At 43.6% G+C, this 72,089-nt stretch overlaps 1 protein-coding gene and 1 long non-coding RNA gene across 5 annotated transcripts; one reads left to right on the forward strand and one right to left on the reverse strand.

The window, feature by feature from the left end:
• Positions 1-21,531: 21,531 nt before the first annotated feature.
• LOC147121182 (uncharacterized) lies at positions 21,532-31,200 on the reverse strand. Its single transcript, XR_015075388.1, has 3 exons — positions 30,601-31,200; positions 28,447-28,564; positions 21,532-23,898 (listed from the first exon to the last, which is right to left on the reverse strand). It is a non-coding gene; the product is annotated as an uncharacterized LOC147121182 (long non-coding RNA).
• Positions 31,201-34,578: 3,378 nt separating this feature from the next.
• Positions 34,579-38,662, forward strand: hlx1 (H2.0-like homeo box 1 (Drosophila)). 4 transcript variants are annotated; one of them, XM_085981294.1, is made up of 4 exons: positions 34,579-35,792; positions 36,300-36,464; positions 37,099-37,283; positions 37,827-38,662. In XM_085981294.1, exons 1-4 carry the CDS (start codon positions 35,324-35,326, stop codon positions 38,148-38,150), a joined length of 1,143 nt encoding a protein of 380 aa, XP_085837420.1. In that variant the 5' UTR covers positions 34,579-35,323; the 3' UTR covers positions 38,151-38,662. The 4 variants fall into 4 exon arrangements, with proteins under 4 accessions (XP_085837420.1, XP_085837419.1, XP_085837421.1 ...); XM_085981293.1 differs by having other exon boundaries at positions 34,580-35,792; positions 37,096-37,283; XM_085981295.1 differs by having other exon boundaries at positions 34,587-35,792; positions 36,300-36,398; positions 37,096-37,283.
• Positions 38,663-72,089: the final 33,427 nt, after the last annotated feature.

A 72,089-nucleotide genomic window follows, 5' to 3' on the forward strand; every position in this document is an offset into this window, starting at 1 on the left:
ATGGGTATATCAGTGAGTGTTTTTATGGGTATATCACTGTTATTTTATGGGTATATCAATGTTAGTTTATGCGTATATCACTGTTATTTTATGTGTATATCAGTGAGTGTTATTTTATGCTGATATCAGTGTTATTTTATGGGTATATCAGTGTTATTTTAAGGGTATATCAGTGTTATTATATGGGTATATCAGTGAGTGTTATTTTATGGGCATATCAGTGTGTGTTATTTTATGGGTAAATCAATGAGTGTTATTTTATTGGTATATCAGTGAATGTTATTTTATGGAATAGCAGGAGTACTATTTTATGGGTATATCAGTGTGTTTCATTTTATGTTATATCAGTGAGTATTATTTTGAAGGTATATCAGTGAATATTATTTTATGGGTATATCAGTGTAATTTTATGGGTATATCAGTGAGTTTTATATTTCGTATATCAGTGAGTGTTATTTTAAGAGTATATCAGGGTTATTTTATGCGTATATCATTGGGTGTTATTTTATGGGTATAAAAGTGAGTGTTATTTCATGGGTATATCAATGTTAATTTACGGGTATATCAGTGAGTGTTATTTTATGGGGATATCAGTGAGTTTTATTTTATGGTATATCAGTGAGTGTTATTTTAAAGGTATCTCAGTGAATGTTCTTTTATGGATATACCAGTGTTATTTGAAGGGTATATCAGTGAGTGTTATTCTCTGGGTATGTCAGTGATATTTTAAGGGTATATCAGTGAATGTTATTTTATGGGTATATCAGAGAGATTCATTTTATGGGTATATCAGTGTGTTTTATTTTATATGGGTATATATGTGAGTGTTATTTTATGGGTATATCAGTGTTATTTTATGGGTATATCAGTCTTGTTTCATGGGTATATCAGTGAGTGTTATTTTATGGGTATATCAATGTTATTTTATTGGTATATCAGTGTTATTTTATCGGTATATCAGCGAGTTTTATTTTATGGGTATATCAATGTTATTTTATGGGTATATAAGTGAATGTTATTTTATGGGGATATCACTGTTATTTTATGGGTATACCAGTGAGTGTTATTTTATACTGATATCAGTGTTATTTTATGGGTATATCAGTGTTATGTTATGGGTTTACCATTTCGTGTTATTTCATGTGTATAACAGTGTTATTTTATGGGTATATCAGTGAGTGTTATTTTATGGGTATATCGGTGTTATTTTATGGGTATATCAGTGAGTGTTATTTTATGCTGATATATTGTTATTTTAAGGGGATATCAGTTTTATTTTATGGGTTTATCAGAGCTATTTTATGGATATGTCAGTGCCATTATATGGGTATATCAGTGAGTGTTTTTTATGGGTATATCACTTTTATTTTATGGGTATATCAATGTTAATTTATGCATATATCAGTGTTATTATATGGGTATATCAGTGTTATTTTTTGGGTATATCATTGAGTGTTATTTTATGCTGATATCAGTGTTATTTGATGGGTATATCAGTGAATGTTATTTTATGGGGATATCAGTGTTATTTTATGGGGATAGCAGTGTTATTTTATGGGTATCTCAGTGAGTGTTATTTTATGGGTATATCAGTGTTATTTTATGGGTATGTCACTGTTATTTTATGGATATATTGTGGCAGAGCCACTGAGGGACTTTAAGCAACTGTACATAATTCTCTTTAACAAGGTTTTACTCCAACCTAAGCCTGTACCAGTCTGTTAGTGATTTCTGTGTTTGTACATACTGTTTGCCTGCACGGGGCGCAGTCCCTTTAAGACTGCGGCAAAGCGCGGGTAAACATGATGATGTCATGCCGCTCATCACGTGACCACCCAAGCATGGGAGAAACGTGATGACGTCATGACGCCATCCACGGGACCGCCCTGGCAGTCCTCGTGGAGCCTCCGACCATCAAAGACCTGTTTTCGTGGTATACCTGTATCAATCTCGACAAACTGTTTAAACTCGTTAGTTCTGCATTAAAACTTGTTTGTTTGATCACCTGAGTCGACCTCAGTTCTTAGATAGGAATTTGGCAATTCCTACATTGGTGACCCCGTCTTTTGCAAACATTTTTCACGAAAAGAACATTACATGGAGGCCAATGCTGTTTTGTTGAAGCTACCGCAGTTCTGGGAACAGCAGGCGACCTCGTGGCTCATCCAGGTCAAAGCCCAGTTCGCTCTGAGAGGCATCATTGCAGATCAAACTAAATACCTCTACGTGGTCTCAGCACTCGAAAGCTCCACCACCTCGCGGCTCATCAGCCTCCTCGGGAACCCTCCAACGGAGGGCAAGTATGATACCATCAAGGCGGGGTTGCTGCAAGTATTCGGGCTCACTAAATCAGAGCGCGCACGTCGATTGCTCGCCATGCCTGGGCTGGGGCACTCCAAGCCTTCGGAATTGAGGAGCCAAATGCTCACACTCCTGGGCTCTGAACCGGAATGCTTCCTTTTCCGGGAACTCTTCCTCAGCCAGCTGCCTGAGCAGGTGCAAGCTGCCCTGGCCAGATCCGAGTTAGAAGACTTCGCGGCAGAGGCGGACAAAATATTCGCGGTCACGCAGCAGTACTGCACCGCCACGAGGCACCCATCCCCTGTGGAAGCCGCCACGAGGTGCCCCTCCCCCACAGACGTTGCCACAGCTCGTCAGTCAACAGGGCTGTGTTTCTACCACGCGCAGTTCGGCGCGAAGGCAAGACGGTGCCGTCCTCCCTGCAGCTTTCCCCCCAAAAGAACCAACTGCGAATAATGAGGAACGGGTCTAATGGGCGCCTCGCGACCGCCATGGCGATCGGCAATGCGGGCAAGCTGCTTTTCATTACCGACACGCTCTCCGGCCGTCGTTTTCTGTGCGACACCGGAGCGCAGTGCAGCATATTGCCGGCTTCCCCCCTCGATGTTCAGGCAGGGAAGCATGGCCTCGCCCTACAAGCGGCCAATGGTGGAGCGATTCGGATGTTCGGCAGACGGCGTGTGGAGGTTTGCTTCGGGGGGCAACGTTTTCACTGGGAGTTCGTTAAGGCCAAGGATTCTCAACTCATTCTCGGCGCAGATTTCCTGTGCGCCAACAGCCTCCTGGTTGACGTGAAAAACCGGCGGTTGATCAACGCGGCAACCTTCACTTCCATCCCCTGTTACCGCAGTAACAGTACGTCACGCACGGTTGCCTGTGCTTTCCCGACTCCCGGAGAGTTCGCCTGTCTGCTCGCAGAATTTCCCGACCTGACGAGACCCACTTTCTCCTCCACGGCCACGAAACATGGTGTGGGACACCACATCACCACCAACGGTCCCCTGGTCTACGCGCGAGCTCGGCGCCTGGATCCTGGCAAGCTGGTGGTTGCAAAGGCGGAGTTCGCCACCATGGAATGTTTAGGGATTATTCGCCGGTTGAATAGTCCCTGGTCTTCACCCTTTCATATCGTTCCAAAGCCTGGCGGCGGATGGCGACCTTGCAGCGACTATCGACGCCTGAACGACGCCACGTCTCCGGATCGGTACCCGATCCCCCACATCCAGGATTTCTCTGCCCATTTGGCAGGAAGCAACTTCTTCTCCAAAGTCGACCTCGTCCGGGGCTACCACCAGGTCCCAGTGCACCCACAGGATGTCCAGAAGACCGCGGTTGTAGTGTATGTGCTTTAAGTCAGAACTACTTTTTACAGCTCCTGTATACTGTAGTACCGGCAGTAACCACACCGGTATATAAGCTGTGCGCATGCCTCTGTACCCCAGTCTAGAAATTTCCCTCCTCCAGTAAAGACCTGTTATTTGTTTATGTACAGCATCCGTGTAACTATTTATCCACTGAACCATGGATCTAACAGCGGTCATCACCCCATTCGGCCTCTTCGAATTTCTGCACATGCCGTTTGGCTTAAAGAACGCCGCCCAGGCTTTCCAGCGCCTGATGGATTCTGTGCTGCGGGACCTCAACTTCACCTTCATCTATCTGGATGACATTCTGATCGCCAGCTCCACCAAAGAGGAACATCTCTGTCACCTACGCTCCCTGTTTTGACGCCTCAGCCAACACGGCCTGATTATCAACCCGGCTAAGTGCAAGTTTGGCCTGCTACAAATCGATTTCCTGGGGCATCGCATCACCGCAGAGGGGGCGGTTCCTTTGCAAGCGAAGGTAGAGGCGGTGACATCCTTTCCACGCCCGCAGAACATAAAGGCCCTGCAGGAATTCCTAGGCATGGTAAACTTTTATCACCATTTCGTGCCTAAGGCAGCACTGCTCATGCAGCCCCTGTACGAGGCCCTCAAGGGCAGGACTGGCAAGGACCCGGTAGACTGGTCGGTTGACATGGACCGAGTGTTCGCCGACACCAAAAGCGCCCTAGCCAGCGCGACCATGCTGGCACACCCATTACCAGGAGCCACCATCGCCCTCACCACCGACGCGTCAGACTACGCAATCGGCGCTGTACAGGAGCAATGGGTGAACGGGACGTGGCAGCCGTTGGCGTTCTTCAGCCGACAACTTAGACGGAACAAAAGATCCTATAGCACTTTCGACCCGGAGTTGCTAGCCCTTTTTCTGGCCATCCGCCATTTTCGGTTCTTGCTGGAAGGACGTCCTTTCACCGCTTTTGTGGACCACAAGCCACTCGCCTTTGCCATGGCCAAGACCACCGAACCGTGGTCTTCCCGACAGCAGCGTCAGCTGACTTACATATCCGAATTTACTACGGATATCCAGCACGTGGCCGGTAAGGACAACCTGGTGGCAGACTGCCTCTCCCGCGCGACTGTCAATGCAGTCCATCTGGGCATCGACTACGCCCTCATGGCGGCGGACCAAGTCTCGGACCCAGAAGTTCAGGCTTACCGAGCCAACATCACTAGTCTCCAGTTAGCTGACGTCGAGTTCCATTCGGCAGGTACCACGTTGCTGTGCGATGTCTCCATACGGGACCCTCGCTCTGTCGTGCCGGTCGCCTGGTGCCGCAAGGTTTTCGACGCCATACATGGGTTGTCGCACCCAGGGATGAAGGCCTCGCAGAAGCACATGTCGGCTAAATTCGTTTGGCACGGCATGCATAAGGATGTCCGTGACTGGGCCAACACCTGCGTCGTCTGCCAAAAGGCCAAGGTACAGCGCCACATCAAGGCTCCATTGGCCACCTTCACGGTTCCGGAGCGGCGTTTTGACCACGTCAATGTGGACCTGGTAGGACCACTTCCACCTTCCCATGGTTTTTCTCACATTCTGACCATGGTAGACCGCACCACCAGATGGCCAGAAGTGGTGCCTCTGTCATCCACTACTTCGGCGGACGTGGCCAGGGCGTTCATTTCTTCCTGGGTCGCCCGTTTTCCTCCGAACTCTAGAATGCAGTGGCTCAGGGACTCGGCGTCAAATTGCACCGCACTACAGCCTACCACCCTCAGGTGAATGGCCTCTGTGAACGTTTTCACAGATCGCTGAAAGCTGCACTGAGAGCCAGCCTCCAGGACGCTGGATGGGGGGGCAAGCTACCGTGGGTTCTGTTGGGCCTTCGCACGGCTCCCAAAGAAGACCTTCACTCTTCCTCTGCAGAGTTGGTTTATGGTCAGCCGCTGCGAGTCCCAGGGGATTTCCTGCCAACGCCGATGGAGCCATGGTCCGCGTCGGGCCAGCTTAACAGTCACCAGGAGGCAGCCAGATGTTTCGCGCCAGTCCCCACATTGCGCCACGGGCTTCAGCAATCTCACGTGCCCACAGAGCTTAAAAAGGCTGAATACGTTTTCATCCGCCACGATGCACATTGGGATCCGCTCAAGGCCCCGTATACTGGTCCTTTCTGGGTGTTAGAGGCAGGAGACAAAACCTTCAAGGTCGATGTCAGTGGTAAACCAGACCACATTTCAGTCGACCGTTTAAAGCCGGCACACTTGGACCTCGACCGCCCCGTCGAGACAGCACAGCCGCCAAGATGAGGTCGGCCACCCATCGTCGTCACACCGGATCAAGTGCAATCGCCCGCTCGACTGCCAGCCGTCCAGCAGCCTCCGCTTCAGGAGTACAGGAGTCGTTCTGACAGGCTTGTCAGACGCCCTCACCGTTTGACTTTTTCCGTTAAAGAGAATTCTGGGGGGGTGTGGTAAACCACTGTTATAGTTATCACTGTATATTGTTCTCAGTGTTCTCACTGTCACATCACTACACGAGGTCGCCTCTTGTCGCACTGTTATACCTGGGCTGACCACCTCCGACTCCGCCCATTACCTGCCCAGGTATAAAGGTAGCTGACTGGCTAGTATTCCTCCCTGTTGGATCGGATCACCCACGAGGGTGGGCTCTGTTATTTAGCCAATAAAAACCTTCAGTTACGTTCTTAACTCGTCGCCTTTTATTGGACTAATTGATAGGCATATCAATTTTATTGGCTAAATTTTAAAGATGTCTGATAATGAACAGCAACAGCAAGGAGCTCACCCAGCAGCACAGCAACAGCAGCCTCCAGACAACGGGCCACACCAGCCGGCTTGGCTGCAAGCCTTGAAACCACCATACCTGGATCTAAACCCACAGGCACCAAACTCAGCCAACGACTTCAAACACTGGCTGGACTGCTTCGAATCGTACCTGGAGGAAGCCGTCATCCCTCAGAGATCCAAACTAAGAGTCCTGAAAGCCCAAGTGAGCCCGAGAGTATATACACTCATCCAGGACATGACTACGTACGACGACGCCATCAACCTACTGAAACAGCAGTACCGGAGCCCGGTAAACTACATGTACACTAGGCATCTCTTAAGATCTCACCAGCAACAGCCAGGAGAATCGATAGCTGAATTTTCACGAGCGCTGAGACAACTCGGCAGGAACTGTGACTTTAAAGCGGTGACGGCTACTGCGAACATGGAAGACAATGTCCGCGACGCCTTGGTGAGAGGCCTACGTTCCGACTACACACGGCAAAGACTGCTTGAAGCTAAGGACATAGACCTGGACAAGGCCGAAGCCCTCGCCCTCACCCTAGAGGCCACCCAGCAAGACCAGGAAGCGTTTGCCAGGTACTATTCGCGACCCTGGGACTCGGGCCCGACCCCCACCCCACCACCCTTCACAGCGCTGCCCCCGGGACCTACCTCAGCGTCTGCATCACGGATCCGACCGGGCCCACTAGCCCCGGTACCGGCCCCGACATCAGGCAACCCCGATCGGGCCGCTGGCTGCTTCTTTTGCGGCCAGGAGAAGCATCCGAGGTCGCGCTGCCCAGCCAAAAACTCGACCTGCAAAACCTGCCTCAAGAAAGGCCACTTCTCCAAGGCCTGCAGAAGCAAATCCTCAGAAGCCAGCAGTGCCTCATGCGAACCCTGGGGGCGGCCATCTTTGTGCGGGGCAGCCGAAGCCTGCAGAGCCTCATGGGAAAACCAGGGGCGGCCATCTTTGTGCGGGGCAGCCGAAGCCTGCAGAGCCTCATGGGAAAACCAGGGGCGGCCATCTTTGTGCGGGGCAGCCGAAGCCTGCAGAGCCTCATGGGAACAGCAGGGGCGGCCATCTTTGTGCGGGGCAAACGATTTAAACAGAGCCTCATGTGAACTACGGGGGCCGCCATCTTCGCCGCCATCTTGTCATGACAACGACGCGCTCATCTACACCCTAGCTTCCGTGACCCTGGATCAAGCCCGCCCGCACCACCTGGCCAGCTCAATGATGGACATCAAAGTCAACGGCCACGCCACGACCTGCCTGTTCGACAGCGGAAGCACGGAGAGCTTCATCCACCCAGACACGGTGAGCCACTACTCCCTCCCCGTCCTGCCAACGCGCAGCCGCATCTCGATGGCATCGAGGTCGCACGCCACAGACATCAGCGGCTACTGTGTCGTGACATTGTCGGTTAAAGGGACAGAGTATAAAAATTTTAAACTCCTCGTACTCCCCCAGCTGTGCGCTGCCGTCATACTAGGGCTGGACTTCCAATCCCACCTCCAAAGTGTAACCCTAGCATACGGTGGACCCCTCCCCCCACTCACAGTCGACAACCAGCGAAAGTTAAACCGCCCACCGCGTAACACCTGCAGCCTATCCACCCTCAAGGTACCGCCACCTTCCCTGTTCGCTAACCTCACCCCCGACTGCAAACCTGTCGCTACTAAGAGCAGGCGGTACAGCGCTGGGGACAGAGCCTTCATTAGCTCTGAGGTGCAGCGACTCCTGAAAGAGGGCATTATTGAGGGGAGCAGCAGCCCCTGGCATGCCCAGGTGGTGGTAGTCAAGACCGGCGACAAAAATCGCCTGGTTATCGACTACAGCCAGACCATAAACAGATACACCCAGCTGGACGCATACCCCCTCCCCCGCATATCGGACATGGTCAATGAGATTGCACAATACCGCGTATTCTCGACCATCGACCTCAAGTCGGCCTACCACCAACTCCCCATCAGCCCGGAGGACAGCCAGTACACCGCCTTCGAGGCGAATGGCCGCCTCTACCAATTCCTTAGGGTCCCCTTTGGTGTCACCAACGGGGTCTCGGTTTTCCAACGGGAGATGGACCGGATGGTTGACCAGAACGGACTACAGGCCACTTTCCCCTATCTCGATAACGTCACCATCTGCGGCCGCAACCGGCAGGACCATGACGTGAATCTGGAGAAATTCCTCCGTACGGCCCAACGGCTGAACCTCACCTACAATAAGGAGAAATGCGTGTTTAACACAGCGCGCCTTGCCATCCTTGGCTGTGTAGTAGAGAACGGAGTCATCGGCCCCGACCCCGAAAGAATGCGCCCCCTCATGGAGCTACCCCTCCCCCACTGTCCAAAAGCACTTAGGAGAACCCTGGGGCTTTTCGCCTACTATGCCCAATGGGTACCCAATTATGCGGACAAAGCCAGACCCCTCCTGAAAACCACATCCTTCCCCCTCACGGAAGAGGCGTGCGCGGCCTTCTCCCTCATTAAGGGAGACATAGCCAAGGCCACAATGCACGCAGTGGATGAGTCAATCCCCTTCCAAGTGGAGAGCGATGCACCCGACTTCGCCCTAGCCGCTACCCTTAACCAGGAGGGTAGGCCGGTAGCCTTCTTCTCAAGGACCCTACAGGGCCCCGAGACCCGACACTCGTCGGTCGAGAAGGAAGCCCAGGCAATTGTGGAGGCAGTACGGCGCTGGAGGCACTACTTGGCAGGCAAACGATTTACCCTCCTCACCGACCAACGCTCGGTTGCCTTCATGTTTAATAACAAGCTGAGGGGCAAGATCAAGAACGACAAAATCTTGAGGTGGAGAATCGAGCTTTCCACCTATGATTATGAGATCTTGTACCGGCCCGGTAAACTGAACGACCCCCCTGATGCTCTTTCACGCATTACATGCGCCAGCGCGCAAAGTGATAGACTTCAGACCCTCCACAATGACCTCTGCCACCCCGGAGTCACCAGACTCTACCATTTCATTAAGGCCCGCAACCTGCCATACTCCATCGAGGAGGTCAGGACCATGACCAGGAACTGCCAGATCTGTGCTGAGTGCAAACCGCACTTCTATAAGCCGGACAGAGCAAGCCTGATCAAGGCCACCCGCCTCTTCGAGCGTCTGGGCATCGACTTCAAGGGGCCCCTACCGTCATCCGACCGTAATGTGTACTTCCTCAACATCGTTGATGAGTACTCCCGTTTCCCCTTTGCCTTCCCCTGCCCAGACATGACCAGTAACACGGTCATTAAATGCCTGAACAAACTCTTCGCCTTGTTCGGGTTCCCGAACTATATACATAGTGACCGGGGCGCCTCCTTCATGAGCGAGGAACTCCGTCAGTTCCTATTGGAGAGGGGTATTGCAGCAAGCAGGACCACCAGCTACAACCCCCGAGGGAACGGCCAGGTGGAAAGAGAGAACGCGACGGTATGGAAGGCCACCCTCTTAGCCTTAAAGTCTAAGGGCCTCCCAACCTCCCGCTGGCAAGAGGTCCTCCCGATTGCGCTGCACTCCATCCGGTCACTACTTTGCACTGCCATTAACACCACCCCCCATGCCCGAATGTTTGTCTTCCCCAGGAAGTCGACTACGGGAACCACCCTACCAACCTGGCTGACCTCTCCGGGACCCGTCTTGCTGCGAAAGCACGTGAGGGCCCATAAAACGGACCCCCTGGTCGAGAAGGTGAACCTCCTGCACGCCAACCCCCAGTACGCCTATGTGGCTTACCCAGACGGACGGGAGGACACTGTCTCCTTACGAGACCTCGCACCCTCACCCCCCCCTCCCAACCCCCCGAGTCCAGCCGAGGTAGACGGCATGCCGGAACCCCACGAGCCTTTGCCGACTACGCAGACACCAGCTTTAACACCGGATAATGTAACACCGCCGCTGCGACGATCGGAGAGGCTAACGAAGCCTCCGGACAGACTGACATACCAGAGCTGGTAATACACTTCACCCCGCCGGACTCTAATCTAAACAAGGGGTGAATGTGGTAAACCACTGTTATAGTTATCACTGTATATTGTTCTCACTGTTCTCACTGTCACATCACTACACGAGGTCGCCTCTTGTCGCACTGTTATACCTGGGCTGACCACCTCCGACTCCGCCCATTACCTGCCCAGGTATAAAGGTAGCTGACTGGCTAGTATTCCTCCCTGTTGGATCGGATCACCCACGAGGGTGGGCTCTGTTATTTAGCCAATAAAAACCTTCAGTTACGTTCTTAACTCGTCGCCTTTTATTGGACTAATTGATAGGCATATCAGGGGGCGCATGTGGCAGAGCCACTGAGGGACTTTGAGCAACTGTACATAATTCCCTTTAACGAGGTTTTACTCCAACCTAAGCCTGTACCAGTCTGTTAGTGATTTCTGTGTTTGTACATACTGTTCGCATGCTCGGACTTCGGCAAAGCGCGGGTAAACATGATGACGTCATGCCACTAATCACGTGACCACCCAAGCGCGGGAGAAATGTGATGACGTCATGACGCCATCCACGGGACCGCCCTGGCAGTCCTCGTGGAGCCTCCAACCAGCAAAGACCTGTTTTCGTGGTTCTCCTGTATCGATCTTGACAAACTGTTTAAACTCGATAGTTCTGCATTAAAAATTGTTTGTTTGATCGCCTGAGTCGACCTCAGTTCTTAGATAGGAATTTGGCAATTCCTACAATATCAATGTTATTTTATGGGTATAGCACTGTTTTTATGGGTATATCTGTGTTATTTTATGCTGCTATCATTGTTATTTTAAGGGCATATCAGTGTTATTTTATGGGTTTATCAGTGCTATTTTATGGATATATCAGTGCCATTATATGGGTATATCAGTGAATGTTTTTTATTGGTATATCACTGTTATTTTATGGGTATAGCAATGTTAATTTATGCGTATATCAGTGTTATTTTATGCTGATATCAGTGTTATTTCATGGGTATATCAGTGAGTGTTATTTTATGGGGATATCAGTGTTATTTTATGGGGATAGCAGTGTTATTTTATGGGTATCTCAGTGAGTGTTATTTTATGGGTATATCAGTGTTATGTTATGGGTATATCACTGTTTTTATGGGTACGTCTGTGAGCGTTATATTATGCTGATATCTGTGTTATTTTATGGGGATATCAGTGTTATTTTATGGGTATATCAGTGTTATTTTATGGTTTTATCAGTTAGTGTTATTTCATGGGTATATCAGTATTATTTTATGCTTATATCAGTGAGTGTTATTTTATGGGTATATCTGTGTTATTTTATGCTGATATCAGTGTTATTTTATAGGTATATCAGTGGTATTTTATGGTTATATCAGTATTATTTTATGGGCATACTAGTGAGTGTTATTTTATGAGGATATCTGTTATTTTATGGGTATATCAGTGAGTGTTTTTTTTGCTGATATCAGTATTATTTTATGGGTATATCAATGAGTATAATTTTATGGGGATATCTGTGTCATTTTATGGGGATAGCAGTTTTATTTTATGTGTATATCAGTGTTATGTTATGGTATATCACTGTTATTTTATGGATATATCAGTGTTATGTTATGGTATATCACTGTTATTTTATGGATGTATCAGTGTTATGTTATGGGTATATCACTGTTTTTATGGGTACATCTGTGAGCATTATTTTATGATGATATCAGTGTTATTTTATGGGGATATCAGTGTTATTTTATGGGTATATCAGTGTTATTTTATGGGTATATCATTGAGTGTTATTTTATGGGGATATCAGTGTTATTTTATGGGGATAGCACTGTTATGTTATGGGTATCTCAGTGAGTGTTATTTTATGGATATATCAGTGTTATTTTATGGGTATATCACTGTTTTTATGGGTACATCTGTGAGCATTATTTTATGCTGATATCTGTTATTTTATGGTTTTATCAGTTAGTGTTATTTCATGGGTATATCTGTGTTGTTTAATGCTTATATCAGTGAGTGTTATTTTATGGGTATATCTGTGTTATTTTATGCTGATATCAGTGTTATTTTATGGGTATATCAGTGATATTTTATGGTTATATCAGTATTATTTTATGGGCATATTAGTGAGTGTTATTTTATGAGTATATCAGTGAATGTTTTTTTTGCTGATATCAGTATTATTTTATGGGTATATCAATGAGTGTAATTTTATGGGGACATATGTGTTATTTTATGGGTATATCAGTGAGTGTTATTTTATGTTGATATAAGTGTTATTTTATGGGGATATCAGTTAGTGTTATTTTATGGGGATATCAGTGGTATTTTATGGTTATATCAGTGTTATTTTATGTGTATATCAGTGAGTGTTATTTTATGGTTATATCAGTGTTATTTTATGGGTATATCAGTGAGTGTTATTTTATGGGTATATCTGTGTTATTTTATGGGTATATCTGTGGTATTTTATGGTTATATCAGTGTTATTTTATGTGTATGTCAGTGAGTGTTATTTTATGGGTATATCAGTGAGTGTTATTTTAAGGGTATATCAGTGAGTGTTAATTTATGGGTTTATCACTTTTATTTTATGGGTATATCAGTGTTATCTTATGGGTATATCAGTGAGTGTTATTTTATACTGATATCAGTGTTATTTTATAGGGATATCAGTGTTATTTTATGGATTTATCATTTAGTGTTATTTTATGGGTATATCAGTGTTATTTTATGCCTATATCAGTGAGTGTTATTTTATACTGATATCAGTGTTATTTTATGGTTATATCAGTGTTATTTTACGGTTATATCAGTGAGTGTTATTTTATGGGTAAATCAGTGGGTGTTATTTTATGGGTATATCAGTGTTATTTTATGGGTATATTAGTAAGTGTTATTTTCATGGGAATATCGGTCATGGTATTTTGTGGGCTGTCGGTGAGTGTTATTTTATCAATGTATGTTTGTGGAGGGTTACCAGTTTGTGTTATTTTTGGGGCATGATTCAGTATTATCTTTTTGAGGTATCTGTTAATATTGCTTTTGAGGTCAAAGTGTGCTTGTTAATGGCGTATCAAAATGTGTTGTTTTGCCGATTATCAGTGTATTTTTTATGGAGTATCAATGAGTGTGATTTTATTGGGTATAGGTTTGTGCTAATTTGTGGGTTATCAGTATGTGCTAATTTGTGGGGTATCAGTGTGTGCTAATTTGTGGGTTATCAGTGTGTGCTAATTTGTGGGTTATCAGTTGGTGCTAATTTGTGGGGTATCAGTGTGTGCTAATTTGTGGGTTATCAGTATGTGCTAATTTGTGGGGTATCAGTGTGTGCTAATTTGTGGGGTATCAGTGTGTGCTAATTTGTGGGGTATCAGTGTGTGCTAATTTGTGGGGTATCAGTGTGTGTCATTTTGTGGGGTATCATTATATTTTATTTCATAGAATCATAGAAATTTATGATACTGTAGGAGGCCATTCGGCCCATCGTGTCTGTGCCTGCTGAAAAAGAGCTATCCAGCCTTATCCGACTTTCCAGCTCTTGGTCCGTAGCCTTGTAGGTTACGGCACTTCAAGTGCATATCCAAATACTTTTTATATGTGATGAGGGTTTCTGCCTCTACCACCCTTTCAGGCAGTGAGTTCCAGACCCCCACCACCCTCTGGGTGAAGAAAGTTCTCCTCAACTCCCCTCTAATCCTTCTACCAATTACCTTTATATCTTTGCCCCTGGTTATTGATCTATCTTCTAAGGGAAATAGGTGCTTCATATCCACTCTATCTAGGCCCCTCTTAATTTTATACAACGCTATTAAATCTCTGCTCAGCCTCCTCTGTTCCAAAGAAAACACACCCAGCCTAATCAATATTTCCTCATAGCTAGAATTCTCCAGTCCTGGCAACATCCTCGTAAATCTCCTCTGTACCCTCTCTAGTGCAATCACATCTTTCCTGTAATGTGGTGACCAGAACTGTATGCAGTAATCTAGCTGTGGCCTAACTACTGTAGTGTTTTATACAGTTCAAATATAACCTTCCTGTTCTTATATTCTATGACACAGCTAATAAAGGAAAGTATCCTGTTTGCCTTCTTAACCACCTTATCTACCTGTTCTGCTATCTTCAGGGATCTGTAGACATGCACTCCAAGGTCCCTCTGTTCCTCTACACTTCTCAGTATCCTATCATTTATTGTGTATTCCCTTGCCTTGTTAGCTCTCCCCAAATGCATTACCTCACACTTCTCCAGATTGAATTTCATTTGCCACTTTTCTGCCCACATGACCGTCCATTGATATCTTCCTGCAGTCTACAGCTATCTTCTTCACTATCAACCACACTGCCAATTTTTGTATCAACTTCAAACTTTTTAATCATGCTCCCTACATTGAAGTCTAAATCATTGATATATACCACAAAAAGCAAGGGACCAAGTACTGAGCCCTGTGGAACCCCACTGGAAACAGCGTTCCAATCAGAAAAACATCCATTGACCATTACCCTTTGCTTCCTGCCACTGACCCAATTTTGGATCCAACTTGCCACTTTCCCTTGGATCCCATGGGCTTTCCCTTTTCTGACCAGTCTGCAATTATGAAGAATCGGTGTATGCTATTTATGGTGTATCAGTGTGTGGTATTTTATAGGGTATCAGTTTCCTCCTTTAAGACGCTCCTTAAAATCTTCTTCTTTGACCAAGTTTTTGGTCACCTGCCCTAATTTCTCCTTATGTGGCTCGGTGTCAAATTGTTTTGTCTTTTAATACACCTGTGAAGCACCTTGAAATGTTTTACTATGTTAATGGCGCTATATAAATACAAGTTGTTGTTATTATTATTTTGTGGAGCATCAGTGTGTGTTATTTTATAGGCAGCATTATAGCGATGTTCTAAGTGAAAACTGTTTTTACTAATTATCTCTAAATTTGCCTGAGTTTTTGTATTTCACTTTTTCCTGTGATTCTCCTGCATTTTCATGCTAAAACATAATACCTGAAAAACGCTCTCAAAGAAGAATTTTTTTTTAAATTGGTAAATGAAACTATCGTTAACCATGTTCACAGAGGTGCAGAACATGAGCACACCATTACCAGCACCCAAGCTAGACTAGATTTTTTTTTCTCACAGTGCAGTGGAATATAGGGAAATCAATTAATCCTTTGTTTCACATCTTCTAAAAATAAATGTCTGCTGAAGAACAAAATTGAAGACTGTAAGGAAAAGGATATTATTTTTTCCAGAGTTCAGGTCCGACAGCAATATTTGATTACAATGGAATTTAGAATTAAAAGCTATTTGCCATATCAGCATTTTTACAGCCAGTTGGCAGTAAGAGGCTTTATAAAATAACGTGGTGCCTTTCATTGGGCTATAAGACTCAGTGTACATTATAATAGTTCTCATTTTTGACTCATTCCTTCCCCTTCACATTTCTCCTGCTCTACATTCGTCTCCAAAATTTAATTTCCTTCTAAACCCTGCTTAAAATGTTAAGTTAATAGAGTCCTTGGACTTGATTTTAATAGCCCTGAGGAGGCGAGTTTAGAGGTGGGTCAGCTGCGAAAATCAGGAAAAATGGCTTCAGACACCCAACCCGCCTCCATCCCACCCCCACGTGATTTTCCTGAGTGTCTGTTCAGCTGCTCCCAAACTGACCCGATTTCAACCGGTGGGACAGGTAGTTAAGGAAGTTAAGAGCCAGTTAACTGCCTTGATAATCCTATTTTGACAGAGGTTTCCCATTTTCCTGCCTCTGGCTCCTGTTTCCCGTCTTGTCAGAAACAGTCTTTCTGCAAGGAGGCGAGTTGGTGGAGGACATGATCTGTAGTTATTATTGGTGCAGAACTTTAAACACGCTCCTGTAACATGGCTGGCATTCAAATGCAACAACTTTGTTGTTGGAGGTTTGGGATAAGATTTTGCAAATCTACTGACCTTGTGACTGGTCAAGCTGACACCCATCTGCTGTGTGAACTGATTGAGTGTGCGCTTGCAAGCTCCTTGCCTCAACTGAAATCTATAGCAACGGGATGGGAACCTTTTACATCCTCTCATCCTGGTCATCAGATTCGGAGGAAGAGCGGCACAGCTTAGTGCTGCCGGATGAACAAGTGGCTCAGCACACAGCCTCCTTGGAAGAAGATGAAGAGGACGAGGAGGAAGATTAGGAGGAGAAGGAAGGGGAGCGATGCCTTGCGGGACCGGATGTGGCCAATCCAGCTGCAGGTGACCACATTGATGGCCGTCAGGCAAGGGATGCACTCATCCATGCCAGAGTCGCATAAGCTAATGCTTCAACCACAGGTGGCTGGCACATGGAGATGAATATAAGTCCGACATCATCTGTCCAATAAACGGTGGTTTGCGCTCAGTGTCACCACCATCATTCTACATGGAATTCTCCCTGAGCCCTCACTCTTGAACTTCCATTTCCCAGAACACAGAGGCCACACTTTAGGTGATCTCAGCAGATCATTAAACCTTTTTCCACACTGAACCCATGTGCGTCTGCACACAGGCCTCGAGCTCACCTCCTCAGCAATTTGCAGCCAAGCTGCCTTGGTTTGCTGAGGAGGCCTCCTCCTTCCATTTCCAGGGACGAGGAGCTCCTGACATCCTCTAACTCCCTCCACAAGAGCATGGAGGGAGCCCTCATTGAACCTGGGTGCAGCCTTAGTTTTTGGGGCTGCCATTCCTGCAGCTCCCAGCACCTTTAAGAGAAAAAAGCATTATTATTACTAAGCAAATGATTGGAACACATCTGGCATCTTTTTCATTTCATAGTCAGATAATAAAGTCATATATCAAAAAATCATATTCTCTTTCTGGAATAATATGACCAACAATATCATTCATTAAATTTTGCTCAGAACAGACGCTGTCAACTCCCCTTTCTAGATAATACAGCACCAAGCCAGCCCAATGACATTTTTTGCAAAGGGGACATGGCCCCTTTAAATTTTCAAACAAACAACGCATCATCAGACGTGAGAAACTGATATCCTGTAAGCAATTGCCTGGAGGGACCCGCACATCGGCCGTAACGAGGCCAATCAAACCAAAATTGGAAGTGCTGGGAGGCGGCAACCAGGTGCGGGTCCGAAAGCTGCTGAGCAGCGGTCCCGCCCTCAACCCACCTCCGTTAATAAAATCGAGCCCCTTGGCTCTATGGTCTTCTCTGCCATGACCACAGACTTAAGTTCATGAAAAGTGCTATAAGCAGAAATGTATTTGGCTTATTTATAATGAATCTAAATTGTACATCGTTTCATTCAGTCAGTTTGGGGTTTTGAAAAGTTCATTTTGACATGATCAGACTAATCAGGCCTAGAGCAGCTCCTTATAAATCATGTTATTCATGTACTAAAGTCAAGTCAAATATATTATCAGACTTAGGAAGAGTTCACCATTTGAATTTCTCTTTACAAGTCAGGGGATGTTGTTGTTGTAAAGGACCAAATGTTATCTGATATTTAGTGAAATGAGAAATACATTAAGAATGAAAATATGCATTTGGATTTTGGCCAAGGTTATTTTAAACAGTCTGACAAAAGTAATAAAAAGGAATTAGCAAAATACTGAATCAGGAAGGAAATAGCCTTTTACATGGAGGGTGGTCAACAGTTGCAACTGCGGATGAGGCTAGGACAGAGGACTCAAGCTGCAATGGGACATAGGGTTGGTATTCTGCAGGGTTGGATTAATGCATGGGTCTATGTGGTCTGTCCCCAGCGGGCCACATGCAAATATGTTTCATTTAAGCGTAGCATATTGTGATATAGTCTGTTTCATTTATAAAAGGATATTGTGATATGATTTGTTTCATTTAAGCGTAGCATATTGTGATAAGATTTTCTTTATTAGTGTAGTGTCCAAGCATTCTATGGACCTATTTATTCGTACATTTTACTGCATCTTTGTGTTTTAAAGAATTGGGGGCCAGTTGTGCAGGAGATGCAAGAGGGGCCCCAAATGTCCTCCGTACCCAGGCCTCCAAGAATTCTTAATCATGTTCTGGTATTCTAGAAGTATGAGATCAAATAAGCCTGCAACAAAAAGGAGGTATTTTTGTTTAATGGTGTTCTAGAAGCTATAAAACTCAGTCCCTATGCAAAGGGAGCTAAGGGCTACCTGATACTATGTGGCAAAGGGTGTTATCTCTGGCAAACTTTCAGGGGGTGATTTTGTTAATGGGGGCGCTTTGGAGGCGGGACTGCTGCTTGGCAGGTCGATGTCCCGCCTCCATTGATTTGTGGCCAACCCACGCTATTTTCCCTTGATTGACCTTGGTAAGCCCGCCCTAGCAGGCCAATTAAGGGAAAACCGATTGCAGAGAACGTCAACGTATGACGTTTCATCTGTCAAAAATTTTTGGCAGATGAATTGTCATCGTTTGACAGCTCCGTGAAGCTGTCAAACAGTGACATTCTCTGTAGATTGATGAGGTCTTGAATTCAAGACCTCATCAAACTTCTTTCTTTTACTGAAATTAGATAGTTGTTGCATCTGAGCATGCAATGGCCATCTCTCATCTGCAACACGGAGGTCCGAGACTCTCCGCATACACACCGACTGAAGCCTGCAGGAAGAAACAAAGGTAAGTACACTTTTAAAAACACTTTCCACTTATCTCAGATGCTCACCTCAACATTCTTGCATCCATCACTTACCTTCACACCACACTTCTGCATCCCCCCCCCCAACCGCCGCAGACCCAGTACTCAACTCGCTGACCTGGTGGGTCTTGGAGCCTTCAGGAAGCCCGCACTTGTGAGGGCAAAAAGGGGATAATCCTATTTTCTGCCTGTTAACTACCTGGCTAGCCATTCAAATCACAGGAAGTCCCTGTCCAAACTTCCAGGTGTATAAAAAAGGCTCCTCTGAGCTGGGGCAATTCACCTGGTTCTCTCCAGGTCAATCAGAACTTAGTTCACAAGAAATGACAAGTTGAAAAATTCTTGCTGGTTTGGCAGTTACTTTGAAAGTTCTTGAGAAAATTTAGAATTAGTAGTAAACTAGAGAAAACCTGTATAAATCTTACAGCCAATTATCCTGACCCTTGCCCCCTACAGAATACTCATCTCCCCCACCAGAATGGTCAGGAATAAAGGGTAGACACCTGTTTCATTGGGCCTTTGCCATCTTATGTCACCTTGGGATAAAATCAAAATAAACAGGAATGTGTACAGGAATAGAATAGTGTAAAACAAAGGGGAGAATTGTAACCTAATCAACCTGGTGGAAAACTGCCAGGGTTGAGTTGGCCGACCATTTTGCACCCAGCCCGAATTTTACTTTCCATCGATTTCAACGAGTGGCTGATCCAATCCCGCCAGTTTATCGGCGAGTGGGTTAGGTTAAAATTCCCCCCTTTAAAGTGACTGAAAACGTTCCACTTGGGAATTTTTCTCAAGCTGCCTATCAGATTCTGTACAGTCTTCTGTGTATTGTTCATAATGTTAGTATATAAATCTTTAACTCATCTGTATGAGATTAAAGGGGGAAGGTAGTTGGAAATCTGTATATATTATAAAAATAAAAGCAGACTGGGATTGTACTCTGTGTCAATGTATATAACATATTGTTGACGTAATGCAGGCTCAATATTTTTATTAGACAAGGCTTCACCAGAGACTTTAATGTAAGCCATCTGTTGATTTGATTGATATATTTTCAGAGCTAGGTTGAAGTTTATGTATTATCTTGTGATATTAACATCATTATCCCTTTTTTATTTGACTGTCTCGGACTTAACAGTTGGTGACTAAGTTGAAGGCACTTGGTGCTGTAGATGGTAATACTATTGAATGGCTCCGTTGCTGATCATGAGGGTCAGAGTTGTGACAGTGGTTCAAAATAACATTAGAAGAACAGGCTTTCTATTTTCCCAGATTGTGCAGGTCTATAAGGGAAATATTAGCTTACAATGGAATCTCTTGATCTTGAAATAATATTTCGGCATTTTCATTATAATAGTCATTTCACAATTATCAGGATCTATACAGAATGACTGTAACTGCACCGGGACACTTGAAAAGTCTTATTGTAAATATTTTATTCTAACAGAGTTCATCAAATAAAGCATAGTAGATGACCTGGAGAGTGTTATATACAGACTTCCATTTTTATATTCATGAGCTTTGTCAAACCTGCATTGGAAATTGGGGATGGGGGGTGGGGGCTGCAAGTGGGACAGGGAAAGAGCAGAATGAGTTTTAAAGCATTTCATTAATGGAGACAAAATCTGAAAAAGCTTTTTTAAGTGTGTTTTAAAGAGGGAAGGCAGTCCTCAAAGTGAATTGAAAAAACCAATGGGTAAGAATAAACTTTTTCAAACCAATTACAAATGTTTGAAATTTCTTGGTAATTTTAACTTTTGGTGATGGTATAAAATGGGGGATATTGGATTGCCCATCCATTATACACCCCACCTGATTTTCCTTTCCATTTAAGTTAATATGCTAAATATGCAAATTGGGGTCCTATAGCGTTGTAGGATCCTGATTGCAATTTTCAGGCAGAAATGGATGGAGTGTGTATTGTTGATGCTATGTCCAGTTGTACCAGGCATTGAGTGGCCTAACGATCCTTAAAAGGATAACTGGAAACCACTTTCAATTTTTACTTTAGTGGGCCCAAGAGGAGCTGGAGTACTCTTCCTGAGCCACCAAAAAATCTCTAGCCTGTTTATGGACCTCCGGAATCATTTCTCCCCCTCCCCACAAGGCCCAACCAACTGGCCATCTTTGCATGGGAGCAGGTTGATTTGCCACCTTTTGAGAATCGGTGAGCTGCAGCAGAGTGCCTGCTTGGCATCTATAGCTTGCAGATGACATACTAATGAAACCTGGGCCTCAAAGTAGCTCAGGTCTCACATTGGCATGAACAGGCGGGCAGAGGGGCTGTTCCGCCGACTTCGCTCCTGTTTCGGGCAATACTTGAAAATCATCCCCAAAACATCCCAGCTCCATGCTGCTCTTTTCCGTCCAAATTTTCTCCCTTTTTATTCATTCCTTTTCTGAAACCACTGACTCTTGATAGTTCTATGGTCATTGGCAGCCTTACAATATCTTGGTGTGGAGATGCCGGAGTTGGACTGGGGTGGACAAATGTAAAAAGTCACACAACACCAGGTTATAGTCCAACAGCTTTATTTGAAATCACAAGCTTTCGGAGCGCTGCTCCTTCTTCAGGTGAAGTGGAGAAATGCATAAAGACACAGCTTATATAGTCAGAGAATCATGTCAGATGTTTACAGGTAACCTTTCCAACTGCCATTAATCACACCTCGGCAGAGAGATAATCACAGCAGTCAAAGGTGTGAATGGTGTCCAAACAGGTCAGTCAGGGAAACATTACATTAAAGAACAATGAGGTGGGGTCACAAGGGGTCAAATATTGCAGATGCTGGGGTCTGTATGAAAAACAAAAAAACAGACAAAAAACATTTTTTTTTTTTTGGCTGGAAATCACAGCAGGTCCGGCCGCATCCGTGTAGAGAGAACAAGCCAATGTCGACTCGAGTCTGGATGACCCTGCATCAGGTGGGGTTACATGTAGCGTGACATGAACCCAAGATCTCTGTTGAGGCCGTCCTCATGGGTGCGGAACTTGGCTATCAGTTTCTGCTCGACGATTTTGCGTTGTCGTGTGTCTCGAAGGCCACCTTGGAGAATGCTTACCCGAAGATCGGAGGCTGAATGTCCTTGACTGCTGAAGTGTTCCCCGACTGGGAGGGAACACTCCTGCCTGGTGATTGTTGCGCGGTGTCCGTTCATCTGTTGTCGCAGTGTCTGCATGGTCTTGCCGATGTACCATGCTCCGGGGCATCCTTTCCTGCAACGTATGAGGTAGACAACGTTGGCCGAGTCACATGAGTATGTACCATGTACCTGGTGGGTGGTGTCCTCACGTGTGATGATGGTATCTGTGTTGATGATCTGGCATGTCTTGCAGAGGTTGCTGTGGCAGGGTTGTGTGGTGTCATGACAATATCTTGCTCAAGTGGCTATTTTTCACTTGTTTAGCCGAGACAATGGGTGAAAACTTTTAATTTCTGATCTTGCCTGTTTTACGCCCCGAAGTTGAAAGTTCTGTCAAATGAGTGCCAACAGGATATTTGACCATGGGTTCATCACAGCCGATCCTGGCCCTTCATTTACACTTCAAAAGACATAATTGGATAGTGATCAGGAACAGGAATGTTGAGTGTTTCCTCCCTCTCTAACTAGGGGTACTGAGGCCATCTGTTGGCTTAACTGAAAGAAACGAACTTAGCGCAGACAGGGTATTGAATTTGGGACCTCCCTGGTCTGAATGGAACAATTCCACATAGGGTAGTGTTGCCTTTTTAATGTAATTCAGTGTGTATATGTCTCTGCTGTATACACTGGGCTATATATCCCAGGAAGCACTACATGAAGGCTACAACATGGCACATCATGCCGAAGCAAATCCATCAGAATCAAAAACAATGGAGAGAAAATTAATAAGTGGGAATGTTTTAAATAAACAGAAAGCTATTATTAATTTTAGCTGCTCCTTAAGCCAGATACTGGGCATTAACCTCATGGGGAACATTCATCTCCGGTTTTCTATATTTTAAGAGCTATTCAAGTTGAATTCTATAATAAACCACAGCCATAACTGCCATTGTAAACAACTGTCAAAATTGGCAAGATGTCAAACAGAAAGCAATCAACAATAGCACCAATCCTATAAATGTCATAATGTGCTTTCCTGTGGTACACTACACAGAAATAGTCATCTTGGCATCAATCTTATCTGGCTTCAGGGTCTAATATTGCTGCTAATACCCATGCAAAATATCTGATTATTCCCAACTGTTCTAGTGAGATATGAAATGACGCATTGGTGCACCTTCCTTAAAAGTATGAGAACAATAGAGCTAGGTGTGACCCCCCCCCCCCCAGGAAACACATGCAGGAGAAAGAAACGACAATTTCCTTGCAGTAAATATGACACAGCAGTTTTGGAAGTGGTATATAGTTAATAAGGTGTCCTATTATAATACAGGATGCAGTGCCTAACTTGATTAAACCTTTTATGCTCAGTTGTACTGCAGGTATGCAGATATGACTATACTGCTGGCTTTGTAATATGCTCTGGCCAGGGAACGTGGAATTCTGTATATACGTGCAAACATTTTTAAAGATTTCCTTTGCACTGATTGCAATTATACTGTTAATTATAGGTTAGGCTGTGGTGAAGGGAGCGGGGGTGGGGTGCGGGGTGGGAAAGCAAGAGGTGCATGCTTACACCATCTGCAGCTTGTAAATCAGAAGAGAATGTGGGAAGATGGGGAAGTGGGATGTGAGAAGGAGGTTAGGTCTGAGGATACCATCATCTTCAATGGTTTCGACCCTGCCGCTGACCACGGCCTCAGCAATGGCTGCTCCAATGATGGCGAATACCGTCTCTTCCATGGGGGTAAGGGCATGTAGGCACATCTGTCCCCTGCCTGTTAGCACCTGCTGCCTCCGGTTGTGCACCATCTTGTCCTGCAAGAGAGATGAAAGTGTGTCAGTGAATAGGTGATGCAGCTGTCATGGTTGAATAGCTGGCAGTGTGTGCAAGCTGTGAGATGTTGGGTGTGAGGTTTGCAGCAGTGGTAAGTGTGTGAGGGTGAGGTGCAGCTGTTAATGTTAGGTATGAGTCCCGATTGATAGAGATTGTTGGTAGGTGATTAATGGGCATGTGGTGCAGTTGGCGGGATATGGTATTTGAAGATGAATTCACTGACTTTGACCACACGTGTGAGGTCATTGAACTTTTTGCAGCACTGCATCCAGGTCCTCGAGGCTTGACTCCTGACATTGACCGCCATGGCTACCTGGTCCCACTGTCTTCTGAGCATTTGTCTGGAGGGCCTCCTGGCCCCCTGTGGATACAGCACTTCTCTCCTGTTCTCCACCTCCTCCACCAAGGCCACCAGCGCAGCGTCCGAGAACCTTGGAGCACGGTCTCTCCCATGTTGTGCCATTATTCAGTCTTTTTCCATGACAAAGTGACTTGAACAAGGACTTCCACCATCTGCTCCAGCCACAATGCATCCCCTCTTTAAAAAGTGCAGGTTGGCTTTAAGTAGTGCAGGCTAGCTTTAACTCATGCTAGCCTCTCATGATTTTGGGCCCCCCTTCTGAGGTGTGCAGCCACTCAACAGCACAGTTAGCACTGGCTGCATGCTATAATCATGGTAATGAGCAGGCAGCACGAAGTTGGTGTGCTGCCTGCATCACATTGAATGGGCCCGTTTTTGGAGGCTATCCAATTAACTGTTAAACTGTATCACTCCCCTTGTCAGTAACTCCCATTTTCCTTTTTATCTGCTGTCTCCTAAAGCATTGGTCCTGGTAAAGTGACTTCAAATATTCAGATATTTCGAAATGTTGATCTGATGTTTTCTGGACTAATGGAAGATATATGGATGGAGAAGCTTTCAAAAACCTGTGGTTTCATCTTCTTTGTCAACAGAATGACATTGGGTTGTAAGAGAAACTTTTTTTTAGTTCTGTTATGAGCAGGTCGCCCTTGTACTGTCACCCTTGTTTCCATGACACTCCCTTCTTTGTAAATTGTACATTGGGATGAACTCTTTAATTTCAAGCCTTGTTTCTAGAAATGAGAGTTGTTGCATTAATCCTTTTTCGTTTTTAGGGTGGGTTGGGGGGGGGGTGTTTAACATTGAGTTGAAGAATACCAATGCCGGCAATAGAAAACCTCTTCCAACTCAGGTCACCATCTAACACTTGCAGGATATGTATAGCAGAGGCCAGATGAGGAATAAGGCTCTGTCTGCACTGTCCCAACCTCAGCAGAGCATCCACCCACTCCACCACTGTGATGTTTCCATTTACCATGTGAGATCTCTGAGTAAAATTGCCAATTTAGTACAGATTTTTGCTGTGGACTCCTGCCAACCAGGAACTCTATTGAGACTGTCCAAACTCATTTCACTTAAAGATTTTACAGAGGCCAACAGAGGAGACTTTAATTCCATTAGTCTGGGCTGGATTCAAATGCAGGCTCCAGAAGTGAAAAGACTGTATACTACCAAATGCCCACTGTCGGTTCTAATATTTAAATATTGTAGTACCCATAATAAAACAGACCTATGTTGTGTCTGCTTTGTTTTCCTGTGGTTATTTCCCCATCAGCCAAATTTATTTTTTAAAGTTACAATATTTACATGCTGTTGCATTATGACTTTTACTTATTTTTCTTAAACAATTACTTTACAGAGACAGTACAGAGTAGGTTTTAACTAGCGGGCAGCTGATCAGCAGAGTGCATTGGCCTGGCATCCAACAGTGCCCGTGGGAGGTATCTATGCAGCGGGCTGCAAGCGCCAAATGGGCATTCCGATGCAGCTCGCCGGCACAATAGGTCTGGACGGGGGAGCCTGGACCAGAGTGGTCGACAATATTCTTGTGGAGCTTGAGGAACCATCCTGCTCCTCCTGGTCCCCCAAAAATAATTTCAGCTCTAACTTTTCCAGGTCTCTTCTGCTGTATTGGCAGGTTTCACTGAAGTAGACAGTTAAAATGGCATCTGGGTCATATGTATGTCACAGGACCCTGATGTGTATAGATTAACAAGGCTCCTGTCTGATTCAACTGGGCACCTCGGCCGCCCATCAGCCGGCCCCTGGGTAAAATGGCGGTGGGGCAGGAACAGGGCGATAAGGCCACCATCTCCATTTGAACCCCATTACTGCCCCATTTCCACTGGGCTGTGCGAATTAGAATAATGTAGTGCTAAAGTTGGAAAACATATCAGTGAAAGCATCATTATATTCATCATAATTATTCCTATCTGTTTTTCAGTTTATTATCACTGCAAACATGAACACAGATGATATAAGTTGGATTCTCATATGTTCAGAAGTTCAATCGCAAAACATCTTCCAAAACTCTTGGGAAGTCCAGACTGTATGGGGTTGTGGGATTTGTTACATGCGAATGTTAAAAACTGTAGAAAGTTGCAGTTATTTGGCAACAATAATTGTCATCTTGAAAACATTACTCTACATCTCAATTTAGTTCTAACCTTGTTTGATAGGTGAAAACCATATGCAGCAAGAGAGAGCATTCGAAGAATGCTGAACCCTGTCTGTGCAGGATTGATGTAATGTGAGGTTGCTATGGCTGGATATCAGGTAAGTCCATAAGATTCATCCTTTCCACCAATGAATTAAACTTGTAATTGTGCTCACAGACAGATAGAAAAACTGAGCATTGTCCCCAGGGTTGGGGCAGTTACCAGGAGCTCAATTTGATAATTGAGAACATATTTAATACTGGTCAATAAATAGTAATTCATTACTGTATGCTTACTAACTTGGTCGGGTTAACTAAACTGCAGCCCAGAAAGTTAAAAAGTGAATATTGTACTATGATATCACATGTTTCTTTCAAAACTTTATTTGTTCAAATTTCCCTAATTTCACCCTAATTTACATTGGTCAATATATTAAGATGGTCCAGCCCATGGGTATCTCTGTGGACACTATAAATGATGAAACTTGGTCAACCTATCTGGATGAAAGTGAGTACAGAAAGAACGTGATCCCTAGTTAATTGCCCTTACTCCCGTTAACAAACTCACCAGTTCAGGTGAATTCTAATTCCAGATGTCTATTGAGACTCAGAACTCAGGTTTCTTGGTCAAAAGCTCAACACTAAGCTGCTTCTTCCTGTACTTCGTAAAACAAAAAATTCTGAAGAAACGGTTGATGAGAAATAACAGAAAGGAAAACAACTGGTAATTCTGACTTCTGAAAAAATGCCAAACTCTGTCCAGACACCATTCACATAATAGGAGAGCATGGATGGATATCAAACTTGGCCAAAGGAGCCTCTCGCCAACCTATGAATCATGTTTGTAATTGTGTTCACAGATGGACAGAAATACTCGTTCCCCTTTGGGGTGAAAGCAGTAAAGAAAACTCACGGCTTTAACAGAATTAACCCATTGTCTCTTTTCTGTTATTCTAAATAACTTTTAATTTTATTTCTCTCTTTCACTCCTTATTTTCTAAATCTATTCATGCCACCCATCATATCTGAGCCAAGCTCCATAGCCTTTATCACACTACTGTGAACCTGGCTGTTAGTAAGTGCACACAAGTTTTGTTTTATTTATTTGCTCTTGGGATATGGGCAGCACTGTGAAGGCTGCATTGTTAATGCTCATTGATAATTGACCTGAGAAGGTGGTTGGCCCTCTCCTTGAACCACTGGTGTGCCCACAATGGTGTTAGGTGCAGAATCCCAGGGTTTTGACTCAACGGTGATTAAGTATATGTCCAAGTCAGGATAGTGTGTGACTTAGAGGGGAACTAGAAAGTGGATGTTGAATTCAGTGACAGGTGTGCTAATCAAGTGGACTGCTCTGTCATGAATGATGTTGGGCTTCTTGAGTGTTGTTGTGGCTGCGCCCATACAGGCAAGTGCTGAGTATTCCATTACCCTTCTGACTTGAGCCTCACAGATGGTGGAGAGGCTTTGTGTGGTTAGGAGGCAGGCCACCTGAAGTAGAGTATCCAGCCTCTGCTCTGCTCGTGTAGCCACTTTGTTGGTAAGGCTGATCCAGTGGTGGCCTCCAGGATATTGATGGTGGGAGACTTGGTGTTGATGGTTCCATTGAAGGTTTTGGGGAGGGGGTGGGGCAGGTTTGGCCTTTTCTTGTTAGAGATGGTCATTATCTGCCACTTATATGATGCAAATGTTACCTGTCACTTGTCAGCCCAAATCTAGCTTGTCAGCCCAAATCTAGCTTTGGCTGGCACTAGCTGCTTTATTATTGGAGGAGATGTTAACAGAGCTGAGTACTGTGGAATCATCAACAAACAGCCCCACCACCGATCTTATGATGGAAGAAAGATTGTTGAAGCAGCTGAAGATAGATGGGCCAAGATGCTTCCCTGAGGAATTCCTGCAACTATATCTTGGGGCTGCGGCCATTAACCTCCAAGAACCATGAACAACTTCCTTTGTTTCAGATATGACTCCAACAACTGGAGGGTTTTCCCCTCGATGCCCATTTACCTTAGTTTTGCCGGTGCACCTTGGTGCCATGCTTAATCGAATGCTGTCTTGATGTTGAGGGCAGTTCCTCTCATTTCGACTCTGGCATTCAGCTCTTGTAGGCATGTCTGGATCAAAGCTGTGATGGAGATTAGAAGTATGAACACACAATGAAAGCTGACCTTACCTGCAAAAACTTAAGTATTTTCCTAGCAAATGGCACAAGGTTTCTACAGTTTTCCCCAATTGTCATTGCAATAAACTTTTAAAAATTATTTCAGTGAATCGTTACCACTTTGATGAGGGAGAAGAGCCGTACATCACTTTCATTATGATAGCATAATATGCAACTGATACAATAATGTTTTCAGGATGCAGTGATGAGCATCATTGAGTCATGTTTAGAAAACAAGTGAAAAACACTTGTGAAGCACTACTCTATGACAATGATGCACCTTTAAACTAAAACATACAAATGGATCTCCTGTGGTGTTGCTCATGGTAACTCACAAGATCACATAATACTTATGGATGAGGAAGGCTATTCAGCCCAACTTTACACATGCATCCTACACCCCCCCCCCCCCCCGCATTGCTGCATCTAATTATTTCTTAACTGATTACAGGGTGTTCTCACCTCCGTCACGCTGCCTGGAAATCCATTCCAAGTGTTGATCACTTTCTGCATGAAGAACAACCTCATGATATCAGTCTTAACAGTTCCTTTAACTAGTTTGAACCTATGTCACCTTGTCCAATCACACTGTTTAATTTAAAGTCATATTCCGGATATTCTTTTCCATACCATTTACTATCTTATTCACTTCTATAAAATTACCTCTCAGATGCCTACTTTTTAGGCTGAAATGCCCAAGGGGGTGAAATTGGATTTTGACAATCGTGCAAAACAGGCGATAGCAAATTGACAGCTTGTTTTACACCCTGCCTGATTTTCTTTTCCAATGGGGAAGAAAATTGCATGGGGTATAAAATGGGCTGTCTATTCGCTATTGCTTGTTTTGCACTACCGCCAAAGTTGAATTTTACCCCTCCCCCAAGCCCCTTGAGCCTTGCCCAAAAAAATCACGACTACTAACACCAGGTATTAGCTATGTGGCTCTTCTCTGCACTGCCTTCAGTGTTTGCTTGTCTCCCTTGATTCTCGGTGACCAGAACTGCACAGAATATTCCAGGTACGGTCTGACCAAAGCACTGTACAGTTTGATCATGACTTCTTCTGACTTGTGTTTTACTGTTTTGGTCATGTAGTTCAAACTTCTTGGTTATGTTGATTGTTGCTCTGCATGGGTTGGACATGATGAGTGTTGGATCGAGTAAGACTCCGAGGTCTCTTTCAGCTTCACCGTAGCTATTTCAGCACTATTAATAACGTATGTATGTAGTTTATTTTTCCTTTCTATGTGCAATACTTTACACTTGTCTGCATTAAATTTTTAGTTCCATTGTTTAGCCCACTTACATTTTGTGTATGTTGTTTTATGAGAGTTATACCATTTAATGCACTATTATTCTGCTGCTAAAGTAAACCTCTGTTTAAGCAGGCCTGTCCCACAACGTCTACTTGTTGCAAGTTGGAGATACTGTGTTCAAGTAGATGTTAATTGCTGTTTGCGAGGAGAGTTTGCAGCTTGGCATGTGCTTGTTAATCTCTGGCTCCAGATCAGAAACAACCAGCCTTACCGTAACTTTACTTTGACACTTGGAAGGGTGATGGAATCAAGACGTGGATAAAATTGATGTCGTAAATGTGACAGAATGCTGCATATCAGTGCATGTTTTACACTAAATGACAAGGATACTATCAAATGTAATTAAAATTAAATGGGGTATATTCCCCTCATCCGCTCTGCTGATGTGGAGCTACACACGTGGGGAATCGCATAATAGAAAATTAACTTTAAACACAGAAAATCATGGGCAGGATATGTCTAATTTTCTGATAAATAAATAATTAATAGTTTAGTGGTATATATTAATAATAAATATATAAGGATACATTTCATTTTCTGCGGCCCCCAGCATGCAAAGCTCAGTATGGGAGCATGAAAGATGAATGTATACACACACACACACTACATCTGATGATTTCCCATTTGGTATAAGACGCACTCCAGTATGCTACGTCCTGTTAAGCCAATAGCGCATCTTACTCACTTAATAGACAAACGCTGTAAAATCTGTATGTCTTGGAAGGCACCTCCAAATATTTCAGTGCTTTGCGGCGATTTGATGGATGGTCCCGCAGCTGTACGGCACTGAACACATGCTCGTGTGCGGCAAGGTGCAAAAGGCTTTAATTACACAGGAGGCTCATCGACACATCTCTCCACCAGGAAAGAGTCACAAATCACCAGAGCAACCGCAGATGAAATGTTCACAAAACTGCATGTCATGTGGATTGTAAGCAGGGGGTACTTATCAAATCGGAAGGGGGAGAAAGCACTTCGTCTGACAAGAATTCACAATTGGAAGTTACTGGCCTGTGAGCAGCCTGCAATGTACAGTCTGTAGGAAGCAGGATTCCGCGATCCGTTCGCAGTTGATGCAGAGAGAAACGAGTTGGGGATTTTTTTCTTTTTAACCATGAATGAAACAAGAAAATGGGCCCTACCCCTAGTTACGCGCGAGACTAATACGAATCAGGGCATGAATACGAGCGAGCTGCTGCAACCAAGCTCTGAAAATATTTACACTCAAATGAGTGTTGAGTAGATCGCCGAGATTATTCGATCTTTGCATCAACTGGAAGCTCATTGCAACAGCAGCCCATTTCAGAGCCGATCTTTCGGGTTAATCCTGTCCGACGAGCTGAGCTTCCAAAAAAGTAATTTTACCCAGACTTTTAAAACCTGAGTGCGAATACCTAACCAGGACGGTTATTGCTGCTTATTATAAAGCCGGTGTTCTATATTTCGTTTCCGAGTATTTGATCATTTGTACAACCAACACAAAATTCAATGTAAACCACTTTTGAAAACTAGAATGGCAAGAACTCATGCTGCCTGCCACTTCCCCTCAGAATGCTCCAGTCTCTTAGAAATAAAAGTTACATTTGAAACAACACTAAATAACACTTGCATGTAGCTCCTACGGCGATAGTTATGTGTTCTCAGTAGAACAGTTTAAAGAATGACTTCGAATACCGCCTCTTAAAAGATTATTCGCTCCCACTTCCTTTCCACTCAAATAATTTCGTTGAAAAATTTGGCACCTGAGAGCACGGTGTATTAATATATAAAACATTTACAAATTCCATAGGGGAGAATACATTACATTGGTTAACATTCATGAAGCATATCGTCTAACCATATATTTGGGAGATGGATTATCAAGAGAATTAGTAACATGGGAAAGACGGTTAAATCACTAAAGTGCAAAGCTGCAAAAAGTTTACCCAGCAGTAAATAGTTTAAAAGGAAATGTGGTTTTTGTCCTGAAAGTTAAAGGCAATGACTACCTGATTTGCTTAGTGTTTGGCCAATAAATGAGCCCGTGCGGGTTCTGCAATGGCTCGGACTGTGCGGCCGCGGCCGGCCTCTAGGTGGCAATGCGCAACTGTAAGTCGGGCAGCTCAGCTCATTCCACTTCCTCCTTGTCTCCCTCCTGCTGATCGCCAGGAGGGCGGCAGTAGTGGAAACACCCAGCCATTTGCAAAAACGATCAGCACAGCTCACTTTCACATCAATACTAAAGCTGATGGCAGCTGTATTACATTCCGTATCGCAAGGGAAATAACTGATGGAGTTTCCTAAAATTCGTTGCCATATTAAGACTTTACATGTTCAAAAACAAATATTTTCTTCTATTATGTGGATATAAACACTGTGCAAAAGTTTAGCTGAAAATATGTTTCAAATCATTTGTGTTGCTATATATACTGGAACTGATTTAATTCTTAACTGGCGGGTTAATTTACTTCACTAAATGTGCATTTCTTAAACAATATTATCGGTGCTGATACAACTTAGGGAGCGTTACAAATCTGGACTGTTTAAATATTTTCAATAGGTACCTTACAGGAGACAAAGTAAAGGTATCTTCAGAAGAACTGGGAAGACGAGATAGATACACAACAAAATAGATAGCAGAATAGATAGACAAATATGAATAGATAGAAAAAATATAGACAGATGATAGACAGGCACTCCGCCAGATGTAGAAGGATGAATAGACAGGTAGTCAGTTGAGAGAGGTAGGCGGATACAATCCGACTGATTCCGATTTCTGTCGGAAACAAATGAGCTATTTTAACACTATCTATCGAACAGATTTTTCTTACGAATAAACAGCAGCCACCTCCAGAACCTATGTAACAAAATATATATCTGTAATGTTTATCTTTTTATAGACTGGTCCCATGCCTGTCATAATGACCGCTTAATGACTAAAATATTTCCTTTTACAGCCCTGTAGCACCTGAAACAACTGTGTAGCTCAGTGCCCGCTGAGCCATTTCTCCATCCTTTTCCCCATATTGTTATGTCTGTCTGATTGAACAGAGATTCATTTCGCTATTTGTGTCCCGGAAAAGTGTCATTGGAATATTGTAAATGTACTGTGGGCCAAAGAGAGTCTTCCGGGGCTAATCATTCTTAAAGAAACCAAACAATAGCAAGTATTATGTACTGCTCCAACAGAAACGATCCCGGGTTATTATCATAAATTAGATTGACATGTATATAAAATAAACAATTTCTATACTAATTGTGTTCCAACATTTAAGATAATAGGAGCTTGGGAATAAAATCCTGTGAGTGCTATTGCGTGCGATAGGTCAGCAGTACTGCACCGAATTAGATATCAGAACTGGACCAGTCCAACTGATAGAAAGATCATCGCCGTTTACTCATGTCCTACTATTGCCTTGCAATATTTCTGCTACAACAGAGTTACAGACATTAGATAAGAATTTGATTTTACCAATAGATTCCAAGCAAATTGAAAACTGAAATATCTTCTAACCATTTTAATGGACTGACTTTTAATCTGAGAGGCGGTTTTCAATTTATAATGCTTTATCCGCCTGAAAATAAAATGCTATTTAAGACACCTAGAAGTGAAATTAAAATTGCCCTTCCCCCGGTCGTCAAATTGGTTCATGTTTTAAATTAAAATACGGACTGTTGGTTTTCCCTGGAGTGCTGAGCTTTACCTCTGGTGCCTTTGGTTCTTCTATTCTATAGCAGATTTAGGGTCAGCAGAACTACAGGAACAGTTGTGAAAGTGGCGTTCTCTTTTATTTGGTGGAAGGACTGAAGTCTGTGCCCTCAGCTTTCTTTCCCTTCTTTCTGTGGCACTTTTCATGTACCGGAGCGGATTTGCGTCACAAGTGCAACTTGCGAGACGAGATAAAGTTGCACAAATATTGAAAACGGAAGTTCTACCAGTCATTATAGAGCTTTTCTCCGGAAGAAATCAGGATTTCTGCTGTATCCTAAAATACTAAACGGCTTCTATTTTAAGAAAATCTAACAGGCACATCCGCTCATTTACTTCGCGTTTAAGCACATCAAAACAGGATGGCTATCAACGATGTGAACTTAATAGAGCTCGACGTTTCCTTCACTCTGAAGACTGGTCCAGGAAAAAAGTCTTTATATATTTCCAGTTTAAACAAATACTTAAGAATGTACTGAGTACACATAAAGCAAGATGCTTGCCATTGTTACAGAGACCCATGATAATAACTCATTTGCAATAGGTATTGTCATTAAACCAATAGTAGGGGGTTAAGGTTAGGGCGACAGACAGATCCAGGGCAATAACGTTCTGTTTAATAATACGCTATTGTTATAAAGCCAATTGTAGGAGGTTAGGATTAAATGCAAATTTGCTGCATTGTGAATTAGGGGCAGTGTTAGAGGTACACTCAGAGTGGGGCTGTTTTTGAAATAGAGGTTACACATACATATGCATTTACAGTAATAAATGTCTTTATTAAGTTGCTTTCGAGTACAGCACATTCCCAAATAAGCAATTGCATCCAAGGCGCTACAATTTAGTATTTCAGGTTGAAGTGTGATTTGTGCCTTACTTGTGTGACAACATTTTCTTAACAATTTTCCCTCTCCCCTCTTTTCCAGAAGGCTCTGGCTGATGCTGGGACACGGGTCCACGGGCACGGGCTGGCTTCTGGTACCTCGCCCAAATGACCATAATTTACGTTATTTTAAAACATAAAACTATTTCGGTATCATGTTGAATATGATCTGATGCAGTTATCAATTATAACGCGCAAACCAAAATAACACCTTGACATCAATATAAATTAACTTTAAACAGTCTCATTTTGAGTCTTTGTTGGCTTATTCCTAGATTTGTTAAAGACACACATGTCTACAACAGTTGCCTCTGTGTTTGCGCACACAATAAATCTCAACAATATTCAGGCATTATATTAAAAGAAAGAATCAACAATGGACGGGAAATGTTGTTGCGTTTACCTCATAATTTTTAATTATAGGGACTTATTGAAGACGTTGATTACAACCACCGACTTACGACTTCAATTGTTGCAGTTGTTTGTGTCAAAAATATCTTAAAATAATGTTGCTTCCAGCGAATGACAGCTTTAAAGTCTGATGGACTTCCTCAGTCGCAGCTGCAGTGCAGTAGGCGGAGTCAGAGCTCCAAAGGTCTCACTGCCATTGGATGCACTGGGAGTTCGGGGAGCCAATCATAGTTGAAGAGTGGCAACTTCTTCCCAAGCCTACTTGAACTCTCTGCCAAATGTGCAGATGAGTTTTAGGAAAGTTTTTTTAGTTCGCAAAGTCAAGTTTCCCTCCCCCCTCTAAAGAAGTCTATTTTAGATCGTATCTTTTACATTTGCATCCTAATTGTTATTTCGAAACAGGGCAAACCGAGGGAGGATTGCACAATGTACACCACAGGACTAGCTCCATATTACGCCAGTAATTTCAGCCTCTGGTCTGCTTACTGCTCGAATGGCTTTTTGGATTCGGTGAAGAAACCTTCCTTTTGTATCGCGGACATCCTGCATCTGAGCGACACCGAGAACATGCCGACCGCCCCGCCGCCTCTGCCGGGATCGTCAGCCGCCGTGGCTCATCTGAGCGGACAACACGCCATGCAGACTTCGGGCTCCCCTCTGCGTCCCACGCCCGTGGCCCCGGAGCATATCGGCGGCTTCACTCAGAGACTTTCCCCGGCCTCTCCCTACCATCGAGCCCCCGCCATCTGCACTTCCTCATCGGCTAGGATTCACCTCGCTGGCGGCTCGATGCAGCAGCTTCCCGCGCCCTCCAGCAAAGATCTCAAGTTCGGCATTGACCGCATTCTATCCACAGATTTTGACTTTAAAATCAAAGACTGCAGTAGTTTACGAGGTAAGACTGGTCAGCCACAAACCAGTCGTTTTCACTTCAAACATCAGTAACAATGTTAAAACAGTGTCTTAGCAAAGTGACACTCTCATTTTACACATTTAAAATCAGCAACAATTGCTTGGGAAATTGATGGGAAATCGCGGATTGCTTTCTGGGCCGGTTATAGTGCCGCTTTTAGCTTGTACTGCAGCATTTTATCTGTGTCTGTGTAAGGGGGTGAGGTGGATCGTTTGGGAAGTAAGAACTGAAATAACGGGAGTCAGTCAGAATGCACACTGAATGTCTGTGGGGTTTGTCTTTGCCAGGGAGTGCGTTTCTCCCCGGTTTCTGTAAATACAAGTCTCGCTTTCCTCACTTGCTAACCTTTTGTACGTTTCGGATTATGTGACTAGCATAAACTGACATTTAGGCTGGTCATTGTTTTGAGAGTTGACCAAACTGAACTTGAGACCGATTTTAAAAGACAGCAACACGCTAACGTGCCCTGTTCTCTATTTACCATTGCAGATCTTAGCTCTCTGATGGGCACAAGTCGGCAGTCTGGAGTCCACCTCTCTGTGCAGAGTTCCGCCAGCCAGTTCTTTGCGTCCCTGGACCCTGGACTTGGTGAGCCTCCCTCAGTTTTGAACTCCAGAACCTCGTCCCAGCACCATTATCAGGACTCGTTTCCAGGTTAATAGTCTTAATTCGCCAATTTTCGCCACAGAAAAAAAAAATCTGCACCAGACGTGCTGGTTACAATATTTCAATATTGGAAGGCGATCACTCCACAGCACAGTACTAAACGCACATTTAATCTCAGGGAAATAATTAGGCTACGTAAGGTAAACTTGTTAAAATATGTGGTATAAAACCTGCAAAATTTTTAGTATCCTATTCATAACCCATTTATTAAGTCTAATTTTGCGATAAAAAAACAAACCAATAATCCCATATTTATATCCTGCATGTGGACGGCAGTGATTAAAACGGTTCGATAGTATTTACAGTTCAGCTAAAGAAAATGATCCGATCCGATGAAGTTACTAACGGTATAAGGGCCCATGGAATCAAACCGGCCGCTGTGCTCTTGCAGCTTGCACTAGTGGAACTGTCAAACTGCAACAAGCAGCCCAGAATAGACACCTCAGCTCCGAACTCCTGGAAATAGCAACAGCGCGTGTTGTTTTAAATTATTGGTCTTTAGTAAAGTTTAAATAAGATTAGATATCACATTAGAAGCAAATTTGTTTATTTTGTTCTGTAATAAAATGGCAGAACTTCTTGCAACATTAACTCTAATGCTACATTTTATTTTAACTAGCAGGGCCTTACGCGGTTCTAACGAAAGACACCATGCCGCAGACGTACAAAAGGAAACGCTCCTGGTCCAGAGCTGTCTTCTCCAATCTGCAGAGAAAGGGTCTTGAGAAAAGATTTGAGATCCAGAAGTATGTGACCAAACCTGACCGGAAGCAGCTCGCGGCGATGCTGGGACTGACTGATGCACAGGTTAGTACTTGAAATATCTGATGATTTCATACAATCCTGCCTGCACAATCTGTAAGCACAGTAGCGATTTGGAAATGCTAATACTAGATCTATAAGTTTATTAGAATCCGTTACAAAACTAGCCGTAAAAAACAATTGAAGGATGAAGATTCAAAAGTAGACAACGTTACAGTGCAGGCAGTACTGGAGCTGCAGAAAGTACCCGATTTGACACTGAATTGACACCGGCTCTCGGCCACTATTTAATGCACACACCTTGATTATTAATAGAATGTGGTACTATTCACATGAATGAAGGTGCAACGTGGCTCTTAAACTGTTAAACGGTGACCACACTGCTTTAAGGAGTTGTAAAGTTCTGAGTATAGAGGAAGTGGTAACTTATGCAAAACCAGGGCCGCATTTTGTAACGCGTGATTCAATGGAGCTCAAAACCAGTCCAGTGAGAACTCCTCAACCTCTGGGCAGACAGGGAAGGATCGGCTTTTTTAAAATTAGTGACTTTTTTTTCTAATTCGGGGACTTTGTTCTCCCCCCCACTAGGTGAAAGTATGGTTTCAGAACAGGCGGATGAAGTGGAGGCACTCGAAGGAAGCTCAGGCACAGAAAGAGAAGGAGAAGGAGCAACTGGAGAAGCCCGCCTGTCTGGAGGGAGAACAGCGAGTGAGGGAGAACCAGAGTGACAGTGAGAAAAGTGACTCCGAATCGACTGACGTTAATGAGAAAGACATTGAGGTGACCGACTGTCCCGATCACAAGGCCACTGTCATCAGGTCGGGGCTCGCCCCCTTAAGTACTGCAGCATCAAAGCAAAGCGTCTCACCCGCACAAAGTGCCCCAGCATCTCCGTCTCAAATTGTGCTATAAATGTGAAAATAATTTACCCCCTCCCCCCAACAACAGGATTACCACGAGGTAAAGGACATTTTTCAGAAAAGAGTAAGTTATAATGTTGCGAAAGGAAGACGAGAAATAGATCAAACTCTCAATTTCCTACTTGTAAATTGCAAATATGTAAATACATTGTTTGACACGTGAAATCATACAGACTTGTTTAAAAATATCTTTTAGGAGTGAATGTTTTTGTATTATAGGTTTTAATGTTTTGACATTGATTTCCATTTGCTTAATATACACCCAGCTGGATTATTAGAGGCACCGGATTTATAAATATTACCCAGGAGTCCTACCTATCAAAACCCTTTTTTTCACCGCTTCCTTTTGCGCTATCACCATGTATTAACATTCAGAATAATGATCATCTGCTCTTACCAAGTCTGTTCACTTAGTGATGTCCAATATTTCCTTTTAATGCCAGTTGATTCGAAAGATTGCACTGATCGTAAATGCATCGAATAAAATGGGTAAACTGTTTTAAAGGACGTTTCGTTGTACTTGTTGGCGAGCTCTTTGCCATCTTGTGTTCCTCAGCAAATATCCTCAGAGATACTACACCAGAGATTAAGGTGTTTGCTGCCTGAATTTGGGAAATTTATTAAATACCTTCTAATATATTTATTGTCGTTCTTCGGACTTCATAGGGAGAATCATTGCTGTTCTCCCTTAATCACACTTAAAACATAAAACATAATTTAGTTTTAAAGTACGTAAATTTACGTTAGTGACATTTCATTGTTACTAAATGTAATAATTATTTTGATAGCTTATCTATTCCCCTTTTATTTTTGTATTAGAATAAATTACATGCAGGCTAAATATAAAGACCCCACCCCACGAGATAATCTGTTGGGACTGCACAGAAAGCAAGAAAACTGGTGAAGTTTGCCTTTGCAGATTTCTATATTATTAATATTGTTCTTAAAAAAAAGCAACCTTAATAATACCCGCGCTAGTGGTTACTGAATTGGCGCTGTTTAAAAAATCTCTACACTTTATTTCCACTGGCGTACCTAATATATTTGAAAAGATAAATTGTTTCTCGGTAATAATTAATCGCCTTTTGGAAGAGGGGCAGGCTTTAATACGGTAGGGACGTTTTTCTATTTTAACAAACCATTTCTTTAAAAAAAACATAGCTCCAAACGCGCTTTATCTTTAACCCCATCCATGATAGGCTCGTCACCAGACTGCTGTTTATTTAACTGGCCCGTGCCATGCGGCCGTGTGGCTCCAGGGATTGGGTTCACGGGACTGCAGCCCGGTACAATCCGTATCATGAGTCCTGACCTCCGCACTCCCTCTCTGGATCCTTCACCTCGCCACATTCGTAAAGGACACCAACAACAGATTTACTGCTCGTTGTTATATTTCAAGTCAAACCTATACATTTGGGGTAGGGGAGGGGGCAAAATCACAGAAAGCTATGTCAATTTTAAAAGATTAATTTTAACAGATCATAACGATATGTAGTGAAATGTTTCACAGGAACCCTTACTCTAGGCCCTCTGCAGACCTGTTTTATGTGAGTTCCAGCGATACTCCAGCTAAATGCAATATGCAATATTTATACTTTATTTAATCTTATTAACCATTTACTAACCGACCGCTTCACAAACCAATAAAGCGAGCACACCACGATTAATGGCGTGGAGCACAGATAGGGACAGTGTTGTTGCTAAAAGACCAGGTATGACTTAACCATTCGATAATATTTTATAAAATAACTCGATCTAATAATAAAAACGTTTGGAAGGTCAATTCCCAGTAAATGTGCGAGTAGATTGAACTTTCACTAGTTGGCATTTTTGGAACGCTGCCAATGTAGGTCACCGAGACTGATTTGACGTATCGTTGACAGAAGACAGCAAGGTTTGGAGCTGTGAAAGTAAAACCAGGCTGAATTCCGCTTTCTCCACCTACTTGGGCTTGACTTTGAAATTTTCCTAAATTAAATTTACAGAATGAACTTTTTTAAATTAAGATACCCGGGCATGCTCTTTAGTTTCTAACAGTCTGAATATAAAATATCCCAAATCCACTTGCAATCTCTTGGTTCTTGGCCTACACAATTGCCGCGTTTAAAATGAGATCTGTCAACATTAGAGAAATGCTAGGAGTGGGATTTATGATTTTTTAAAAGTGAGACAAATCATAAACACATTTAAATGGAGCCGTGTTCATTTTAAGGAAGAGAGTTATTGCAATATATGTTACACTTTAAAGCAGGTCGAGTGAGTCTTGCTCCAAATGAGTGACACTCGACACGTATGTTTATTAAAATACTGTAACCTTAATGGCGTGACCCAGTGAAGGTGCAGATTATAGGAGGTAGGGCAATGATCTTTCAGCCCTGGACCACCAGTACTGACCCAGGACCAGCTGCATAGAACTGTTATTACTTTTCCCCGTGGCGGAATTGGGGCATTAACAAGAAAGTGGGAAATTAAATAAATTTACCATCCTAAAGTACTTGTGTTTTCTTTAGAAAGGCTTTGAAGTTAACTGTTATTTTGCATGAACACAATTTTAAGGCATTAAGCAGCCTTCCACATTATAAATACTTCCAACACAAACAATAAAGTGGCCATTTTATATGTAAGTAGAAACAAAGCAAGTTTTGAGACAGATTAAAGCCCGTACTTACAATATTCTTCTGGCCATCCAATTTACCACAGCAGATGGTGAGATTGCCATGTGTTACTTCCAGGACCAATTTAACTGACTTTCATCTACTTTTATTAGGGCAGCGCCAAGTGTTCTGATTGCATGTATGATTTTTTTTAGTTCTATGAATAATTGCTACGTAGAAACGATAAGCAAAGCACGAGGAAATTGGAGGATAACGACGCTGCTAAAAATAGATGCTCATCAACACACTTGTTACTTCAATAAACAGACTTTCATTTATCCATTTGGAAAACCTCTTACATTTGTCCACATTTGTTGACGTTCCCCAATTTGGTCACAATAAACATTAGTCATCGAGTTTCTCTCTCTTCATGCTTCTATAGTCTGGATACAGTAACATCACCTCACACGGATTTTTTTTTGGTACGGAAAATGTAATAGTCATTTACAAAGTGAGAAAATTACATAACCCCTACCTGTCTGTACTTCCTACTGAATCCTCTGCTCCCCCCAAAACTCTCTAGTCATAAGGCTCCACGACAATCAGGCATGAAGTATAGTACTGTAGTTAGATTGTCAGCTATTATGACCGTTACCTGCGTGGTGACATGTATTCGTACAGAGCAATAGGATTAAAAATCTGCTGTAAAGTCTTCCACCTGGAAGCTGCGATATCTGACACACTGAAATAACAATAAAAACAAGGGCAAGCCAACTCAGTAATAGAATAAATTCTTTCCACAGTAGACTGCCCCTGTTAAACCCCCTGGACTGGCTGGCGTCCACCAAGACAGATTGTTACATCTATAATGTCAACTTTTGCTTCTCTCAGTAAATAAACGACCATATTATTGCTGTTCAACGCTCATCAGAACTAATGATCGTTTACACTAAATCTTTATTCACTTTTTAAAATAAACACTAGTTTATTAAAATTAAATAAACTCACGGCTAATGTTTTGGCAAGCCAAATCTGTTATCAGGATTTTACTTATTAACTGAAGTATGATTGGCTGTGAGGAAAATTAAAGACTCCTTTGAAACCCACCTTCAAATTAATACTCTCGTGTCTAAAAGCGACTTTTATTAAATATATATATATATATATATATATAGAGAGAGAGAGATGGAGCATCCAAGTGAATCGAAAGAGCCGAAGAAAATGTTGTATGCATAAAACTTCCATAAAACTAGCACCATAGATGTGCAGGCTACTGAACAGGGTCTGAACAAGGTTTCATTTAAAGAAACGTTCCCGTTAACAGAATGGCAGCAACTGGGCTGTACTTGCCGAACGTTTAGTTACAAGATCGTCACCTGTATAATATCCTGCTAAGCCACATAACTACTTGTCTTCATCTTTTTTAAATTGTCCTTTTTCAATATTGATATGGAATTATTTTAAAGTGCCGTAGAGAGATGAAAAATACAGCACATGACTTCATATCGCTCGTCCGCCTGAAGGCTTAGATATTTAAAATGAAGCGAAGTGGTACACGTAACACCTATGAAGATTTACAGGCTACTAACACCTTACAAAGAATATGTTTTAACCAAAATATACAAAGTAAAAATCAACACCAATAAGGACACAGTGGAATTTCACTGGTCTATTTATGTTGCCGTTCAAACATTCAACATCTTCCAGACTATCGGGGTGGGGGTGGCGGCAACTTTAAATAGGTATATTAATGACATCAAATAATTTATACAGCTCTTAGCTCAAATTCGCGTACATTTAAAATGGAAGCATTTTTAGTGTAGTACGATTTCTAAATAGCGATTATTGGTGTTTTAATTTAAAAATACACATCAATAATAAAGTGTAAGAATATGTGCTTTATGGGAAATATGAATATGACTAGTCGATCACTTAAATATTTATTACAGAGCAATGGATGTCATTATTATTTGATGGACAGAAAACGTTTTTAGGTAATTGGGGCCTTTTGACCTTTTGGTGGCACCGACAGAGATCACTGTATACCAGGGTGGCTGGCAGTGTTCTGGGATGAAGCTATGTATTCGATGTATTCGGATCCAGCCATAAACATGCAATTACCTTACTGAGTTTCCCTTGGCATTGTGCTATAAACAACTCGTCATTGCAAGGCCCCCAACCCCCTGGAATAGCGGGAGAAAGGTTCTTGTCTGATTGATGTATTGTCCGCCCTCACACTGGACACAAACAAACTGTAGCCCTCAGCTCTAGCAGAAAGTAGACTCTTCCCTAAACATCTCCGAACACTGGGGTGCAAAAGAGCTGGGAAAGTTCACAAGCTGGTGGCTGGCAATCATCCTAATGAGCTCCATTAAGCTGATTATTGATCTCCAGGTTTTTCCGTGAGGTCCAGTTAAAAGGGGCGGGAGGGTCTCATGTGGGGATGACAGTGAGTCCGACCACCTGGCTGGTCCGAATGCACATCATTGACTCGAGCCTACTAATTAGCGTTTTATGGGTCAGAGGGTGGGATTAGACCAAGTTTTTAGCTTTTCTTTTAAAGAAGTGGAAACAGCTGCTAAGAAAATACAGTTTCATTATCATAGATGCAATGGAAGATGATTAACAGTACGTTATTTTAATCGGATACCCCATTGAATTGTAACCTTCATCATAGGAAATAGTGGTTTTCAGTATAATCTCACACATTGGCCGTTAATTTGGATTTATTATGAATTAATAGCGATTTCATAACGAACAAGCAATTAGAGATATGCTGTTCAGTACTTGAAAATATACAGAAACAGAGTTAACTGTATGTATATATAGCGATATAACCAACACATACACAATACCCTCTCTAACTTGTAACACATAAAGTAAACGCGTGCGATTTAAAATACCCCCATTGGCTTGCTCCACCCTTTAACCCTTCAGGCCTATGAATCATGCAGAATTCGGTTTTGCCTGATAACGAGTTAAACGTTAAATTTGCCAAATTGTTAAATCGGCGTCTTCATTGAACTTTGATCGTGTTGTGTGGGAGTCGCGTGTCGCAATTTTAAAGCAGGTGCTGTTCCTCGAAGCCTGGAGTTAACAATCTGTAAAATAAAATAGATTGCACTTCTGATATAAGGATCTCTGCTCCGCGTGTTGCAGCTCTGAAATATACTGCTCTCTGACATATTGCAGCAATTTATGTACTTCATACTTCAACAATTCACGTCGGTATCTAAACATATCCCGGATTGACATATTTTGGCATTATTTTTCTGTGTGTTTTCCAAAACCCAATTTGTAGCCCGCGGCGACATTTTCAATTATTGGCCGTATTTCCGTAATTTCACTATCGTGCGTTATAAAGTCTCAGAAAAAAGTTAATTTACGATCCGACTGCACTATAACTCACAACTATAGCAACCCCAACCCATCATACGTACAGCGGTTGCGAAGATTTTCTCTGTATTCTCCTATGTTTTATAAAAAATGAGGGACATTGATTTGAGGCTATTAACAACGTGTATTTTTGCCTATATATATATACACACAAAATAAATTAACATGCAGAACACCCAATTTTTCTGAGCTAGAAATACCTGCCATTGCTGGAATCTCAAATAAAAGCAGAAATGCTGCAAAAGCAGAGCAGGTCACACAATGTCTGAAGGAGGAAGATCGGTTAGTGTTGCGGGTGTGATCCTTCATCAGAAATGTCCTACCGAAGATTCACAACCGAAACTTTGAACTAAACATCTTCTTTACAAAAAACCTTTTCAACATGGAATATGTAGACTGCCAAAGCACATTATATTTAAGTGTTAATAAGCATTTACTTTATTATTTCAAAAGTAATATTTTAACGGGGTATATCCCATAAAGTGGGACAATGAACAATGCAATCTGGAATTTAAATCGTCTGGTTCATAGTGTCAATAATGAATGTATTTAATTCTACAAAGCATATCTTTCTGTTCTTGCTCTGCTTTACGTCCATTCGTACATTTGCTTTAAAACAGGTTCATAGTTTATTTACACAGATTTTACTGTCTCTTTTGCTGCCTTAATCACTGCTGTAAAGTTTGCCCGCAGATATAATAATAAAAAGGTGGTTTATTTAGTTTAGAACGTTTCTATAATCAATAAAAGTTCTTTGTTATCAAACAGCACATTTACTACTAAATTTTATTGCCTGTCTTGTGGATTAACTAAGAGACATTAGTGCACCATAAATGGAATGACTTTTGATTCCTAGCAGCCGGGAAGATATACTTGGATTCATGAAATACAGCCATCCATTATACTGCTGATATCTGGAGCCAGAATATATACACAGACCATAAATTTCACTAGCTCTGCAATACAGTACTTAAAGGCATTACATCTCAACCGCTAACATTCTTTACATAAACGGCTAAAAGGGATTAAATTAGAATGCCTATGAAAGAAGATGTTGAGCCAGAGAGGTTCGTGCTGTAATTCATCAGCTGGATATGACTCTTGATATTCAACAAATGGGTTCTGTAAAGAGCCACGACCCGACAAGGTGACATCGTTATACTGTCCAAATGATGCATAGGTTCGTGTAACGCTTAGTTCATCGAATGCTTCCTCGGGCATTAGAGCAACTCGACGGAGAATGTTTTTGGCTGGGTGGAAACTTTCTTATGATAAATAACTTTTTTCTCCTCATAGAGTATTTCACAACAGAGTAAACTAAAGTCCGCGCATAATGGTTTCATCAGTAAAGGGGGAATTCACCAACGCACGATCACAACTAATATTGTGCAAGTTTCAGAATTTAAATAGAATTCGACAAACATGTTTTAATAGCTGGAATGATTAAAAGCACGGCGATTACATGTATTATGTAGAATATGAATTTATATTTTTAATTAGATGCGTGTTTACCCGATTTCTGAATGAAACTTTAATAAGGGTGATACGATTAACATAATAGTTACAGCGACATAAAAGTAACAATGACAGGCAGACACGCGCACTGTGTGAAGAGTCTCACCAATACTACCGTTTATACACATATTCACCCTGGATAATGGATAGATCATTCCTGCCTAGTATTTTCCATTACTGAAATTGAAGGGTCGGGCCTAAAATAACTGCAATCCTCATTTACAAACCACGGTTTTGGGAATCCTTGAAAAGTCATCTGTGTGGATCATAATTCAAACACAGACTGTATTTATTCTGATCCTTTAAATCTTGGCAGAGGCAGCGTTGCCTGCAGGGAATCAGCTAGCCATTTAATAGTAGCTTACAAAAAGAGAGCACACTTTTAAAATCAATTTAGTGGCTGCAGTACAATAAAACGACAATTGTAAGGTATACCATGCTTGCAATTGCTAATGTCTTTCCAAAAGGCAGATTCATTTAAGATCCTTTATTACAGCTAACCTGTACTATCCGAATTCTGAGTAAAACGTACAAATCCATAAAAATCTAATTAGCACGAAAGCCTAATAAATATGAAAAACACGCGGAATGTGTGAGAAGCTAACAATTTTTAGCCATTGTATAAACAATATAATAATATTATGATAAACTTGCCTTGTGGTTAAAATGACAATACAAACATTTATCCTCGATCGTTTATGCCAAATGAATAAAAACATGGGGTGAATAAATAATTACATCTGTTCCTTTAAATTCCCCAGTTGCAAAATGATTTGTTAACGTGTATTATTGCAGGGAAATTGACATTTTATGACACTTCCTGACAACGGCAGCATTCCCTTAGCAGATTACATATTAGATGACTTACATAAAGTATAAAGCTGTAATTTTCACTATTGCAATTATGTGTAAAATTAATCACTGTAGTGATCTAACAGTCACTTACATGCTAGTTTCTGTTAAATGACCTACTTGCACGATTGTAACTATGTTCGAAGTTGTGAGTATTATTTTAGGGTACACATTTAGGACTGGGTTGGATGTCCTAATGCTCACCACTTTAACACAATGCCAACATTTTTATTTGAATCAAAACATTCTGCATAGCAGTGCGCGCTCTCTGTCACGGGCGCGCGCGCGCACACACAACCACAATATGCAAATATATAAGGCGTTACTATTCCACATAGACGCCAATAGTTTATTATAACTTGATGATACATTAAACTATTCGTTTCCGAATCTGGGACAAATTAGCATCGTTTTCCTATTCAGTTCGGTAGGACAAATTGCAAGCTTTAGCCAGTAAATCATCTGTCGTCTGAAATAAGCTGCTGATACAGAAGATAGTATGGAATTTAACTTATTAAGGACTGAGAGCAGTCTGTTAACTCAATCAGTGTCTGTCAGCCACGTCATTTTATTTTTTAACAAGGAAACCATAAAGCATCTCCCTGACTTGTGTTTTTAATGGATGGGTTAGGAAATAAATGCAACTGTTTGGTGTCACCCCGTTACAGCAGCAACGTGGCTTTTTGGCGCGGAGGGAGTGGGGTGCAGAATTCACAGCGACGTCTCCCAACTTCCAGGCGAAATGATCATTTAAAGGCTCTATATGTTATTTCAATCGATCCGAATTACAGGACGTAAATTAAAATATGATTTATTCGGCCTTAAGACTACAGTCATAAAAGGCTGTCTGATCCAGGCTGTGGGAAAATAATATCTTTGATTGAGGTCCCCCCGAAGACTGGTAGGTTTTCCCTCTTCTGTCGTGAACAGTATGGTCTTTCCTGCTTTCCGGAAAGAGGGAGATCCTCTCGAGAAATGCAGCTTTCCGCTTTGCAGCTGCAGCTTGAATTTCACTTTACAATCTTCTGATAGCCGGCGGTTAAATCCGCGACCATTTAGTCCATTAAATAAACAGATCAGCGTAATTGAGATTCTGGCGATTTCTTTTTAATGTTAAAAAAAGTTATTTATTACACCTAGTGAAAGTAACTTTCGTTTGGCTCGCTTTTGGTTTGACTTCCTCACTACAACGAAAACAAACTTTATACAACTGCTCGTGTTAGGGGTCATTCAACATTTGTACAAGAATGTTGACAGTACGCGATTTCCCTGAGGGGGGAAAAATAGGCAAAAATTAATTTTTACACACATTACCTTAAGTTGATGTCTAAAGAGCTGTTAAGTGTTCATGGTTTGAATCTGCCGCTCTCTCATCGACTATTTTAGGAAATCTCGTAAACAAATTGAACATATCGAACGGCCTCGTATACATCCTTAATACCCTTGATGTGAAAGATTTAACTTGTTTTTAAAATGTGCAAAAGTTCTCGCTAGAGAATGATTACATTTAAACGCCAGACTCTTTTCAAAATAAGATCACCTGTTTTGACTGAAGTTCACTATAAATCAGGGATTCCCTAGCAACCTTTACACTGCCGACAACATCGATCCCCTCTCAACACGGTAGCACCCCCACTATTCACTAACACTATAAACTATCTACAAACAAATAGAGAAAAGAGCAAGTATTGCGACTCTACACAGCAGAATGATGCTGCGTACTAACAACATTGCTGCCTTAGGTGCTAAGTTTCCATAACCTTTATTGATTTATTTACTCTTACAAAGGTTTAATCCCGCCAAGATTTCCGTTTACCCGGACTATTGAACTGATATCTTGATAACTTCCATTTGAACCAATGACCAGACGATGGGGCGAAGGTTATTTATTCTTCAATCATTCGTCTATAGAACAAAGAATAATTCCGCTTCCCTTGTTTAATAATAACTACCTTGTATATATTTATTTCATTTTCCTGTCTACGTGCAAAAAGTCGATTATTGTCCACGGTAGGACTCTAGACTCTGCTTCCCAGCCTTCTGTAGTTGGAGCAATCATTCAGTCACATTTATTTTCCTGAAATCATTTTACACACAGAAAATCACATATTTTAATAACCATTAAACCAGGAGAACGGTATAAAATAAAGTCTATCTCATAGGCACAGGCACAAAAATGAAACAGAATTTGAGTTCCAGAGGTATTCCCAGAGGATGCTGGATAAGCATTCTGTAGTTTAAACGCTAATTGTAATGAATGATTGTTGTTCTTGTTTGGGCACAGTTACAATGAATATTCATTATTAGCTGATACATGCCTGTTATTTTGAAATAGGGCCTGGTTTTATTTTATTTTCTAGGTTAAATCGTTGTTATGGAGTAAATATTCCTTTTTGTAAAATTCTATATTTCTCTGAAAATCATGTGCTAGATTCTATTTAATATCCCTTTCAGAAACGTGTATGATGTGCAGAAATGAACGGATCTTATGGATCTTTGTAGCCCTGGGCAGCACTTAGATCGTATATTTTGCTCTGTTATAACCTTAAAGGAAAACTTTTAATAAACTATTATAAACCTCCCAGTGTTGAACTTTACACACAGAATAAATAGCCAATAAGGCCCTGTGTTCGAGTTGTGTACAGGTGCTAACTCCCTTTAGTTTTTTTAAATTAACAGATACCACCCCCAAGAAAATTGTGGCGTGAATTTTTGTGGCCGACTTAGAATAAACGTTACCCTAACATAACCTTTAACAGAACAAAAAGGAGGCGATATACTACAATAATGCGTAGACAGTAGACAAATAGATACTGGTATATTATTGCTATCTTCCATCAGTTAATATAAAACACGTCACACAGATCTGCAGCACATAACTGTAAATAAATTAGCAGTCACTGATTGTTGCTGTCGCTCTCTACTGTGGCTCTTTTAACTTATTTCTTATATGATGCAAATTTAATTGAAGGGCAGTTTTTTGATGCTGGTTTGCATCGCAGCTGGTTTTCTGCTTTCTGAAATTTCAGAAATAGTAATAGTAAAACAATTTCGAAAACTGCCTATTTAAAGGCAGATATTCTTTATATTGAATGAAAAAAATTATATCTGAAAGCCATTCTGGGATTCTTCGGAGGTTTTATTGAAATAATTTAACTGTGTTGAGCTGTTAATTCTGTTATATTCATACTCACATGGACGTTGATTCAGTGGTTTTGGTATTCGGATCGATTAAAATTGCCAGACCAGTTACTGTAACATTGATTGCTCAACATTACGGAAATACTGGCCATTACCTGCTCGAACAGAACTCATTCAAATTTGCGCGCGTTGGATTTTGAATTGTCGGTTGTGTGATTTTAAGCGCACAGCCTTAAATGGTCAGTGATTCTGGCGATGGAACTACCTTACTAATTACTTTGGAGCAACACCTTGTCGAGTATATGTTTATAATTAGGTTAACATTTCTATGTAAAAAAATCATAAATAAATGTTTAGCTGCCCCGAATTTCTGTGATGATCTTTTTCTTCATATTTTCTGACAGTAATCTATTTGGCGAAAGTCATACTTTTGAACAGACGCGAATGAGAGAGTTATGAGGAATTGACTATAAACTTGGTAACGAAAAAAAGTCTGCAATGTTAAAGCAGATCACCATGTTCGGAAATCCTTCGGGTAAAACTATGTTACCCAGAGATTTTCTTTCCGCTGGCAAGTCAACTGCAAAATAATCGAAACTGAATTATAAGGAGGCGCCTTGCTCTCTCTGACACGATCTCCATTAAACATTGAACTGAAAGGTTTGCCACATTCCCAGATTTATGTTTTATTATCTAATCTGGTTTACCTTTATTTTGGGAGGTGGGGGATATTTGATTTGTTTAATATTCCCAGAGAAAAAAAACCAGGACGAATTCAGTCCCATACAAGTCGGAGTCCTGTCATCAGTAAATGCTTTCATGTGCACGGTTATTTGGCAAGGTGTTTGGGTGAGCCGCTAGTTGTATTTGCATCTTGGGAGAGACAGGGAACAGCCCAGCCGGGCATGGTGTAGTATGAAGCTGTAGCAGTGCTCAACGATCTGTAAATTAGGATCCGCAGCAGCACATGTCAAGGTTATTAAAGCGAACCACATATCATATCTCTGGGTGTTGGGGAATGCTGCCGTGGACGCTTCATTCAATTAGCAGACGAGTCTACTGAAAAACAAATGGTCTGAATAATATATGACCTTATAGACTGGCATGGTTATAAGGAGAGCGCTGTGCGGCGTTTATGATCTGATGACAGACTGAAAAGTGCTTGTGCTCTGAGTGGAAGGAAAGTGTTAAATTTCAGCATTGGTCGCAAGTTACATAATACTCAGCTATTAGTAGTTAAGGTTTGGAAGTTAAAATTCAAAATGCAATTCTCTTATTCTGTTAAATAACATTTTTTAAATCAAAAGTGTAAAGGCAGAAATTTGGACTGAACGTCAGTTCAATTTGCTACGTTATTTGTGTGGTACGAGGACGGAGAATAAGTCCAGACATACAGTTGGCATTAGGAATGACATTACTAGTCCAATGGCAGTATAAAACACATTTTGCAGACGCTGTCTAGCAAGGCAATTACAGTAAATCTGATAATGTAGGATAAGTAGGATTTTATTGAAAATACATTTCAAGCTTTCCTATTGGAATCAAGGGCCGCTGGTCGGGGTGAATTTGTGCGGGGTCCTGTTTGTCCACTTTTATGGCTATTAACAAGAACAACTTACATTTATATACCACCTTTAACGTAGAAAAACATCTCAAGGCGCTTGGCAGAGGCGTAATCAGACAACAGTGGAGCTTTTAGGAGGTATGACCAAAAGCGCAGTCAAATAAATGGGTTTTAAGAAGGCCTTAAAAGAGGAGCGGGAGGTAGAGAAATTAATTTCTGGGACATTAAATTTAATTTGGTTGTCACATCTAACACAATGGGTTAACTTTGGTTACTAAAACTACTTAATTAGTTCAACATTTTAAATTTAAAAACCCACAATTTAATGCAATAATTTTGGAAATATTTGCATCACTTTCTGTGCATCAAAGTTAAGACAGGACTAACTCTTAGATCATTGGCAGCTCCAGGGCCTTCCAAGCTGCATGAGCAGCATTTAAAAACATATTGCTCATGCACTGTTACACTGAAACAGACTCTAATATTACAGTAACAATTGGACTCAGATATTAGGAGTAACTTTATGAAATGCTCATTGTAAACTACAATAATAAATAGAAAAATAAAAATAATTTCCAGGTTTTTCCACTTGCCAGCCCATGATTTTTTGTCCATTCATTTGAATGGATGAAAAATTATAGGCTGCTGAATGCGGAAAATCCCAGCCAAAAGGTTTTGTACATCTCCAAGTCAAGCTATTTGAAATTCAACAGCTGTAGAATTTCTAGTTTACCCAATATGGAATATACATTGTATCCCCATTAGGGCACAGCCCACTTACTGAAGTCCACAGAGCTTACATGCAGGTTGGCAAGCCACGGCTTAAGGACCCCAAGCGTGCCCAAGGATGCTGCTCGAGTTAAACTCGCTCCAGCCACACAGCTTACTAGTACAGTGCACCAGCAGCATCGCATGTGCTTGCCCAACTAGGATAATACTACTTGTTAGTGTATTTGATGCTTGGTTGTTTACGGCCAAGTACAAAGAATCCTAGTCGCCAGTGACAGGCCTACCCGTTTATGTTCCACTAGTGAGTCAGACTGGCCGGTCAATCATTAACAATGTCCTAGAGCACTGCAGACCTGGCTGATTCAGGTATTAGATTACCTAGCCTGTCACAGAGGGTTCACTTGGTTCTAAACTTCTATTGCCAGGCATCTTGTCATTTTGAAACGATCTATCTCCCTGTGGAGATGGAGAATAGTCACTAGTTGGTGTTAGACAACTGACAAGTGCGGATTAGAGCTTTTGCTAGTGGACAGCAGCTACCATGAGCTCCTCACAGGTGGCATGGTTGGCAACACAAGTAACTATACAACTATGAGTGTACTATTAGCATCCTCCTGACCAGAGCTTGGACTCACATCACACTCCATGGACTGGTGGTTCCACCAGTTGAAGATGCAAAGCTTTAGCAGCAGCTGCTTGCCTCTCTGCAAATCAATTATCATGCTCTGGATATATGAGCAGAGAGTTTTCTCTTGGGCAGCAGAAATGAAGTTTCAGCCAAGCAGTGTAAATCGAGTACTGCCTGAGTGGAACCCAAATTACAGCTATTGATGTCAGGCTGGTAGCTGTACTCTAAATGCACCCGTTTTCTAGTGCTTAAAGGGTTCCACTGTATATTCTGGTGATGGGGCTCAGATCATCCAAAATTGGTCCCTGATGGCTTAAATTACTACAGAAGTCATCATCTAATTGGCATAAGTATAGACAGATCAGGAAGGTGACTGAAAGACTGATGTGGGTAGGAGGGGTTCCATTTCATAGGACACTGGCACCAGTATTGGGACAGGAAGGAGCTGTACTGCTGGGATGGGCTTCACCTGAACCGAAATAAAGCCAGAGTCCTAGCAGAAAGGATATGTATGGTCAATAAGGTGCCACATAAAAGGTTATTGCACAAGATAAGAGCTCACAGGGTTGGAGGTAATATATTAGCATGGATAAAGGATTGGCTAATTAACAGAAGACAGAGAAATGGGATAAATGGGTCATTTTTAGGTTGGCAAACTGTAACTAGTGGGGTGCCACAGAGATCAGTGCTGGGGCCTCAACTATTTACAATCTATATTAATGACTTGGATGAAAGGACTGATGCGCTATCAATTACTCATAAAAGACAGAGAGTTAGGAGGGTAACTAAAAGGCTTTTATTAGCAAAGAACAGAGCATGCCTTTTGTGGTTGACTGGGTTCCAAGAAGGCAGGGGGCTGCAGAGCAATCACCTTTATACCTGGGCCTGTGGGTGGAGCCAGGGGCGGAGCCAGCAGAGACATGCTGAGGCATGCATAGGTACAACAGTGTGCAACAACAACAACAACGGTGAACAACAATAACAGTGGTTTACCACATTCACCCCTTGTTTAAAATTGAGTCCGGCGGGGTGAAGTGTACTAAAGGTTCGTGTAAGTAAGTCTATCAGGTGGCCTTGTATGCCGTCCTGATCGTCGTGGTGGTGGCGGTGATGGTGCAGCATCCAACGTTGAATCTGGCGTCTCATTGAGTGGTTGGGTGGTCAATGACGGGTCCTGGGGCTGCGGCATGCCGTCTAGCGGGGTTGGGTTGTGGGTAGTGGTGGATGGCAATGGTAGTGTTTCAGGGGCACCCGAAGGTGCGAGGTCTTGTATGGAGACTGTGTCCTCCCGCCCGTCCGGGTATGCTATGTAAGCGTACTGGGGGTAGGCATGGGTAGTGGTGGGTGGCGAGGGAGGTGTTTCGGGAGCACCCGAAGGTACGGGGTCTCGTATGGAGACTGTGTCCTCCCGCCCGTCTGGGTACACCACGTAAGCATACTGAGGGTTGGCATGGAGGAGGCTCACCCTCTCGACCAGGGGGTCCGTCTTATGGGACCTCACGTGCTTCCGCAGTAGGATGGGTCCTGGAGAAGTCAGCCATGTCAGTAACGAGATCCCCGATGTGGACTTCCTGGGGAAGGAGAACATTCTCTCGTGAGGGGTAGCATTGGTGGCTGTACAGAGCAGTGACCGAATGGAATGGAGCGCCGCAGGGAGGACTTCCTGCCAGCGAGAGGTCGGAAGGCCCTTAGATTTCAAGTTTAAAAGGACTGCCTTCCAGACCGTCGCATTCTCCCTTTCCACCTGGCCATTCCCCCGGGGGTTGTAGCTGGTGGTCCTGCTTGTAGCAATGCCTCTCGCGAGCAGGTACTGCCGAACTTCGTCGCTCATAAAGGATGAGCCCCTGTCGCTATGAATATAGCTAGGGAAACCGAACAAGGCGAAGAGGTCATTCAGACATTTCATGACCGTGGTACTGGTCATGTCTGAGCAAGGGATGGCAAACGGGAAACGGGAGTACTTGTCAATTATGTTGAGGAAGTACACATTGCGGTCGGAGGAGGGGAGGGGCCCTTTAAAATCGATGCTCAGCCGTTCAAAGGGGCGCGTGGCTTTGATCAGGCTTGCTCTGTCTGGCCTATAAAAATGCGGTTTGCACTCGGCACAGATTTGGCAGTTTCTGGTCATGGTCCTGACCTCCTCGATGGAGTAGGGCAAGTTACGGGATTTGATGAAGTGAAAAAATCTGGTGACCCCTGGGTGGCAGAGGTCATTGTGGAGGGTCTTCAGTCTATCAACCTGCGCGTTGGCGCATGTACCACGTGATAGGGCATCTGGGGGCTCATTGAGTTTCCCGGGCCGGTACAAGATATCGTAATTGTAGGTGGAGAGTTCGATTCTCCACCTCAAGATCTTGTCATTCTTGATTTTGCCCCTCTGCTTATTATTAAACATAAAAGCTACTGAACGCTGGTCAGTGAGCAGGGTAAATCATTTTCCGGCCAGGTAATGCCTCCAATGTCGCACAGCTTCCACAATGGCCTGGGCCTCCTTTTCGACAGAGGAGTGTCGAATCTCGGGGCCCTGGAGGGTCCTTGAGAAAAAGGCCACGGGTCTCCCCGCCTGGTTAAGGGTTGCAGCTAGGGCAAAGTCGGATGCGTCGCTTTCCACTTGGAAAGTGATGGACTCATCCACTGCGTGCATCGTGGCCCTTGCAATATCTCTTTTTATGAGAGTGAAGGCTGCACAGGCCTCTGCTGCCAGGGGGAAGGAGGTGGACTTGATGAGGGGTCTGGCTTTGTCCGCATAGTTGGGCACCCACTGAGCATAGTACGAGAAAAACCCTAGGCATCTCTTCAGTGCCTTTTGGCAGTGGGGGAGGGGGAGCTCCATAAGGGGGCGCATCCTGTCGGGGTTGGGGCCAATGACTCCATTCTCCACTACACAGCCAAGGATGACAAGGCGCATGGTACGAAACATACACTTGTCCTTGTTGTATGTTAGGTTCAGCCGCTGGGCCGTACGGAGGAATTTCTCTAGATTAACATCATGGTCCTGCTGGTCGTGGCCGCAGATGGTGACGTTGTCTAGATAGGGGAAAGTGGCCTGGAGCGCGTTCTGGTCAACCATCCGGTCCATCTCCCGTTGGAAGACTGAAACCCCGTTGGTGACGCCGAAGGGAACTCTGAGGAAGTGGTAGGGACGACCGTCAGCTTCAAAAGCCGTGTACTGGTGGTCCTCAGCCCTGATGGGGAGCTGGTGGTATGCCGACTTCAGATCAATCGTCGAGAACACCCGGTATTATGCTAGCTGATTGACCATGTCAGATATGCGGGGGAGTGGGTATGCATCTAGCTGGGTGTAGCGATTGATCGTCTGGCTGTAGTCAATAACTAGGCGCTGTTTTTCGCCAGTCTTCACTACCACCACTTGTGCTCGCCATGGGCTGGTGCTACTTTCAATAATCCCTTCCTTCAGAAGTCTCGCTACCTCGGATTTAATGAAGCTCCTATCCCCGGCACTGTAACGCCTGCTTTTGGTAGCGATGGGCTTACAGTCGCGGGTGAGGTTAGCGAACAAGGAGGGGGGGGGAACTTTAAGGGTGGAGAGGCTGCAAATGGTGCACGGCGGGCGATTTAAAAGCTGCTGGCTGCAGACTGTGAGTGGGGGGAGGGGTCCGTCGTACGCTAATGTGACACTTAAGGTGGCACTGAAAATCCAACCCCAGTAGAACGGCAGCGCAGAGATGTGGCATGACCAGAAGTTTAAAATTTTTGTATTCTGTGCCCCGTACCGAAAGGGTCACTACACAGTAGCCAACGACGTCTGCTGACTGGGCTTTGGAAGCCAAAGAGATCCGATGGCGCGTCGGCAGGACCGGGAGAGAGTAATTGCGCACCGTGTCGGGGTGGATAGAGCTCTCCGTGCTCCCGCTATCAAAAAGGCAGGTAGTGGCGCGGCCGTTTACCGTAATGTCCATCATGGACCTGGACAGTTGATGAGGGAGAGATTGGTCCAGCGTCACGGAGGCCAGCGTATGGTCGAGCGAGTCAATGTGGTCGTCAGATGAGGCGGTGGTTGAGTCCGGGTCCCCCGTGGTTGAAGTTGGAGACGTCCAAGATGGCGGACAAGATGGCGGCGCCCATGATCCCGATCCCCACGCGGCTGGGGGAGCCCAAGATGGCGGACAAGATGGCTGCCCCCACGGTTCGCACGCGGCGCTGCTGGCGTTAGCGGTTTTACCTTTGCAGGCGCTGACATAGTGTCCTTTCTTCCCGCAGTCGGAGCAGGTAGCGTTTCTCGCCGGGCAGCGTGCTCTGGGGTGTTTTGCCTGGCCACAAAAATAGCATTTCTGTGCCTTGGACATCGCAGCAGCCGTTGAAGGTGGCGGTCCCATGACCCAAGGTTGTGGCGTCCACGTTGCGGAGCGGTTAGGGGAGAAGGCGTCCATATTCCTGTGGGCCGCGTCGAGCGAGAGCGCGAGGGACACTGCCTTTCTCAGGTCCATTTCTCCCTTTTCCAACAGTCTCTGCCGGGAGTAGTCGGACCTTAGACCCGCAACGAAAGCATCTCGGATCAGTCCCTCCGTGTGTGCTGCGGCTGATACTTCTTTGCAATCGCAGCCTCGGCCGAGTATCCATAGTGCCCGTAGGAAGGCCTCCACCGATTCCCTGGGCTGCTGTCTGCGGGATCTTAAGAGGTGCCTGGCATAGACCGTATTTACCGGGCGTGCGTATTGCCCTTTTAGCAGATTGATAGCCGTCGCGTAGGTCGTCGCGTCCTGGAATATTGTATAAACTTGGTGGCTTACCTTTGAGGCCAGGATTTCCAGCTTGTTTTCGTCCAGGGTCACAGTTGAGGCTTGCAGGTAGGCCTCGAAGCAACGCAGCCAATGCGCGATTTTGGTAGCCAAACCCGATTCTTGGGGGTCTAGGTCCAGGCATGTTGGTCTGAGGGCTCGCAGCAGCTCCTGCTGCTCAGCGTTTGGTGCAGCAGCCTGCCGCTCAGCGTTTGTTGTCGACATTTTGTTTTTGCTAATAAAATTGATGCGCTATCAATTACTCATAAAAGACGGAGAGTTAGGAGAGTAACTAAAAGGCTTTTATTAGCAAAGAACAGAGCATGCCTCTCGTGGTTGACTGGGTTCCAAGAAGGCAGGGGGCTGCAGAGCAATCACCTTTATACCTGGGCCTGTGGGTGGAGCCAGGGGCGGAGCCAGCAGAGACATGCTGAGGCATGCATAGGTACAACAGTGTGCAACAACAACAACAACGGTGAGCAACAATAACAGTGGTTTACCACAAGGACCAATTGTACTGTAGCCAAATTTGCTGATGATACAAAGATAGGTGGGAAAGCAAGTTGTGAGAAGAACACAAAGGGGGCGATTTTCCCACTGGAGGCGAGATGGAGGTGGGTTTCAGTTTGGGTGGGTTTGAAACTCGCCTCCACTGATAGGTTTCAAAAATTTGCGATTCTCCCATGATTGGCCACTTGATTTCAGAGGTGTGGGATACCCTTGCTCAATTAGTGTTTTGGGACTGAAACTCGCCTTTCAGTTCGACTGTTCCAGGCTGATTTTATGACTTCTTGCTCCCTTGGCTCATTCCACAGCATTTCTGCGTCTCCTGCACCACATCCAACATCTTTTGAGAAACCACTTATGTCCAATTCCAAGGCAAGGGCCTACCCGAGGCTCTCAGATGAGGCGCTGCAAATGTTGTTTGTGGGGGTGACAGCTAGCATGGAGGTGCTCTTCCACTCATCTCAGAGGAAGGGGCCTGCCAAAGAAACCAAGGCTGTGTGGGTACAGCTGGCAAGGGATATAACCTCCAGATCTGTGTGCAGATTGGGAGACTGTTTCTGTATATTGATGAAATGCCATACCTGTTGGAAAGTATTAAAATGATTTGAAGCCAAAATGTTGGCATTATGCCATCTATTCTTTCACCTTAGGCAGCTCCACATTGCGGGCACCAGCACACTTGCATTGTCAGGTTGGTGGCCTGAGTGAAAGGAGGCCAGAGAGTCATGTTCATTGTTAATGGTGTCCTAGGATGGAGCCAAGGACATGTGCCAACTTGGGCAACCTGTGCAAATCTGGCCATGATAAGTTCATCCCTTGCATCCCGGGCAACCATGTGTTTGCGTGCTGCCACTGCCGCTGGTCGATACACCGGCGCTCTGACCTCCTCCTCCTCCTCCTACAGATCCTCCTCCTCCTCATCCTCATCTGAGGTCGATGCAGAAAGAAAATAAATGGTTCCCATTCTGCTTGTAGATGCCTCCTTTGGAGAAGCGCTCATTGCAAGTGGGGAGAGGGTCTTCCAAGGAGGTCCCACAGTTGATGAAGTCAAGCTGCAGCACTTCCGACTTCGGAAGGCCTTCTAAAAATGCTCAGAGACCTTTTAAAGCCAAGGTCTGGCACCTGCAAGTAATCCTTGCTGCAATAAATGATCTCTTGTTAGACCTGCAGCAGTGAGGAGGCCACCCACGAGTCAACCCACTAGGTTTACCTGGCATGGTTCAGGAGGTGCGTGGAGCATGCCAAAATGCTGGAAAAATCAGGAGGGCCTCTCAAAATAGGCTTACAGAGGCCCTTAACAAGCATTTAAGGAGGTTAAATAGCACAATGGCCAGCTGGAGGCGGGAGCGTTTCCCGACCTCCAAAACCGGCACTGGCAAAATCCCGTGGAGGCAGGTTGGAGGCGGGTTCCAAACCTGACCTCCTTGAATCTGATTTTCCCGCCTTTCCCGCCTCCAAACCCGCCTCCTCCGACGTCAGAAAATCGCCCTCAAAGAGTCTGCAAAGGGATATAGATAGGTTAAGTGAATTGGCAAAAATTTGGCAGATGGAGTATAATGTGGGAAAATGTGAGGTTATCCACTTTGGTAGGAAGAATAAAAAAGCAAATTATTATTTAAATGGAAAGAGACTACAAAATGCTGTGGTACAGAATGATCTGGGGGTCCTCGTACATGAAACACAAAAAGTTAGCATGCAGGTACAGCAAGTAATTAGGAAGACAAATGGAATGTTGGCCCTTATTGCAAGGGGGATGGAGTATAAAAGTAGGGAAGTCTTGCGACAACTGTACAGGGCTCTGGTGAGACCACACCTGGAGTACTGTGTGCAGTTTTAGTCTCCTTATTTTAGGAGGGATATATTTGTATTGGAGGCAGTTCAGAGAAGGTTTACTAGGTTGATTCCTGAGATGAAGGGGTTGTCTTATGAAGAAAGGTTGAGCAGGTTGGGCCTATACTCATTGGAGTTTAGAAGAGTAAGATGTGATCTTATTGAAACATATAAGATTCTGAGGGGGCTTGACAGGGTAGATGCAGGGAAGATGTTTCCCCTTGTGGGAATAGTAGGGGGCATAGTTTCAGAATAAGGGGTCGCCCATTTAAAACGGAGATGAGGAGGAATTTCTTCTCTCTGAGGGTCATGAATCTTTGGAATTCTTTACCCCAGAGAGCTGTGGAGGCGGAGTCATTGACTATATTCAAGTCGGAGATAGTCAGATATTTGAGCTAAAGGGGAGTCAAAGGTTATGGGCAGCAGGCAGGAAAGTGGAGTTGAGGTCAAGATCAGATCAGCCATGATCTTATTGAATGGTGGAGCAGGCTCGAGGGGCCAAATGGCCTACTCCTGCTCCTATTTCTTATGTTCTTATGACTGTGGATAGGACTTTAAACTAGGAAGATGTGGGGGGGGGGGAGGGGGCGGGGGGGGGGCGTGGGGGGAGGAATCTGGTGAAAATAGCATAAGCCTAAAGGTAAAAGAAATAGGAGATGAGCATAAAAGTCAGACCAAGGGAAGGAATAAGGGTAACATAAATGGTCAGGGAACACAAACAGTAATAGAACATAAGTATAAAGTGATGATTAAAAATAAAGTGAAAGGAACAGATAATATAAACAAATTAAATTACTTGTACAGCAATGTGCACTGCATCTGAAAAAAATGGGGAACTGGAGGCAATAATTTGTAGTGAGGGGCCAGATGTAGTAGGGATAACTGAAACATGGCTACATAATACTGCAGGGTAAAACATATTTAGAAAGAATAGAGAAGGAAGGGGGTCGATCTGTACTAATTAGAGATAACAGAATCCATATGGATTGAGATGGAGGATGAGAAAGGATCGATCACACTAATAGGCTATTCTACAGACCTCCTAATAATGGAAGGGAAGTGGAGGAAGAAATATGTAAGCAAATTTCTGAAATGAGTAAAAGACATAGAATAATAATCATGGGAGTTTTCAACTACTTCCAAGTAAACTGGCAAGAAGAGGTAGGGAAAGGGGAAAAGGGAATGATGCTTTTACAGTGTGTAGAGGACTCCTTTCCTACCCAGTATGTAAGAAGCCCAACAATAGAGGATTCACTGCTAGATCTAGTAATGGGAAATTAATCAGAGCAGATAAGAGAATTAAATGTAGGGGAACATCTAGGCAATAGCATCACAACATAATAAGGTATTAACTAATGGTTGAGAAAGACATAAGTAAAACAAAGACCTAAGTAATAGATTGGAAAAAAAGTTAATTTTGAGGGAATGAAAATGGAACTAGTGATGATAAACTGGAATAAAATATTGACAAAAAAAGAGGTAGAACCTCAGTGGGAAATATTTAAAAAGGTGATCAAAATAGTTCAGGAGTAATATATTCCCCTAAAAAACAGAAACAAACTAGTCAATAATGAAACACCATGGATGAATAAAGAGATAAGGGCCAAATTTAAGCAAAAGAAAAAGGCATACACTAATACACAGACAACAAAGGAGAGGACGACAAAGGGAATATGAAAAGGTTAGAAAATAAATTTTATAAAAATTAAAAAAGCGAAGAGGAACTACAAAATTAACCTATCAAAGAATGTAACAAGAAATAGTAAAGTATTCTACAAACTCATAAATAACAAAAAGAAAATCAAGATAGGGTTAGGGCCACTAAGGGATGCACAAGATAAACTCATAGGTAATGACAGCGAAATGGCAGAAATATTGAATAGTTAGTTTGCATCGGTATTTACCAGGGAGACAAGTGGGGTGGACATGACATAAGAACATAAGAACATAAGAAATAGGAGCAGGAGTAGGCCATTTGGCCCTTCGAGCCTGCTCCGCCATTCAATAAGATCATGGCTGATCTTCTACAGTACTTCATCTCCACTTTCCTGCACTATCCCCATATCCCTTGATTCCCTTAATATTCAAAAATCTATCGATCTCTGTCTTGAATATACTCAATGACTGAGCCTCCACAGCCCTCTGGGGTAGAGAATTCCAAAGGTTCACCACCCTCTGAGTGAAGAAATTTCTCCTCAGCTCAGTCCTAAATGGGCGACCCCTTATTCTGAGACTGTGCCCCCTGGTCCTAGATTCCCCAGCCAGGGGGAACATCCTCCCTGCATCTACCCTGTCAAGCCCTGAAAGAATTTTGTATGCTTCAATGAGATCACCTCTCATTCTTCTAAACTCTAGAGAATATAGGCCTAGTCTACTCAATCTCTCCTCATAGGACAATCCCCCATCCCAGGAACCAGTCTGGTGAACCTTTGTTGCACTCCCTCTATGGCAAGTATATCCTTCCTTAGGTAAGGAAGCCAATACTCCAGGTGCGGCCTCACCAGGGCCCTATATAATTGCAGTAAGGCGTCTTTACTCTTGCACTCAAATCCTCTTGTAATAAAGGTCAACATACCATTTGCTTTACTAATTGCTTGCTGTACCTGCATGTTAACTTTCAGTGATTCATGTACAAGGACACCCAGGTCTCTCTGAACACCAACATTTCCCAATCTCTCACCATTTAAAAAATACTCTGCTTTTCTATTTTTCCTACCAAAATGGATAACTTCAGATTTTTCCACATTATATTCCATTTGCCATGTTCTTGCCCACTCACTTGAAGCCTCCTTGCATCCTGCTCGCAACTTACATTCCCACCCAGCTTTGTATCATCAGCAAACTTGGATATATTACATTTGGTCCCCTCATCCAAATCATTGATGTAGATTGTGAATGGCTGAGGCCCAAGCACTGATCCTTGCGGTACCCCACTAGTTACAGCCTGCCAACACAAAAATGACCCGTTTATTCCTATTCTCTGTTTTCTGTCTGTTAACCAATCCTCAATCCATGCTAGTATATTACCCCCAATCCCATGAGCCCTAATTTTGTTTAATAACCTCTTGTGTGGCACCTTATCGAATGCCTTCTGAAAATCCAAATACACCACATCCACTGGTTCCCCCTTAACTATTCTGCTAGTTACAACCTCAAAAAACTCTAACAGATTTGTCAAACATGATTTACCTTTCATAAATCCATGTTGACTCTGCCCAATCCTATTATTATTTTTGAAGTGCCCTGTTACCACGTCCTTAACAATAGGTTCTAGCATTTTTGCCTACTACTGATGTCAGGCTAACTGGTCTGTAGTTCTCCGTTTTCTCTCTCCCTCCTTTCTTAAATAGTGGGGTTACATTTGCTACCTTTCAATCCATGGGAACCGTTCTAGAATCTATGGAATTTTGGAAGATGACAACTAATGCATTCACTATCTCTATAGCCACCACTTTCAAAACCCTAGGATGTAGGCCATCAGGTCCAGGGGATTTATAGGCTTTCAGTCCCATTAATTTCTCCAGTACTATTTTTTTTACTAATACTAATTTCTTTCAGTTCCTCATTCTCGCTAGACCCTTGGTTCTCCACTATTTCTGGGAAGTTTTTTGTGTCTTCTTCCGCGAAGACAGACACAAAGGCTGTGATTTTATCGGCATTGAGAGGGCGGGTTTGGAGGTGGGTCAAAGGTTAAAATCATTTTGATTGACAACGGGGTCCGATCCTGCCGTCAACCCACCTCCAAACAATTTTCCCAAGTGTCGGGTCCCCGATTTGCACATGGACCCGACACCTAGCGACGGGAAGAGGATTAAAGCCACTTACCTGCCTGTTAACAGATAGTTGAGAGTAGTTAACAGGCTATTTTTTAATTTTGTTGCTTCTACTTCAGGCTTTCCAACGTCCAGACACCACGCCAGGTAAGTGTGGCATGTTGTGAGTCTGCTGTAATGTTATTGCATTGATGACAGCTGCAGAAGTGGTGTGAAGGATCCAATGGTGCACTGGTGAGTTTCAGAGGTAAGAAAATGTTGGGAAAAAATCATTTTTAATGCATTTACACATTTCTTTAGGTAACAAGTTTTGAAAACAACGTCTAGTGCCATCTCATTGGGAGAACCTCTCTCACCAGTGACAGATCGCTTTTGTCACCTCACCTGCAACTGCCAACTGTTCTAGCCTATGGAGGGAGTCACTGGAGAGCCTGGGTGCAAGAGCTCACCTTTGTACAGTGATTGTCAATGTTTGCGGCACCTCAATGCTGTCAAACACTGAGAAATGAGCTGTCAAAAAAAAAATTGTGCCTGGTCCCTTTCAGGAAACCGGCAGATGACGCGTCATCAAATAATGTCTTCTGACTGGCTTCCTCTTAATTGGCTGGCAAGCCCACAGAGCGGGCTTAACAAGGTCAGTCAACATAAAATCACGTCCGTGGGGCAGATGCAGTTGGGGGCGGGACTGGAAGCCGGAAACCACCTGACCCGCTCCCAAACCGCATCCATTGACAAAATCGCGGCCAAGGTATTTGTTTAATTTCTCTGCCATTTCCTTATTCCCCATTATAATTTCTCCTGTCTCAGTCTGTAAGGGACCCACATTTACTTTCGCTAATCTTTTTCTTTTTACATACCTATAGAAGCTTTTAAAGTCTGTTTTTATGTCTCTTGTTAGTTTACTCTCATTCTATTTTCCCTTTCTTTATCAATTTCTTGGTCCTCCTTTGCTGAATTCTAAAATCTTCCCAATCCTCAGGCTTGCTACTCTTTTTGGCCACATTATAAGCCTCTTCCTTTGAACTATTACTATCTTTAACTTCTCTTGTGTGGGGTTTTTGTGCTTTAAAGGAAGGTGACATGAATCAGTCATTCATGAAAGAAAGACTTATGAAATAATACTGAGTGGCCTGCGGGTGGCGCTGTACAGGGAGAGTATAAATACTCGGGCACGGGCCCAGCTTGCGCAGGACATTCTTAACAGGAACTAGTGAAGGACACAACTAGTCCTCCATGTTGTAAAACAGTTGATTAAAGCTTTGTTTAATGCTTAGACCAAGTGCCTAGTAGTTTTCTTACGTCAGAAGGTATATTTGCTGTAAATTATGTATTAATTCTTTAAATGCTAGCCATTGCTTCTCTATGTAGTTTCCCAATCTACCTTAGCCAACTCGCCCCTCATAGCTACGTAGTTTGCTTTGTTTAGATTTAAGACCCTAGTTTCGGATTTAACTAAATTACTTTCAATCTCAATATAAAATTCTATTGTAGGAATAGATGTATTCCTAACTAAATCACTGAGGTCGACTCAGGAGAAACAATCCAATAAGTTTTTAATGAAGGATTTGACGAAGTACAGAAACCAACAAAGATCAATGCAGGAGAACCTTGGAACAGGTCTTACCCCAGTGGGGACGCCATGAGGACTGAGTCCGCAGTCCTGTGGATTGCGTGATGACGTCATCACGCTCGGCCGCATTCTCCCGCGCTTGTGTGGTCACGTGACTGCATCGTGATGTCAGCGCGTTTGCCCGCGCTTGGGCGGTCACGTGACCCACGTCGTGACGTCGGCACGTCTACCCGGCACTGTAGCTGGCCGTTGCGGCCGAAGTCGCGGGAGGCCGAACCGGGCCGGCGGCCACCGCAGGAGCGGGAGGCCAAGCTGTGCCGGCGGCTGTCGCGGGAGTGGAAGGCCGAGCTGGGCCGATTCGCATCTAGGTGAGTCACGTGACATGCGACGTGACGTCAGTGCATTAATACGCGTTCTTAAAGGGGCAACGGCCCGAACAGGTAAGCATACATAGTTAAGTTAAAGGGAATTATGTATTATAAGTAAGGGACACCCGGTGGTGCCGCCACATACGCCCCCCCAGAATTCGCTTTAATGAACGACAAAGGTGAGGTAGTCCGACAAGGCAGTCTGAACGACTCCTGCAGTCTCGAGATGGAGACTGTTGGGTGGCTGGTGGTCAGGCAGATGATCGTAACTGATGTGCTGCAACGACGATGGGTGGTCGGTGGTCTCGGCCGTCGTGCTGTCTGGACTTGGTGGGCGAGGTCGAAAGGTGCTGGTCGTGAGCGGATCCTTGTGTGCGTCGTGGCAAATAATACGTATCCAGCTGTGCGAAGGATCGTGGTGTCATGGCGAACAAAACGCATTCAGCCATGCGAAAGACCGTGGCGACGTGTGACCTCTGCAGCCCGTGGTTCGAAGTGGGCGCCGGGGCGAAACAGCTGACTGGCAGGTTGGGCATACGCGGACCATGGCTATGTTGATGTTGGAAAAAGTCCCCAGTCTGACGAAATCGTTAGGAACGCCGAACGGGCGATCCAGGATGACTTGGCGGGTGAGGTCGGTGAACTCGCCGACAGGTGAGCGAACCGTTGCTGCGTTGATCAGTGATCGGTGGTGACAGCAACTTTCGCGTAGCCGATCGCGGCTGCGGAATGCCCGTTGGACCTGTCGTCGATGTTTGCAGCGTCAGTAGATGTTAGCGTTTGTTATGGGGAACACTGTAGCGAGGGCAGTAACGCTTTGAGTTGTTGTTGCTTTAGGGGGAACACTGCCGGGAGGGCGGCAACGCTTCGCGTTGTTGTTGATGTAAGTAGAAAACTGCCAGGAGGGCGGCAACGCTTCGCTTTCGCACCAAAAAGAGTGGTAGAAAACACAACCAGGAGGCTGATGGGCTGGTGCATCGTCGGCGGGGCATGAGTCTTCGTGTTTCACGAAGGATGGGTCCTCGTGGTTCGCGAGGGATGGGTCCTTGTGGTTCGTGAGGGGTGGGTCCTCGTGGTTCGGGAGGGATGGGTCCTCGTGGTTCACGAGGGATGGGTCCTCGTGGGTCGCGAGGAGTGCGTCCTTATGGTTCGTGAGGAGCGAGTCCTCGCCGAATCTCCGCGGGGGCGCGCTCCGATCTTGAGGGCCCGAAAACCTGCGGAACCCGTGCTTGGAGGGATGTATACTTGCTGTTGCATTGGGAGATGTTATGGAGGCGGACGATCCATGTGGCGGTAGAAATGTCGAATACGGAGACCGTAAGCAGGTGCGTGGTCTGCATTGCATCGATGTTCTCGGCGAATGAGGCTTCTACCTTTATAAAGCACGAGGGCGGTTGCTGCTCCCTGTATTGCGGTAGCGACAGCAAAATGGCTGATGCTTCCATGGCGTGCTTCTTTTGTGAAAATCATTCACAAAAATCGGGGTCCGGCTGTGTTTCGTTCGTGAAAAACGGGCTCACCCCCAGGCTGCACTTCCTTTGCGAATACGTTTGCAAAGGCGGGGTCGCCAATGTAGGTGTTGGACGAATTCAGCTGTGCACGTCAGTCGTCTTCTGTGAAGACGAGGTTCAGGCTGTGCGTTTCTTCCGCGAAAAACATTCACGGATACGGGGTCACCAATGTAGATATAGGTGAGCTCCCGTCCTCACGTTGTCAGAAGGCTGCGTGTTCAGATCACGTCGGGGTCACCAATGTAGGAATAGGTGTATTCCTAACTAAATCACTGAGGTCGACTCAGGAGAAACAACCCAATAAGTTTTTAATGAAGGATTTGACGAAGTACAGAAACCAACAAAGATCAATGCAGGAGAACCTTGGAACAGGTCTTACCCCAGTGGGGACGCCACGAGGACTGAGTCCGCAGTCCTGTGGATTGCGCGATGATGTCATCACGCTCGGCCGCGTTTTCCCGTGCTTGTGTGGTCACGTGACCGCGTTGTGACGTCAGCGTGTTTGCCCGCGCTTGGGCGGTCACGTGACCCACGTCGTGACGTCGGCACATCTACCCGGCACTGTAGCTGGCCGTTGTGGCCGAAGTCGCGGGAGCGGGAGGCCGAACTGGGCCGGCGGCCATCGCGGGCGCGGGAGGCCGAACTGGGCCGGCGGCCACCGCAGGAGCGGGAGGCCAAGCTGTGCCGGCAGCTGTTGCGGGAGTGGAAGGCCGAGCTGGGCCGGCTCGCATCTAGGTGAGTCACGTGACACGCGACGTGACGTCAGTGCGTTAGTACGCGTTCTTAAAGGGGCAACAGCCCGAACAGGTAAGCAATATATATATACATAGTTAAGTTAAAGGGAATTATGTATTATAAGTAAGGGACACCCGGTGGTACCGCCACACTATCATATTATGGTCACTCTTCTCTAAAGGCCCCTTTAGTACAAGGTTATTAATTAACCCTTTCTCATTGCACAATACTACATCAGAAGATGAGATCAAAAAAGTTATCAAGAGATTTAAGATAGAAAGAGGTGAGATAATTGATAAACTAGTTAAACTTAGAGAGGATAAAGCACCTGGTCTGGATGGATTACATCCACGCATATTAAAAGAAGCTAAGGAAGAGATAATATAGGCACTATTATATATTTATAAAAAATCATTAGAAACTGGTATAGTGCCAGAGGACTGGAGGACGGTTAATGTTATTCCTATATTTAAAAAGGGAGATAGAACAAATCCAGGGAACTAGAGACCAGCTAGAGTATGTCAGTGGCAGGAAAGATAATGGAATCTATCGTCAAAGTTGTAATAGAGAAAACACCGAGAAACTGAAAATGTAATAAAGAATAGTCAACATGGATTTCAAAATTGATGTTCAAGCTTGATCAACCTTAAGGAATTCTTTGAAGAAGTAACAGAAAGGATAGACAAGGGTAATGTAATAGGTATAATGGCCCTGAAACTGCGGTCTCCCTGACGGCGTACTCTGAGTACACAGTCATAATTCATTTCAAAGGTCGCGCAACTTCCAGGTTTCCGCATGCGCTTCTGAAATCCGGAACTTGCAATCTGTCAAGGTATGCCTTGACAGATTATCTGAACCGACTGTAAAATGAATATCGCTGGCGCAGAGCTGGGCTATTTGCCCACGAAACTTGTACGGCTGATAAAAGCAGGCATAGGGCCTTTCATCAGCTTAAGGGTATATATAAGCCTTAAATTAAACATTTAAAAATCAAAAATGATGCACATACACCTTAAATTCGTTTATGCAAGTATTGGCCCAGGTTAAGATGTTTAACATTATTTATCAAAAAAATAAATTTTTATTGAGGTTGGTGCAATGAAGGGACTTATGAATAAAATTGAAATTCAGTACATTTATATTTATTAGAATTGTGTAAATTGTATAATTATTTGGGAATTCCTTTGCATATCATTAGGGGATTCCTTTTGTAAATGATTGCAATGGAATCTTCCTTTGTTATTGGAGGACTGGGCCCACGTGATCCCAGGGACGCTTCCGAACCGCCTGCGTCTCTGGGATCCATGGGCCTTAAGCTGACATTCTCCTGGAGGCCTGAGACTGGAACTGTCCACAGCCTGGACGCCTGGAGGTAGGTTTGGATTTGTTTCGCGGGTCGGAGGCGACTGCAATTTCTATCCCAATATACTTGGATTTTCAAAAGGCCTTTGATAAGGTACCGCATAGTAGACTCATGACCAAGGTCAGAACATGTGGAGTCAGGGGACAAGTAGCAGAATGGATAACAAGCTGGCTACAAAACAGGAAACAGAGAGTAGGGGTTAAAGATAATTACTCAGACTGGCAGAAGTTTGGAAGTGGTGTTCCACAGGGACTGGTGTTGGTACCACTGCTGTTTACCATTTACATAAGCGATTTGGACTCGGTAATCGGAAGTACAATTTCAAAATTTGCGGATGACACTAATTTGGAGTGTATAGTCAATATTGTGGAAGACTGCAACATTAATAAACTTGCAAAATTGGTGTGTAAGAGGCAAATTAATTTTAATATGCATAAGTGTGAGGTGGTGTGTTTTGGTAGGAGGACTTAGGAGGCCGCATACTCGTTGGAAAATAAGAGTCTAAATGGGGTACAGGAACAAAGGGTTCTAAGGGTAAACAATCACAAATCATTAAAAGTAGTAATGCAAGTTAACAAGGCCATAAAAATGCAAACAAAGCACCGGAGTTCATTTCTAGAGGAAAAGCATTGAAAAGCAGGGAAGTTATTGTTAAACTTGTATAGAACCTTGGTTAGACCACACTTGCAATACAGTGCACAGTTCTGGTCTCCATATTATAAAAAGGATGTAGAGGCACTGGAGAAGGTGCAAGAAAGATTTACAAGGGTGATAACAGAACTGAGAGGTATAACTATCGGGAAAGACTGAACAGGCTTGGACTATTTTCTCTAGCAAAGGGAAGGCTGAGGGGTGAACTGATAGAGGTCTTTAAGATTATGAAGGGGTTTGATAGGGTAAACGTAGAGAAGACAGTTCCACTTGTGGGGGGATTCAAAACTAGGGGTCATAAATATAAGATAGTCAATAATAAATCCAATAAAGAATTCAGGCGAAACTTCTTTACCCAGAGAGTGGTTAGAATGAGGAACTTGTTACCACATGGAGTAGTTGAGGCAAATAGTATAGATGCATTTAAGGGGAATCTAGATATGTACATGAGGGAGAAATGAATAAAAGGATATGTAGTTAGGGTTGGATGAAGTAGGGTAGGAGGAGGCTTGTGTGGAACATAAACACCACCACAGACCAATTGGGCTGAATGGCCTGTTTCTGTGCTGCAAATACTATGTAATTTGATGTAACTCCAAAATCAGCTTTTCTATAAAGTCTGATGCTGTCACATCTGAAGGACTCAAATCAGCCTTTTTTAGGTCTTCTTGTTATTGGCCTGGGAAGCAGATGCTGCTAAACCTACTGGCAGTATATTGAAAGTTAAAACCCAATTTGAATTAGGTTTTCATACCCCCCCGCCCCCATCCCCTCTATCAAAGAAAAGCCTAGGCACAAATCTGTCTGATAGATTCTCCTATTCATGGGAATTCTTTCATCACGAAAACTATAGGAATTCCTGATTCATTAATATGACCTTGGTTAGAGTACTATGTGCAGTATTTGGCTTCATACCATAGGAAGGATATTGCGGCGTTAGGGAGGGTATACACAGATCCACTAGGATGCTGCTTGGTATGAAGAAATATAAACCCGAAGAAAGACGTGGCAAAATTGGGGCTTTTTTGTTAGAACAATGCAAATGCTGAGGCAAGATGATGGAAGTGTTTATAAAACTATAAAAGGATGGGACCAGGTAGATAGAAGCAAACTGTTTCAGTAGTTGAAGGGTCAGGAACAAGGCACTATAGATACAAGATTAAATGTAAGAGATTTAAACAGAGGCCAAGAGAAACTTTTTTACACAGAGTTGTGAGGCTGTGGAATTTATTTCCAGGGTTAATGGTTGAGGTGGAAACTATATGAACATTCGAGTTTAGATTGGATAGGCAGATGAAGGAAAAAGGGTTGATGGGATATGGGAACATGGTGGTTAAATGTGTTTAGAATTTTTTTTGCGTGATTGGTAAATGCCGACATGGACTGCCAATGGAAATAAAAGTCGGGAGAGATGTGAAACGCTATCACTCGTTTTACACTATCGAGCAAAATGAAAATCTACCCCAATTGTTTTCACTTCTTCAGAGGCATCAGACGTGGGTGAACCATTGTGCAGCTATGAAGGATGTTTTATAGGCATATATAACATTAGACCCAATATTATCTGAGGAGGTTTATTTTAACAGACAGCAGCATGAGACACTGAACTGTACAATATTGGGTAATGCAGATAAAAACGGCGTAGAAATTCATTGATGCCGTGCCAATTAAGCCACCTAAGTGTCCAATATGACGAGTAGTGTCTGATTGCAAAATCCATGCCAGAAGTGTGCCACTCACCATATTGGTAAAGGCTGAAACATCGACATCCGGGGATTACACCTATTGAGAAGTTATTGATATCCCCCATACCCATATGTATTCATTTCTGAACACTCAACTCAGTAAATATATGTTTTTGCTGAATTACAAAAAAGGGTTATTCACTGGTAATCATCATGTTCTGATTGTTCAGTTCCACAGGCAAAAAAACAGATAGTTATAAAAGGTTTCAATTGATTTTTTAAAACAAAACATCATGGGAGCGATTTTTACTTAATACTTTAGGTGCTAAAGAGCCTCCGAGGTGGCCAAGATGGGTCTTAAGCTGTCGGTTTAGCACACGTTTAGCACAAGATGCCATTTTGGTAAAGAAGTTGAAGTCAGCACTAGGTACGGCTGTCCGGAGGCTCATTAAATAATTGGGGTAGATTTTGATAGCTGTCTGCTAGCACTCATTAAAGAGGCTGCATGACATTTTGGTGGCTGGCCCTTCAACTATCAGCCTCTCTTAACAGCCACCAGCTGTTTGGGAATAAACGCGGCGTGGATGTCGATTTCAAGTGCTACTTAAAGGGATACTCACCATTTCATGTTCAATGCTGCTGAAGTTGTGAAGAGGACCTCTGAAACACATCGGGAGACTTTCTTTGACACTTTGTCAAGACTTCACCAACACTTGAGCAACATTTATTCTGGAAATTCTCTGAGGACTTCACCTAAAAAGAGTGAGTGCTGTGCTATTC

The sequence above is a fragment of the Somniosus microcephalus genome, chromosome 3, assembly GCF_052327205.1.
Source record: "Somniosus microcephalus isolate GS21.2 chromosome 3, FLI_Smic_1.0, whole genome shotgun sequence".
Taxonomy (NCBI): domain Eukaryota; kingdom Metazoa; phylum Chordata; class Chondrichthyes; order Squaliformes; family Somniosidae; genus Somniosus; species Somniosus microcephalus.

What these genes read in the sequence shown, in the direction of transcription:
- hlx1 (XM_085981293.1), top strand. Translation starts at nt 35,324, where the DNA reads ATGTACACCACAGGACTAGCTCCATATTACGCCAGTAATTTCAGCCTC. An exon ending in TTATCAGGACTCGTTTCCAG is followed by an intron (nt 36,465 to 37,095) that starts GTTAATAGTCTT and finishes TATTTTAACTAG; the next exon opens with CAGGGCCTTACGCGGTTCTA. An exon ending in TGGGACTGACTGATGCACAG is followed by an intron (nt 37,284 to 37,826) that starts GTTAGTACTTGA and finishes CCCCCCCACTAG; the next exon opens with GTGAAAGTATGGTTTCAGAA.